Genomic DNA, 72,089 nt, shown 5'->3' on the forward strand with positions numbered 1-72,089 from the left:
TTCTCATTTAAAAACAGTGATCTGTAACAATAAAACAGCCCTTGGCATGTGGTGCTCAGAAAATATAATATAAAGAACATCTCACTGTGTTGATACTACAATGAAAACAAAGGTGTAAAAGAGTTTGGTTGCACAGTGCTCAATTGCAATTATTTTTAAAGACAATGCTATAAAAATAAACAGGGACACTTTTCAGAAGAAACATCTATTCAGTGAAGTAAGTGGTCAATCAGAATGAACTAGGGTAATATAGGAAAGCAAGAGAGAATAATTACAACTTCAACAGCATCAGACGATTCTTTTACTAGAACAATGAAGGACAACATGTTCTCTGCAGTAATGGAGGTTGTACACTCATAGGATTTTTGGAACAGGCTTATTCCAGGGAGTTGTAGACAGGCACGTTGCAGGTATTGACGCTGGGCCATCGGAAGGTTTTTCTAAGAACATATATTGGAGGGGAGATCCAGTAGACTTCAAGCAAATGGAACATCCCTGACCATGGTTGGGAGAGATGAGAAAACTGTCTCTGGGTCACAGTAAATATAACCAACATTGGGAAAATTGATATTTAGAGTCTTAGTTTATGGTGAGACCAATTAAGTCCTGGCCTTCAGCTGGATGTTGGGTTTAATGAGTCCTGGCTCTTCCCTCCTAGAACCTTCTAATTAAAGTTACTAGAAGCTGTGCCAAGCTTAGAGGATCAGAGGATTGGATTTTCACCTGTTGGCCATTGAGTGCAGTGTATTTAAGTCTACATGGTGTTAATAAAGAGGGGCTTTGGTATCAGTGTTAAAAGGTCTGCATGTTGGTCTGTCTCTGCGTCTGTATTCTCAACCTCCAGCCCCTTGCCCGAAGCTCGCGAACTGGGTTCTAGCGCACAGAGTGCAGACACTGGGGCTCAGTGCGTGGCAATTTTATAAATCTTCTGCTAGATTTAAATATGAAGTAGATCTTACCTCCCACACACTTATGTCATAGATTTTCTTATTTATATAATTGTTTTTGAATATATTCACATGAAAATGTGTGTGTATAGATGTATAGGAATATGTGCATTAGTGTATGAGTATGACTGTGAAGGCAGATGTCAAACTAGGGTTTTCTTTTTCAGGTGTCCTTCACCTCATTGTTTAAGATAGGATCTCTTACCTCTCTGGAACTAGACAAGTAGGTAAGACTGATCAGGCAGCAGTTCAGGAAATGACTGTGTTTTAGCCCCACCTAGTGCTGGGTTTACAAATGTGTTGACATATCTGATATTTTTCCTGGGATTCTGGGGTTTGAATTATATTCATCATGCTTTTAGGACAAAGCATTTACTGACTGAAACATCTCCCAAGTTCTGTTCATGTAATTACTGAGACTCACAGTCAGGCTCACATATTGTGTCTTTCTATGTTGACCTAAGTGCAAAGAGACTTTCTTTGTCTACTTTTGCTGTCCTTGCCTAGCATAAGATAGTTAATGAGTGTGACTACAATTATTTTTTTTTTGATTTCACAACAAATATGCAAAACAGTCTGGGAATTAACATTTTAACATATTCAAATATCATGAATTGAACTTTTTATTCCTGATGCATACAATGGGTTGGTAAAATATCAACTTTCTGTTACTGTTTAGCCAAAATGCTATGTGATTTCAATCATTAATGGAATACCTATTCTGTTTCCATCTTGCCTTTTACTGGTTCCAATAGCTGAAAACAATTTTTCTCAATCAAAATATTTTTCTGTTATTCTATAAATTACATGGTCCAATTTCTTTCTCATCATATCGTCATTCATCATAGTATAAAATTATATTTAGCACCCAAATAAATTCTGATTTTCCGAAAAGGAATCATATGATACATTATTTACCCAGAATTCTATAAAACAGGAACTCAGTGAGGTATGCTATGGAAACCAGTTTCTGTGAAATATATTGCCTACAGTTGTGACAGTGGTATCCATTGTTCTCCCCATGTGTTGAATGCAAACGCCCTTCCATGAAAATGTGTAGACAGTTTGTACCAATGAAGTACAGCTCAGTACATATTCTTTTGGTAAACAACAAAATAAAAGTGTGGCTATGACTGAAAATAGAAATTGTTAATAGCTATGCAGTTCATTGGCATCTTATGTGAAAAAAGACATACACTCTTATAGATTATTTCCTTATTCTTGAAAATGATAATACTACCTATCTTACACATTTTCAAGCTAAATTTTAAAAAGTAAATTATATCTTTTACAAAATATATAAACTATCATGCAAAACATTTTGTAAGAGTTACAATATGTTACTAGAAAATTGATTTTCTTAATAATGTGTTTACTCTGTCAAAAAATATAAAAATTGTGAAGCTTGGGATTAACTATCATCTAGATAATGGTGAAGTCTTTGAATACACATAATAAATTTTGCTGCCTTTTAAATAAATCTTGAGGATAGGATTAGAATAAGACAACCCACCAGAGACATAACGAGCATTTTTATTGCTGGTTTATTTTACAAAATCGTACTGGAATTACAAGGCTCATATCTCTTAGCTCTTCAGTGAAAGCTGTCAGAATTAATCAAACTTCAACGACAGTGAAACCTAGTAACTTTTTTTGCTATACCCAAGCTAAGTGGGTTGGTTAGACTCAAAGTGAGTCACCAAAAATGTTAATCAATTAAAAAAGATGACACAGAAATAGCAATTAGAATAGTGACTGATCAAGGTGGGCACTGCTAAATAATAAAGACATTTTGGTCCAAATATTCATGATTGCATTTTAAAAAGAAAAATCAAACCAAGAACCCAGTTTAATTAGGTTGTAAGTTTAATTAAAAGTACCGTGCTGGACAACTGAGAGATTGGACTATTTTCATTTTAGTTTGCACAATGACTGTCTTGAGCAAATGACATTTGGGCTTTTCCTCCTCCTGTGGTGACTTTTCCCACATCTGATGTTCATTAAACCACCCCACCCATGGAATTTTCACTCTCTCACTCACCAAATATCACTGCATGCGCTTCCACCTCGCCTGCCTTTTCTCGATCTGAAAAGACTCTCCATGACTGAAGAGATGACTCGGAGTTTAGGCACACTGATCCTGCCGAGGATTGGAGTTCAGTTCCCAGTACTCAAATGTTGTGACTCACAACAACCAGTAACTCCAGTTTTAGGGGATCTAACACGTCTCCTGGCCTCTGCATTCATACACACCTACTTACATACAAACACATTCAATGTGTAAGAATACGTTAGGAAAGTGTCTCCAATTCCTCTCTCATTGTGCTTATTTAGTAAGGACCACTTTCCTTATATAAGTGTGAGTAATACATGAATCACCTAGTTAACATATCAACAGAAAAGGAGGGCTTATTTGCTCACATTCTAAGCCAGCAAGCAATTATTTTCTTTTACGAATGCTAAGCAACCAAAGTGACAGTTGGCTTCAGAGCTATGCTGTACAACCACAGCTATTAGACAACTCTGGCACATTTTTGTGACAGCTTGCTCTCCGCTGCCTGTGAGATTTACATGTCCCTTTCCTATCCAGAAGGTCAGAAGATGATGGATTAAAAAAGAGTCAGTTTAAAGCATAGACAGCATGGAGGCCCAAATGACAATATTTGTGAAATCCGTTACTTTGAAACTTCTCACTTAAGGTCAGTGAGGTAGAAATCAAGTCAAAGTCTTTTCACCAAATGCATGTAGACGTTGATATAAAAAAGATGTTAACTGTTCTAGATCTTCTTTTGGACTAGATTTAGACAGCATACCAGGGGTCTTTCAGCTTTGGGCAATTTCTTGCTCTACTTTTCAATATTGAATTTGATTAAGAAAACAGAAGAACAAGTTCTTGGTCATTCTGATGTTGAAAGCCCACACCAAGGCTGTGTAATAATAAAACAAAACAAATACAGTTATCATGGAAAGATACTAATAATCTATTTAAAAATAAGTCCTTAGATTTTAATACACATAGAAGAAAAATACCCAGAAGTGACTCTGTAAAGATGACACTGTGGGTAAATTATTTTTCATACAAATATGAGAACTTGATTTCAAATAACTGATTCAAAATAAAGTCAGTACTCCTTTCACAAAGTGAGAAGTAAAAATGAAAGAATCCTCATTACTTGCAGGCCTGTAACCCAGTAAATATGGCAGGAGACAGTCACAGGTTCAAGCACACATATCACATACATTTCCATATACATCACATTTGCACGTGGGCACACACAAACACACACATACACAAAAGCAACAGCAACAACAACAAAAACAACTCCGAAGTACGATTAAATGAAGCATGATTAATGAAAATTAGGGTTAGCAATTGGGCTTCAACCTGAAGATGGAAAAGGAAAATAGTCAGCCACTGGCTCTTACCCCGACCTCAGTCTGAAATGGTGTTCCTCCCTTCCAGAATCTCAGAATGAGACTGTTTCTAAGAGCTGTCTTGCTCCATCTTATATATTCCATTCTAGGACTGGTGTTAAAGGTAATTTCTATGGCAACTAGTATGACTTTTTGGATTAAAGGTGAGTGTCATTAGGGTACTGGGATTAAAGATGTGTGTTACCGTAGCTAAGTCTATAAGGCTGACCAGTGGCACGGTTTTACTCTCAGATCTTCAGGCAGTCTTTATTTACTAAAATCCAGTTGAAATGTCACTACACAACACTAAAGAGATAAACAGTTCATAGAGTTCTTCTACAGAAGGGAGATACTGGCAGTCAAATTAACTCCCTGCCTCTATAATTCTCCCTTGTGAATGAACCTCCCTTGGTTTTTTGTTGCTACTGTTCTGTTTTTGTTGTGGTTGTTTTATTTGTTTGTTTGTATCATTTTTTTCCTTTGGTTGGTATTTTTTTCCATTGGTATTTGTTGTTGTTTCACAACAGAGATTCCAAAGTCCCAAGCTAAGAAATTATATATGGAACTGTAGGAATTGAAACCTGCTTGAAGTTGCACTACTCTGAAGACAGTTTTTCCTACTCTATTCTCCAACTTGAAACTGTCCTCAATGTCTCAGAATATGCAACACTGCCTTTAGAACTAGGTATAGAATATTTGACACCTTAAACATAATTTTAGGTGCTTTGACAAGTCAAAATTCAAATATTATATGAACAATCTCATGCATATAGTTAAAGAAATTATAATTTTTAATTAAAATAAAATAATAAAACTGCAATTTGCATTTCATAGCTGCTGTTAGAGGAAGACTCTGTTTTGTTTAATAACATGACCCCTGATAAACGGAGAGGACACCAAAAGAAGCTTTAATCGAAAAACTTGATGGGCAACCCAAGTGGAAGTCTATGGAGAAAGAGAAGTAGAAGTAATCTCAAAGTTAACTTAAAAAGTGGGAGGATTCAGTGTGCACTAAGGGAATGGATAAAACTGTGGAACCATCATCAAAATACATCACGCAAAATTCTCAAAGAGTTAAAAACTATTTAATATTATTAGGAATATTATTAACTAATAATAATAATAATTCCAAACTCATGTAGTATGAATTTTAATAGGTCTTAATAATAAAATTTTAGAGATAGATATTAGGGAGTGAAAGCTGAGAGATCAGAGAAGCAGTGCAGCCAGCCTTTAGAGATACCTTTTACCTCTATTGATGCTCAAACCAAAGTGGCAATCCTGGCCTCAGACTGACTGCTTCAGACTGCTACCTCAGACTGCTTTTGTCTCTACCAAACCTCAGACTGCACTGAACTCCTGTCTCCTTTGACCTTATATTCCTCACAAGCCTTTAATCCCCACACTAGGGAGGTAGGGACAGGAGTGATATAGATGGACAGAGAGAGGAATATAAGGTCATAGCCGAGGGTAGCCTTGAGATAACAGAGATTCAACTGCCTCTGTTTCCAGAGTACTGGGATTAAAAGTGTGCGCCATGACTGCCTGTCCTCTAGGGGCTTACCTCTGCATCCTGATCTTCAGGCAAATTTTATGTGTTAAACCCTAAACAAAATATCTCCATAGGGTTAAGTTCAGGTAAAATGCATTTAAATGAATGTGGACATATTTACATAGTGAGAGTAATAAATTTCAATGACTTCATATAAATACTGAAACAAAGTATTGAGATTGTGCCATTCATAGTATCATATCAAATAGATATTGCTATAATATTGAGTTTCTATGAAATATCATTTTAGTTGAATATTATCCTGTCAAATATGATGTTATCACTTAAAGTAAATATAAACTATAACAAACTGTAGGAAGTAACATCAAAGTGGCCCATGGGATAGATTTATTTTAGTGGAAATGTAAGATGTCTGATAGACAGACATATCATTCAAAATTCTCAGATTAACAATTCATTATCATCATTCATGAGAAATTTTTCAATTTTTTCAGTAGAGTGTCTTCAGAGAAACTTATATTTACACTTGAGCTGTTTTCATTAATGAAAATTACATTTCTTAGTTATTCAATGCATATATATCACTAAATAGACAATCACTTTTGATGTATACATATTACACTACTACATAATGTGTACTACTTTGTAACACTATGAGTACAGAGAATTCTCATTTACCTAAGCCATGCATTTATTTAAATTTTGACCTGTTAGAATTTACCTTCATCTTTTTGTTGTTGTTGCTCTGACTTCTGTTTCTACAACTCTCTCTAATGTAGCATTTATGCTGTAACAGAGATCTTTCTTAGAAAATATTCTGTACAAGGAAGTTGTAACACTAAGTCCATATGGCAGTTAATCTCACAGCCCTGTGATTGCAAAGCCCTGTATGACTATGGCTCTGAGAAGACATAGGGGGAAAAAAGTTTGCTATAAAAGTGTCAAGGTTAGGTTATATATCACCTTTTGGAGTACCGATTAATTAGAAATCATGAATGATTGTTAGGATCTAGAACATCAGAGAGACAATGGAACCCTGAGGCCAATCCATCACACTGAAGAACAGTCAAGAAGGAAATCGACTAACTCTTAAGGATCAAAATGACTTCTTTCACTTTTTGGCTAAGTGTCAAGTTCTGAAAGAAAGTTTAATCTCTAGGGAATAGCATGCCTATATGGTATACCTCTTAAGGACAGACGTTTAGAACTAGAATGTAGAAAATCAAATATCTTACTTTTCCCATCTACAGTATAAAATCTTACAGCAAATTTTAAGACAGTATGTTTCAAAATGAGAAAATTTGTTTGGCATTGAGGGAAGAATAGCAACGACTATTATCCCTTTTTATAATCATGTAACTACTTGAAACAAATGAAGAAGGCCCTCTCCCTTGTTGATTGCAAACACATGTGCAAGAGTGAAGTCACATACCCAGACAGATCTGAATGTCCATGAAGGCCTAGCAAAATCATGGACTATAGCATCATGTGACTTGGCACTTATTTTAGTCAAATAGTGGGAAGTGCTTTGAGAACATTGTAAAATACCTTAACAAGAGGAGCGACAAGAAGATAATACTAAATTCTCATGATCCACTTGGTACTTTCTTCAGCTGAATTCTGTTAAAAGTAGCAACAACTCATGCACCCAAGGGAGGCCTTACCCCCTCCGAGGAGTGGATGTGGGTGGGAATGGGGTGTCGGGGGAGACTGGAGACGGAATGGGGAGGGGAACTGGGCTTGTTATGTAAAATGAAAAAAAAAATAAATGAAAGAGTAGAGGGGCAACAGCACTGACAGGAATGTTGCTGACTCTCACTGTGTACATAGAACAGTTAGGAAAAGGTTATTTTATCATGTGATATGATGTTGCTAACAAAAGGCTGCAAGGAATCTCAACCCAAAAGTGTAGCCACGTTGCTTACACTTTTCCTTTTTTATATTAGATTATCAGTAAATGAACCCAACCCAGTGTGGTGAAGTTTGCTGCAGTAATATATTCAGGCTCTGACCAAAGAGTCAAACTTCCCATTGGATAAAGAACTGGCGTTAACCCAGGCCAAATATTGTAAAGAAGACAAATGTCATTAAGAGCTCAACCTTTTGGAAGCAGTCATCCTAAAGGCAAAAGATCAAGATTAGTGACTGTTTCATTTGCCATCTGGGTTTTCTAGCATTATTGGAAGCAAGAAAGGTGACTTCAATTTAGTTATTCAACATTTGTCTTGATGTTAACCCTATAATAAATGAAAGACAAAATAAATGATAACAGTCAAGCTAAAAAATATGTCAAGGACACAACAAAACATAAAATAATAAAATTTTACAAAGAAAATCACTTAAAAATTTAAGAAAATATTTTAGAATTATTATGACCATAGAGCAACAAGAAACATAATATGATTAATAAAACCCAGAGAAAGATATTGGGGTTAAACCTGAAGGTCAGAAAAGTAAAGCAGCTAGTCCCTGGCTCTTACCTCTAACTCAGTCTGAAATGGCAGTTCTGCCTCCAAGAATCTCAGAATTAGACTCTCTGGTGCTGGAATTAAAGGCGATGCACCACTACCACCCGTTTCTATGGCAAACTAGTATGGTTGATCAGGGAGTCTGTTTATTATCTGAATTTCACACAAGCTTTATTTACTAAAATACAAATAAAATGTCACTACATTAAGGAGTTTATAGGCAATCATCCAGAGAAAAGTAAAATGTCCTGACTCAATTAAAACTACATGATTCATCTGAAGACTTTTAATAGACACTGATAAGTAAATCAGACATTGCAAGACAAAATTATTATTCTACCAAAACATTTTTAAACTATAAGGAAGATGACAGGAGAAAAAATGTTCTGATACTCAGGGTTTCTAAAATAAAAGGTTCTTTTCTACATGGCTTAAAAGGCTCCTGTGCAGAGCTGTTGACAGGTTTTAAATTCCCTTGCCAATATAATACAAGATACTGTTGTCAAAAACAAGATCCTAGAATAATCTATTATCTTTAAAATGTTTTTGATCAAATTGGTTGATAAAAATATACCAAAAAATAAAACGTAATTTAATTTCTCTGAGGTTGACACATTTATAGTTAATATAGTTTAAATTATTTAAATGTTATTGAATTTCAAGACAACCACTTTTTTATAAACAAGTAAGTTGTTGATATATGTATATAAAACATTTACATTTCTGATGGATGAGGCAGTTTAATATGATAAATGTGGCCTGACATTAACATATTTTTAGGAAAATTCTATGCATGATCTTGCTTCAAGTCAGCGACCTTTCACTATCTTCTTAGCTCACATGTAACAGTCTCTAACAAGTTCTAAAATTAGTTATCAAGACTCCTCCTTGCTGTGAGTAAAAGTCAAATTCAGTAATAGCTTCTTAATGAGAATGCATGGGTAATATGTTGTCATCTTCCAAATTTTACGTTTAGAATAGAATCAACAATGACACAAGGAACGGGTTATATATTGATTTACAGTCTCCTCCCAAGTTAGATCATGGAACAAAGAAAGTACCCATGTTCACTGAGTCAACAGTATTGGAATGAGCAAAACAACTCCAATCTATTTAAAATATGAAGTTTCTAAAAGAATAAACTTAAAATATTAAAACTGCATAAAATCATTTTTCATTGGCTACTAAATATTTCCATCACCCCAAAAACTTTCCTGAAGCTTTTTCTTTAAATCTTATGCTTACAAAATTATTAATTTTTTATTTCATTGTTATGGAAATCTTTATCTATTCTGTAATGTCATGTAAATTAACATATAGGCTGTTGGGGGAGGCTGCTTTTTAATTTCCCAGTCACCCTGATTCCTGAAATAATCACACAGAAATATGTATTATTTTAATACTGTTTGGTCAATAGCTTAAGCATATTTTTGGCTAACTCTTATATCTCAAATTAACCCATCTCTATTAATCTGTGTATCACCGCATGGCTGTGGCTTACTGGCAAGTTTCTGGTATATCTATCTCCTGTGGGGCAGCTACTTGGCTTCTCTCTGATGCTGCTTCCTTTTTCTCTATATATCCCTTTCAATCTGGCTTTACACTGTTAAGTCACTGGCCAAAAGCAGCTTCTTTAATAACCAATGGCAATAAAACATATTCATAGCATACATCACCTCCCACAACAATAGGCTAGCTAAACATTTGTTCTTGGTGTCTTTGTTCAATATAATGTTTAGAGAAACCAGAAGTTCTTCACGTATTTTGCCAGTTAGTTTGTTGTTATTGTGCTAATTATTATTTGTTTTATTTTCTATAAATGTGTACAATTCATAAATCATTTACCTTGTTGTTGCATGTTTGTGTTATTTCAATTTTGAAAGAATTTAGATACAAACTTGAGATGAGGACTTCACCAGATTCATAGCTCCTGTCTGTGAGCTGTTCACATTCTAGCCTGGATCTTTGGGATTTTCATGATATTTATAATTTGAACAGCTGCCTGACTGGATTCTAATTCTCTTAACTAAGTGGGATTTAGAGTAGTAAGTTCAACCACAGGATATACATCAAGAAGGTCCCCAATGCCAAAAATGAAAGTTGAATTATCAAACCAAGGTTCACAAGTTATAAGACAGAAATCCAAGAAAGCTAAAACATTATGACAACGTAATCACCATCCAACCACAAAGAAGATAACTTATTATGTGCTGAACTCAAAGATACTAATATGAATAAAATGTGGGGTGAAGTGTTCAAGTTTGAGGGTAAAATGATTAGAAGATAAAAACAGCATAAAAAAACAATTCAGGGAAAGGAGAAAAAATTGAGTCACACCAATCACCAATAAAAAATAGTAATTGTTGTAATAGGAGCAGTGGAGCTGCGTCCCCAGCACCCCGGCCACCTGGCTAGCTTATGCCCTGAAATAACAGCACACAAATTGTATTTATTTAAACATTGCTTGGCCCATTATATCTATCCTCTTCTCGGCTAACTCTTGCACCTGGACTAGCCCATTTCTAATAATCTGTGTAGCATCAGTCTTATGGGAAAGATTCTAGCCTACGTCCATCCTGGGTCGGAGCTTCATCGTGTGTGCCTCAGAGAGCAGAGCTCTCACATCCGCCCTGGAGAGGGGAGCATGGCATCTCTCTGAGCTCACTTCCTCTTCCTCCCAGCATTCTGTTCTGTTTACTCCAACCACCTATGTTCTAACCTGTCAGGGCAAGAGGTTTCTTTATTTAATTAACCAATGACCTTCCTCCATCATTTCCCCTTTTTCTGTTTAAACAAAAAAGGAAGGCTTTAACTTTAACATAGCAAAATTACATATAAGAAAACAGTTATCAAGTAAAAATTACAATATTTACATCTATTATATCTTTATCATAACAAAGGAAAACAACTTAACTATCTATCTATTCTTCAACTGCATCAAAGACTCCAGAAGGATATATTACCTAAGTAAACAAGAAATAAGCAACTTTCAAAACTCTAGAAATGACAGAGACATTTTGCTGCCTGAACAGTCACCCAAAGTTCCTCTGTACCGTCAGGGCATCCATCTTCGGCCTACAGGCCCATAGTATTCAGAGACTTTTCCATGAAGCAGGAAATTTCAAAGGCAATTCAGGCACTATCTGCTGTGTCCTGCAGAATGTCTCGAAGACTCCTTCATGAATCAGGAACCCCAAAAGATCATCTGACCATTAGGCAAGTTCAGTAGTCCCCTCTCTGCGGGTTCTCTGTGTCCAGTTTATGCAATAGTCCAGACAAGTGTGGATAAAAGTTAAGCAAAATGAAAATTTAACTAGTAAACTAATATTTTAAGAGTAATTAAAATAATAAAAATCAGAAAATCTCTAGTGGAAAAGAACATCAACAGACTCATCTCAACAAAAAGATTGTCATGAACAGGGAAAATATCAATGAATTGTTGTATTCAAACATCACAATAGAAAACAAGACAAAAATAAGAAAAAAGTACAAGTACAAAACCTCTCAGCCATAATAAGACCAAACAGACAAATATTAAGTATCCATGGGTGAGAAGTAGGGGCTGAGATGTAAGCCTCATGGTTGCAGATGATCTATCAACTTATTTATTCAGTTAAAATGATTTGGAAATACAATCTAGAGAAAGAAATTGACAAGTAGATATAAGAAGCATTCAGAATGATAAATAAACATGATCAGAAAAGAACATGTCTATAAGATTAAAGGCAATGTAACAAAAAGAATAGAGGAAAATAATTCTAAAAATGTAAGGGAGAACGGTAAATTCACTACAAAATCAGATACATTTGAAACAGTAAATATCATTAGATCAGTTATCTTCATCCTTCTAGGTCAGAGGCCAAGAACATGTTTCAAGTCCAGAAAGTAAATAATTGTCAACGAAGATACCTATGTTTAACAAAAGTGTTTGCTGGAAAAATGGAGAAAAAATTAAGAATATTTTTAGTGATAATCTTGTACTAAGGCATTTAGGGACCACAAGGAACAAAGAATGAAAGAATTTATAGGAAAAATATAAATTAAGGAGGAAAAGAAAACATGTTCTCAATCACACAAGCAAAAAAAAAAAAATCTTGTGAAGAAATGTTTAACTGGCCAGAGATGTGAAAAAAACTCTGCATATCTCACAGAGAAGATCAGTACACTCCTAAGACTAGAACAGGTAAAGTGAAGGTCAAATAATCCAATGGAACAGAAAACACATAAATAAAAAGTTCATTGGGTTAGTAAATAAACTTACACCAAAATCGTTACAGTAATATTGGTTCCAACTAACCGATTAAAAGATATAACCTGTCTCATTTTGTTAACATTTCATTATATATTTCATAACAGTATAACTCTTTACTGCTTGCAAGAGGTACACTTCCCTTACCAAGGTACCCACAGACTGAACATGAATGATGGAAAACAACTTATGAAGCAAGCACAGTTATTCTTATATCTAATAAAGCAGATTTCAAACCAAAATTATTTAGAAAAGATAAGACAGCGTACATACTAAAAACTGCAAATTCATCATAAAGAAATATTTTATTAAAACAGAAAGATATGAAATACAATGCTCATGTAGCAGCATAAAATAATATTATATTAAATTAAAAGAAGATCTAATACTAGTACTTGTGTATACACATTTACCAAATATTAGCCAATTCCAATTTCATGAAAGAAGCATAATGGCAATATTTTCATTTCTGTGTTTACTGCTGTACTACTTAATGTGACCATCAAATAGAGCCAGTTAACATGCCTGTTAACAGATGAGTGGATAAAAATAAGTTTTATAAAATTATAAAAGGGACTTACGATCCCAAAAAAAGTAAGACATATGTTGGAAATGAGAGAAATAGAAATCATGATTTTAAATAGAAGAATACAAACTCAAAAAGAAAAAAAATATCAATTCCTTTATATAGAATCAGGTTTTAAAGTTAAATAGATGGATTTTACACAAATGTGAACTGAAGGTATATTCTCATCATCCAGAAAGCAAGAATTTAAGACAGTAGTTTTATAACAGACAGACCAGACCCCAAAAACAAATGAAAAATAAAAAAAGAAAGGGAGTGTAGGAGGAAGGAATGAAGAACAGAAAAGAAGAAAGGGAGGAAAGAAGGAAGGAAGGAAGGATGACAGGACAGGAAAAAGATAGAAAGGAAGGAAGCTGCATTGGAAAGAATATGAGTTGAAAGATAGGAGAAATTGCTGTGTTGACATGTAGTGGAGCATCACAAACCTGAGCCTGCCAAAAATTAATAATCCTTTTACTAGGAATGGACACAAATGGCCCCTTTCCTCCTATAGAACCGAGACATTTAGACGGAATCTAGGAAATGGGAGTTCACGATCTTTATTTGGCAACACACTAACTAGCCTCTCCGAGTTCAATGGAAAGTTCCAAACATGGGTACACCAGTAATCTTTGTTTACTCACTGGATCACAGAAAACAAAAAGATATTAATAAGGCAAAAGGGTGTTTAGGGAGAAATGACTTTGGGAGAGTGAGGGTTTAGGTAAGGAAATGAAACCTGAATGGGAGATAGTGCAATCAAACTATGTGTATATATAAAACTATAAAAGAACAGGGCATTTTTAAAGCCCCTCCGTTTTGGTTGAAAATGACAACTCCTGAAACTATTTGTTTAATAGTAATTAACTAACTTGTTTTTGTACCTCTTCCCTCTAATGTAAAAATTCTGTACTATTATCAAGTTTCTCATTTCCTTATTAAACCAACTTCTGCATTGTTAGAGTTTTATAACATAGTCTCTTCATTCTAAATGGGAGCCTTGCTCTTTATATTCCATTAACTTAGTTTCTGATCATTGTGCCAGTACAAACCTGTTACCCACTTAGATTTATAAATCATGTTAGTCTCTATGCCGCTTAAGATTTCATGAAATTTTTATTTCTATGTAAATATCCATCTCTGTTTTAATGTCAAAAGCTGTATTTCTGTTTTGTATTAAAATATACTGATTTCTGCTGAGGCTAAATTGAAATTATAGGTTATTTTAAGGAGAATGAAAATTTTTATAGTACTGGAATATGGACATGTATAGCACTACTTTTTCTTAAATCTTCCTGAGGATGTTTTGTAATTCACAGGTATAATGTTAGTCTTTATTCTAAAACACTGCATATTTGTGACCGTTTAAATATTAAGAAAATATTATGTTTAATGGCTCACTGTTAAGAGGCAGAAAAAGTAGTGATTTTTGTATTATAGTCTGACGTGTCATGAATTCATATATACATGTTTGTGTGTTAGTTCTATTTGGTTTTAAAATAGACATGTTTTTATAAGCAGCCATGTCATTTTCAAGCGCAGAAGATTTTCTTTGATTATTTAGTCATTATGTGCTTTTCCTTATTTTCTTGCTTTTTGCAATGCTTTTTGACAACAGCAAACTGGTGAAAGTAAGTTTTAAGATAGACATTCTCTCTTTGTTCCTAATTTTATGGAGATTTTCTTATATTATCCTGTTTAGTAATATCATTTTTTTTTTAGTTTTGAGTGAAGACACTAGAAATAAGCACTGTGCTGGTATGAATAAGAAATACCACTATAGTCTTGGGTGCATTTGAACACTTGATCCTAAATTGTTGGCTTTCTTTGTGGAGATTTAGAAAGTGTGTCTTTGTAGAAGACAAATATTACTGAGGACAGAGTCTGTAAACTTAAGGATTTATCCTATTTTTAGGTTGTCTTCTATGCTTTAGGTTTATGCTAAAGCACTGAGCTCTTTGAATACCCACTAAGCCACAATGCCTGTTATTTGGTGCTGTGATTGGTACACTAACATGAACATTCATCTTTCTGGAACCTACACCAAAAATTATCTCTCATTCTTAAGTTGCCTTTGGTCATGGAAAGCCAGTCATGTGGTGTCACCTTAATGCTAAAAGCCTGTGTCTTTATCATCTATCTAACAAATATGAAATGCAACCCATAAGATACAACAGCTTGCTTAATTTCTTTTAGATCATCAATTCCTACAGGTATCCATCTACCTTCTTTGGATCGTTTTGGGTCTTTAGAACTTGATGCTTTGTCAGAGTAGATTGCAAGGTAGGAAGCTAGAACCCTGTCATCTCTGACAGCTACTGGTGATGTTGAATCCTGTCCTTGTGCCTTCTTTCCCTGTTCATAAGCTCCAATAATTTCATCGATCGTTTCAATTCTTTTTACTATTGTCTTTTATAAAGCCTGAACCTCCTGGCCTCAATATATTTCTAGTGATTTCATTGAGGCACCTAGTCTCTGGTCCTCATTCTGCACCTGGGATTCCAAGGTCTGAAGATTCTCCTTTAAAGATAACACCTCATCTTTGAACATTACTTGGATAGCTTGCAGATAGCCATTCTGGTATCTGCTCAACTAAAATAACTTTTTAACAAATTTTATATGAATTCTTTCAGATAATTTTTCAGTACCCTTAGACATGGATTCAATTTTGTCTGACAAATTAATGTTACCGTTTTCAAAAGTATTTTTTTTTCAGGTAACTTTTGATTTTTGATGCTATTAATTCTGTGGACTAGCTGTTCATTATTAATCTGTAAAGACCGTTTTATTTCTAAAAGTGTCACATCCTTTCTTAAGGATTTAACATGAAGATAAAAACCTTAGTCCCAATCTCCAATAAATTGAATATCACCATAACTGTATAAGCCCTGAAGGATTCCATTCCCAGCACCTTAAAGGTATAAATAATAATAAATCATAAACTAATTCTACATGATTTCTGGTGGCACATTTTCATTTAACATAATTTCAGCACTCACAATGATGAGGCAGGAGCTAGAAAAGTTCATAATCTCCTTGCCCCGTGAGATCCTGTCTCCACAAACTGAAGGCACACACCAACTCCTCAGTCCATTTCTGTTAACCACTTACAGGAAATTGGTTTTCTAACCATCCCCCAAAGCTCCCAAATTTAAAACAAGGATTATCTGGTATCCAATCAATAGGCTTTTAATGATTTTTTGTGGGGGGACAGGGAAGAAATTCACTATCAATGTCAGTTATTTTGGTTAAGGTCAGTGTGCATGCTGCTGCAGGTGGACATGATATCAGCTGTACCTCCATATGGTTTCTGCTTCCCAATACCAGACTGGCTCAGCAGTTCTTGTCGAGGGGGGGTCTAGTGATAGATGGCATGTCTAGTCACCAGTTAGATTTGGAACACAAGCAAATATAATACTAGTAGAGAGTTCAATAATATTAAAGTTCAAATTTAAAAGCCGAAAAATAGAAATTATGGTTGGATAAAAACAAGGGTCAATATAAATCAAGAGGGTTAATTTTACACATTTATATGAAGGGAAAGCTCATTACTGCCATTGGTCAACTTGGATGGCTTCAGCATTGAAAAGATTAAATATAGTGAGATGATCTGCATGTTTCATTACAGCAAATTAGGTGTGTTAGTCCTTTATAAGTCATAATATTGAAGAACATTATCAACGCACAAGAATATTCCAAAGAAAAGCATTAAAATACATAAAATAGTGAATTCTATTATTTTTAAAAGACATAATTAAAATTAGAAATCATTTAAATGGAACTTTAAATGTCCAAACATACTAATAAAAGAACATATGAGAAAAATATCCAATTTTCTTATTAAACAAATTAAATTTCTATAAAACAAGGTAATAATATACTTGTCCTGAGCTAACATTGGCCATGTTTATGGAATGAATGACTGTATTGAGTATTTTCTGTCTTCTTTATTCTTGGGGCTTTAATGTTAACTCTGTATGCACTTGTTAAACAAATGTGTTTGGGGTGAAATACCTGAGCCAGCTTGTTTCAGGCTCCTGCATTTTTGCTATTCTTCTGTCTTTTGCATAATAGTATAAATCATTAACCTACCTCCAGCCACATCCCTTAGAGGTCTCTCACTTTCTAGTTCACTGTATCATGTAGAGTTATACAGCAAACAAATACAGGGAGTCCCATGTCCAGAGTCAGCTGAGATTAAGAATACCCATATGAAAGTTGACAGATTCTCTTTCTTCTGTTCTTTCTTTTTTTTTTTTTTTTTTTGGTTTTTCGAGACAGGGTTTCTCTGTGGTTTTGGAGCCTGTCCTGGAACTAGCTCTTGTCTGTTCTTTCTTATTTCCTCCCCGTTTTTCTGCCTCACCCATGCTGCTCTGTTATGAACTTCTGTGCTTATTTGCTATGGTTTTTGCCGACCAGTTTCCATCTGCTATGGGAATGCTAACTATGAATTATATTTTGATCAGCAGTTATTATATTCTACTCTCTTGCAGTTCCTGTGCATCAGATTTGCTAATTATACTCTACATCTTGAAACTAAATATATAAATATATATATATATATATATATATATATATATATATATGATAGAGTAAAATTTGGAAAAATATCCTAAAACATGGAGAAGCCAAATACACAGGCGTAAATAAAAAGGCATGTTGTACTCCAAATATTGCAAATGTTGACACTGTGAATATTTAGAGGCAACACAGCAGGCACAGTGATTTGGAATGGTAGGAACCCTTACTTAATTGCATGGCCAAGGTCACCTAATACGAATTTCTTTGAGGAATGAAGTCAGGCCGGGTTGGAAGGGCCGCAACACCACTGAGGCTTTGACAATTTTATTGAGAGCTATTAGACTTTTTATACCTTTCTCAGAAACAGAATATAATTTCAGTTGTTAGAATAAATATAGTTGCAGTTGCCAGGATACAATGAAATTGGTGAGATATATAGGCTATGAAAGATTAATGTCTAACACAATTTTTTTTCTGTCAAGTTTCCATGATTCCTTGCCTATTAAAGGAACATACAGAGAAATACAAATTCATCTAAACTCTTTGCTCCACTGCCTGAGAAATTGCTTCAGTCTTTTAGGAACTAGAAAGTACTTGAATCCCAGGACACATGAACTCTAACCTGACAACCCTATGACACATGCCTTCAAGACAGTTAGACCAAGCAAACTGCACGGTTCACTGAGGGAGATATCTAATTTAGTGTCAGGAAACTGAAGTAAAACTGAGAAAAAATGATATTTAATCTTGATATATCAACAGTGATGCCAATCTTTGCCACTGTTTTCTCACATCTGAGACAAGAGGCAACAACTGTGTCATCACTACTTTGAACTGCTTGTGAAGTATTAGCTTTGCCAATACTTGTTTCCAGTAATTTTTCTTGTATGGTATTCTAAGAGTAACCTTTATACTTTTGTTAAAATCTAGTTTGACTATTTTGGGAGATATATCAATGGTAGTAATTAGCAAATATATTCAAGGCTGAGGACTTCATTTTTTTTTCTGCAAGAGAAATAATAATTACATTCTTGTATGCAATGATTGACCTTGAAAACACAGAAGGGTACACAGAGGACAAATAATATTCAAAATGATCTAATTGTTTAACTGTTGTTTAATTCATTTAATCATTTTCCCTTTGAGAGAAAGAAACATATTGAATAATTAAGGAAAAAGATTCATCATCAGCAACATTATTTACTCAGTGATTTTGTATTTGTTGGAGCTCGTTCTGCTCTTTAAAAAACACTTTTAGACAGGATAACTACTAAATAAAAGTTTATGTTATTGCAAAATAATGTTATAAATATATGTGTTCTAATAAAATCAAGGTTTAAAATTTAGAGGCATTTTGCCTCTCATGATATTAAATATGAGGAAAATAAAAGAAAAAAATTTTTTTTTTTTTGGATTTTTCGAGACAGGGTTTCTCTATAGCTTTTGGTTCCTGTCCTGGAACTAGCTCTTGTAGACCAGGCTGGCCTTGAACTCACAGATTAAAGGCGTGCGCCACCACCGCCCGGCTAAAAGAAAAACTTTATCATTTAAACAAGTTTTATATTTTATAACTATTTTATTTGTTTTTAATAATTTCATCTTTTCTGTCTTTGTTTTTAAAAAGACCATGTAAAAACTAAATGCATATTTCTTCATGCTATTTCAAAACAATTTTCCAGGCTTGTATGTAAGGATGTTTTCATTTCTGTGTGCATGGAATTATCTCCTCAGTCCCCCTTTTCCCTTACGCTTTCCTTCATTTTCCTGTCACACTTTCATTTCTCCCATCCATCTCTACAGTGCCACTAGAAGTCACTACCACAAGCTTTTTATTTATCTAAGAATTTTCAATCGCTCAGACTTATCTGGGTTATACAAGATACAGTTTTATATCTAATTTATCATGAAATATGTGTTAAACATTTTCTACAAGAGCTAAGTGGTTTGTTTTCTGGACATATGTCAAGGCATCTGTTTCATAATTGTTTCATAAATTGAAGCTTTACATTGCTTCTGTTGATAGAAATTCATTCATATAAAATTTTATTATGATGATAACTTACATAAACATATTTAAAATAACAATGTTTTCACTGCTGTTAGAAACTTAAGAACCAAACTTAATCTCCACCCAGGCTTATTTTTTGATATTTCATATCACAAATGTAAGATAATTTGTTGTTCCGATTAATTTTTACTATCAACTTGACCCACTCGCAAGTACCCTGTGAAGACACATCTTCAACTGAAAAACTGTCTTGAATAAATTGGTCCATCCTCATGCCTGGTAAACAATGTCTTGAATAATGACCATTGTAGAAGGACCCTGCTCACTTGTGAAGCACTGACCCAAGACAAGACTGTTTAGGAAATGTATCTGAGTCTCAGCTACCAAGCATAGTGTTAGGCATCATTTGTCCACGGTTTCTGCTTGAATTCCTGCCCTCACTCTTTTCTATGATGGATTGTGGTTCTCAAATTAATATCTTTCTTTCCTAAATTGTTTCAATGATTGTGTTTATCACAGAATCAAAAAGGAAACTGGAAGAGTAGTATAATGGAATTAAGGAAAAAATCAGAATTAAATAAGTGTTGATATTTTTAAGGTAAAAAACATAAAGGGATATTCAAGAGTATCAAGGACTTATAATGTAGAAATGAATAACATCACTGTGAAATAGCTAAAACTTTATTTTTCTTCTTCTTCCTTCTAATAATTTCTTTCTTAGATAAAGAATTCCTTCCCATTATTGTTAGAAAAACACAATCATGTATAAAACTTTCCAAAACGCTAGTGTTTCCTGACTTCAAAAGCGTTTTGATCTTTTGTATAAGCAGAGAGATCGTTTGTTTTCTTTTGTTATTTCTATCTCTGCAAAATTGTGTTCTTACCCACAGACAGTTTTTCCAAGTCCCTTGTGATGCAAGTGTTGCCCTATTCCACGTATATATAAATATCAGAATTTCAGGTTGAATTTCAACTCATTCAAACTTATCATGCAGTCATTCCAATTACTCATATTAAATATTCACCAAGGCCAAATGTACCAATATAGTTGTACAATCTCTAAATGCCAAAGCATCACTGGGGGTAAAAGATTATTTGAAACCTGGGTAGCCCACATCTTCTAGACTTTCTCAGTCCTATACAGTAAATTGTTTACTTACCATTGAAAATCTTGTATTAACTACACAGTGTTAACATAATTCTCTAGATTTCTTGAAATTATTTATTTTATATTTTTGTTTTCTATTCAAATAAATAAGAAAGTGTTTGCAAGTATGAAAATATGGCTCAATGGATACAAGAAACATTTTGTTTTAATGCAAGCAAGAGTATCTGCACAAAGATAGTAGGATTCTGGGAGGTTACTGAGCCTCATCATAGAAAACAGTAGCAATTTTTAGGTTTAATGAGAGATGACTTAAAGAATTAGAAGGAGGACATATTAGAGGAGGACACCCACATACCCTTTAAGCACTCTAGGTCCTGGATGCAGCAAATAATAAATGTATGAAATTAGAGTTAAACACCAACGAAATTTACATTCACTTTGGGTTAAAAATTATGTAGTAAAAAATACAAAAAGTACAAAAATGATAAACAGTAAACACAAGAATTTACACAAATGCAAGCCAATAGTCTTGGTTTTAAGGTAATGATTTTTTTTTTGTCCCAGAGTATCCAATTAAGGAACACAGGTAATTATCAGTAGACATGTTTTTCATTATTAAGCAACAGAAGGACTCTGGTGAAAAAGGGGGTTGGACCATGGTGGAAGTCACATTAACCTGCTCAGTGCCAAATGTAGGGATATTACCTGTCTTTTAATCAGGATGAACAGAAAATATAGTTAATGGAAATTAAGCAATCAAATAGTCATATAGGAAGTACTCCCAGTTAATAGGACCAACTACAATAAAACTATTAAAATTAAATCATAGAGCTTTTCTTGTTTGCCTTCACTCTAATAGCCAAACAACTTTTGTAAACGCATTTAGATCAAAGTATTAATTCTATTTTCTCTAATTTAAGATGTAGGTAAATAGAATATTTAAGTATTTCTATCTTGTTTAAACTAGATTTACCACATTGCCACATAGATGGCTTGACATGCTGGCTTTCTTAACGTCAAATTATGAATATTTATAGGTACCAGGTGATTCGAATATTAAATGGTGGTGTATAAGTAATAAACCAATTGTGATTTTATTAAGGTTTATTCCCCATTGGCTCATGTGGTTAAACACTGGGTCCAAAGCTGGTTGTAGTGTTTTGGGACATGGTGGTTATCTTTAGGAAGGGAGGGCTAGCCAGAGGAAGGGAATCATCAGGGATGCACTCTGAGGTTTCATAGACAAGATTCACTTCCTGCCTGCTTTCTTTGATACGACAGCAATAAAGACAGCTGCTTCATGCTCCTCCCACCATCTTTCCCTATTTAGATAGACTCTCTATGCAAACCATCAGCTATAATTAATTTTTATTTTCTTAAGTTGAATATTCTAAGGTATTAAAACATAGCAACAAAAAAGAAGCCCGAACAAAGCACATAAAACAGAGGGTGGTGCTTCAGGAAATGTTTGATAGCTAGGGATAACTACTACACTTACTTTGCAAATTATTTAGTGATGGTATCCAAAATTTTTAAAATTCCATCTAGTCCTCAGAAACTTTTTAAGTACTATGACAAATGGTCCTGCTGATGGAGTGACATGAAGTTTCAAGCTTTTCCTGCCTACTTAACCTAATTTTTAAAAACATTTGTGCAGGTCTAAAGGGATAATTTAGGGGTTAGGGTTTAAGACTACTTATTGATCTCAATGAGGAATTATATTCATTTCCCAGCACACACATAGTGGCTCACAACCATCCATAATACATCAGCTTTAGTAGTTTGACTTCCTTTTTCAAATTCGATGGTTACCAAGGATGCAGGTTCTCTAAATACATACTTTTAGGTAAAACACATATATTTATGTGTGTGTGTACATATGTATATGAAATAAATAAAAACATTAGTTTCAAATACATAAAAAAATGTTGCTCATGTTACAATATTAGGTTATAAAAATAAAATTCCAAAAACAAGATTTAATGAATTTAAATGTCATCATTAGTCTTACAAACAATCAATCATTACCTTAAAACCAAGATTATTGGCTTGCATTTGTATAAATTCTTGTGTTTACTGTTTATCATTTTTGTACTTTTTGTATTTTTTACTACATAATTTTTAACCCAAGGAGAATGTAAATTTCGTTGGTGTTTAACTCTAATTTCATACATTTATTATTTGCTGCTTAAATTTGTATGTTAATGTGTGTTTTTCCCAATACTGATTTCCCTTCCTTGTTATTATCTCTGTATTCTGTTATGTATTGACAGCAAATACTATTCTCCCATTCTTTACTGGTGTATATATCCACTGTGCCACAACACTCTTGTACCCCTGCTGTGTTCTCAGGAGGTGACCTGCACATCATATTTTTAGGGCTCTTTGTCTAAGCAAGTAGAAGTTGTATGACATTAAGATTCCTCTTTTACTTTAACTTATTTACCTACTAAAGAAATTGCTTAATTTTCTACAAGGTCAGAAAATAGATATAGGAAACTTTCTGGTAAATCATCTTTGGTATTATGTATTTTTTATATATCTTTTCTAATTATTAGTGAAAACAAATCAGTTTTTAAAACATCTTCATAATTTTTCTTTATAGTCTACAAATCTTTTGAAGCATAATTTATTATTAGCTGTTTTTTCCCATTAACAATTTATTTTATCTTAACAGTATTTTGGTGTGTGAATCTTTGGTTTTCAACACTCATCTCACTTTTCAGTATATATTTATAATATTTCTGTACTACATGCAATCAATCTTATTCATGGTTTCTTTTAAAATTTGCTCAGTTGAATTTTATTAATATCATTTGATAACTCCAAAGTTGTAAATATTCTATTATAAATTTCTCAAAATATTTTAAGAATTTGCTACCTATTTTCCTGCAAAATTTAAACTGTCGTTATTTTTTTTCTGCTGTGTAGTACTCCATTGTGTAAATGTATCAAATTTTTCTAATCCATTCTTTGATTGAGGGACATTTAGGTTCTTTCCAGGTTCTGGCTAAATGGATGAAACTAGAAAACATTATTTTGAGTGAGATTACCCAGACACAGAAAGACAATTATCACATGTACTTACTCGTAGGTAGTTTTTAGACATAAAGCAAAGATAGCAGCCTACAAACTACAATCCCAGAGAACTTAGACAACAATGAGGACACTAAGAGAGACTTACATAGATAAGTATAAAAAGACAAGATCTCCTGAGTAAATTGTGAGCATGGGGACTTTGGGGGAAGATTGAAGTAGGGAGGGGAGAAGCAGGGAAGGGAGCAGAGAAAAATGTAGAGCTCAATAAATATCAATAAAAAATAAAAAAAGAATTTGCTACCTATATATTCACATAGCAAATGATTTCTCATATATGAAATTTGATGATACATTTAGACTGGATTAATATAAAAATCTAGATTCAAATAGCATACTTGATTCTTGAATGATCCATTCCAAATATAAAAATATTGTAAATGGTGAGGGATAAGATACTAGTTTCAATTTTATAAAAGGAGGATTCAGTCTTCCCAGAATCCTTATTCCCTAAGGGATTAATATTGTCTTGCAATAGAGATACTATATAGCCTTACATGTTGTAGAACTGCTTTCAACAAACAGTTTGGAGATAGACTTGAAACATTAAAATATTAATGGGATAATCATAAAATACTACATATATTAAAACTCATGTACCTAGAAAGAGAAAAGAGTTTTAAATGTTGACTGGAATAACAAAGACTCAAAACACTATCATGACAAACAATAGTTTTGTTTTTAGGAATTAAGATGACTGATTATCACCTCCATGATAGAATTATTTTAATGATGTTTGGTGGATACATAAATTCTAGAAAATTCTTCATACAGTAATATACTAAAGACATTTTAACTCCTTTGCTTTGCTTACACATAAAGTAAAACTATATCATTCTACATATTTGCTAATGAGTTATTTTTAATGTTCCACACTGAGTACAGATCTGCATAAAAACATATGATTCCCAGTGATTCAAAGTGTATCCCAAAGGAAGCAAAGAAAAAAAGTGTCACCACTATGAAATAAGTTACTTTACCTCCTAAGCAGGCTGAATTAGAAGGTTTGGCCTTGGAATTTTGTTTGAGATATGTTAAAATGTTGATTTTGCTAATGAAAACTCTCCTTACATATTTCCTTTTAGACTCTTAAACCTTTAGTTTCCCAAGTTTTCATTACATTAATTTTTTTGATTTTAGCAAAATCTTAGACTTCTTATGAATTTTTAGGTCCCAAAGGTAAGTGCAGGATAAGTTTACACCACATTAAAATCCATTATCAATGTCAAAATGGTAGAAAAGAGCATTCGTTAAATATAAAATTATTATGTTAAATTCATCCTCCAGCCAATTGCACAGGTCAGGACATCAAGAAACCTGTTAGAAACCCATCCTAATTAAGATAAGCATTATAAATGCTTTAAACTGATCAAAATTGTAAATGCATTTTATTAATTAGGACAAATGTATAAGCAAACTTGCAATGACATTGATGTTTATACTCAATAAATGAAATGAATTTTGAATTCCTTGGAAAAAAAAGCATTGATGTATTTTTCTTTAGATAACATTCCTATTAGGAAGATTACTCAAGTCCAAATGGACTATAACTTCCAATTTAATTTTGTATCTGACTATATATAATGTAAAATACTTAGTGTATATATAGTATTTCATTATTAACTTAACCAGAAAGAAAAAAAAAACAATACATATTCAATGTATCAGGAACGACAGGCTGCTTGTTGTCCCAGCCGCCCCGCTAGCTTACACCCTAAATAATCTATAGAAAATGTATTAATTTAAAACACTTCCAGGGCCATTAGCTCTAACTTCTTATTGACTAATTCTTACATCTTAATTTAATCCATTTCCATTAATCTGTGTATTGCCACGTGACTATGGCTTACCAGCAAGATTCTAACGGACATCCGTCCCAGGCAGGAGATTCATGGAGTCTGCCAGTCTGTCCTTCTTCCCAGCATTCAGTTCTGTTTACTCTGACTACCTAAGTGCTGCCCTATCAAAAGGCCAAGGCAGTTTCTTTATTCAACAAATGGGAGCAACACATAGACAGAAAAACCTCCTACTCCAATTCATAAGTACTTTTAAGCTTCCTGTAGAAGGATCACGAAATCAAAAATCAATGGGAATTTACAGAGTGTAAATAATATTCTTGATGGGTTTGAAGCCAGTCTCAATGGGATGAGCACCACTGTTGACCCAGCTCTATGAGAAACCCAGGAACATGGAATGCAGTGGCATTGTAAATTCAGCAGACAATATTACAATGAAGATTGTGTGGCATCTCAAAAAGTTTGACGTGCAAGGAGGGGACTGGAGGAAAGAATAGGTCTGTCTTTCTAGAACTGCTGTGTGAATTTTTTTTTGTATTTATTTATTTATTTATTTATTTATTTATTTATTTATTTATGATTTCTGTCTCTTCCCTACCACCGCCTCCCCTTTCCCTCTCCCTCCCCCAATCAAGTCCCCCTCCCTCGTCAGCCCAAAGAGCAATCAGGGTTCCCTGCCCTGTGGGAAGTCCAAAGACCGCCCACCTCCATCCAGGTCTAGTAAGGTGAGCTGTGTGAGTTTTCACTGAACCTCACTTACAGTTAGGCTCAGCTACTCTGCCTGAACTCTGGCTTGCAAGCTCAACTGGGAAACTATTTTGAAATGTATTTGATAAATTATCTTTCTGGAGAAAACAGTTTACAAACAGAAATGCATGGATGTATGTCAGATCCATGCAGCACCAAGGACTTAGGAATTTCTATCTGTTTCATATTCACTTTTTAAAATTAGGCCACTGATGCATATTAGAATTTAATTACCCCAATTAGTACTGCCAGATCAGACATATGATGTGCCTTCAATTAAGAAGTACCTAATGGGTATTAGTACAATTTAGCTTCATAATTAAAGTTCTAAGAACAGCAACAAATTAAACATTATGATTACCAAACCTTAAAAAAAAACTACTAGTGAAATTAAAGCTGAGTATTTTATCTTTTTAATTTAATGTAAATTTCATAATGAAAATCAAGATTACATAAGTAATAATGGTGGTGTTATTGAAGCATTATTAAATAAAAAGTAAAATCCATATAAGCAAATGTTTATTTGCATGCATGTGATGATTGGGTATCTACGAATGTGTTGGACATTACATTTACGTGATTTAAAGTGGGTATTAGAAGTATGCTTAAGTGGGCATTAAAGGCTATAGTTTAAGGAGTTCTTTTTTTTTCTATTGATTTTCATTTAAATAATTGATATCTGTGCCTACCAACCAGAACTTCTACCAGGAATCACTTCCCTAGTTGGGTAACTCTTCACACTCTAATCTTAATTTTTAGACTTCTTCAGAAAAATTGTTGAGAGCATAAAGATTACCAGATGAAGATCAATTTTAGGACTTTGGAGACTTCTGCTAGAATACTTTAATGGAGAAGTCCTATTAGCCCAATCAAATTAATTAACAATGTTCTTGAAACCATGCCCCTTCAATTCTCTTTCCCTGCCCTTCTTTTTCTGTGTGATAATGTAAGACCTAAATCATCTGTGATCCATAATTATGTTATGTGTATTTAATTCTTAACAAATATTTCCCATATTCTACTATTTATAATTAAAAACTTCTTGGCATCAAATTTTCGAAACCTGATAAAGTGTCTGAGATGAAATACATATATATATATATATATCAATAGATAAATTGATAGATAAATATGTGTATATTTATTTATTTTCTATGCATACACATGAAATAGAGCAAGACGCCAATCTAAATCTCAAATAAGAGATTAATCTATGAAATTATATAGTTCAAAATTGTAATATTAACTTGTCATTTATGATTTTGTGTAAAATTTAAAACATCATATATAAGTTTTAGTGGTTTTTTTTTTTTTTTTGAGACAGTATGTTTTCCTGTTAATTTTGGAGAATGTCCTGGCACTAGCTCTAGCTCTGGAGATCAGCCTGGCCTTGAACTCACAGAACTCTGCCTGCCTCTGTGTCCCAAGTACTGGGATGAAGGGTGTGTGCCACCACTGTCTGACTCTTAATTTTTTTAGAGTTAAATTATAATTATATCTCTTTATCTTACTTTTCTTTCTTACACTCCTTCTACATCTCACATACTTCTTCCAAAAGTTATGTCCTCTTTATTCTTTAATTAATTTTTATTCCTGTATGTATATGAGAATAATTATATAAACGTACTGGAAGAGCCCATTTCATATTTCTGTAAATACATGTTTTAGGACTGACCACAAGATATTGGATAACAATTTTTAGTTTGTTTCCAGGGATTAATTCTCCATTTCTTAGTACTCTTTAATTGTCTGCAGCCTCTCATCTTGTGTGAGGCCCTGCAATATTTTCCACATTCAACCTAGCATATGAAGCTAATGTCATTGTCCAAGTGTCACTAAAATGATATATTTTTAAGATATAAAGTGTGTACCTTCTTTTAAGAGGACGTGCCTTGAAAGGGATACCATGGTCATCTGCTCTTATGGCCTCCCTCTACCCTCACCTTTCTCTTCAACTACTTTCCTTGAGTAGTAGGTGTGCAGTTTAGGTTGTATATGTATCACCTGGGACTGGTACCTATTGTCAGCTGTTCTCTGTAGTGATGTTTCATTTGTTTTTGTTTTTTTTTTTTCATAAGTAAAGCTTTCCTGAAGGTCAGAGTGTTAAACACTTGCCCTAGATATCATTAAAAAAACAGACAGTGGTGGTACATAGCTTTATTTCCAATAGCCACACTACTTTGCCAAAGAAACCAGGCAGTAGTGGTGCACACCTTAAATCCCAGCACCAGAGAGAAATTTAAGACAGGAGGAGATAGCTCTTAGGCTCATTCCTGGAGGATTCCTGGAGGCAGGATCACCATTTCAAACTGAGGAAGAGGTAAAAGCCACTGACTAGCTGTTTTGTTTTTCTGACTTTCAGGTTGAAACTCAACATCTGTCTCTGGAGTTTGTATTAATCATGCTACAGTTCTCTGCATTTTGACTACTTATGGTTTCTGTTTTGCTGTAAAAAGTGAAGCATCTTTGATGAAGAGTGATAACTACACATATCTGTGAGTATGAGCATAAATATTTAGAACACAATTAGAAACCATACATATGAAAGTAGCAGTTTATGTTCACCTCACTAGCCATGGGTGGATCGTTCGGTATTTGTTGTTACCACTACATGTATATAAATACCTTGAATATTATGCTAGAATTTATATAAATAAATTTGACTTCTTTAATTTGAATTTGTCGTGACTAGAGTGATGTAGGATTCCCCTCTGTATGTTGTGAATACCATTGGTTAATACAGAAACTGGTTTGGCCTGAAGGGTAGAACAGCTAGGTGGGGAAAACTAAACTGAATGCTGGAAGGAGGAAGGCGGAGTCAGGAAGAAGCCATGGAGCTGCCACCATAATCACACAGGTTGAAACCTTGCTTGTAGGCCACGAACCTTTTGGTAAAATATGAAATAATGGAGATGGGTTAATTCTAGATGTAAAAGCTATCTAGCAATATGGTTAAGTATGTGGCTAAGCAGTTATTTAATTAATAGAGTTTCTGTGTTGTTATTTTGGGAGTTTGAGAGGCTGGTAAATGAACAAGGAGCCTCCTTACAACACTAGAGGGGCTGGAAAAACAAAAAATATACTTTCAATTGATAAGACAACTAATTTTTTTTGGAAAAAAATTAGTCTCCCAGAAAACCATATGCACTGATAGTTTCTATCTTAATTATATCAAATACAAGTTAAAATTGGGTGCCATATTTGCATAAACCTAATATATTTTAAGGATAACAAAGGGAAGATGTCATATAACTAAATCATAAATTAACTAATAAAATAATTGCTCATTAGATATGCTTAATATGGGTCACTGTTGCCATGGATAAGGATGATCTATCACAATATTCTAGGTCGATGTTTCCTTTATTAAATGTTGAAATTTTTCTTACTAAATGTTGCAAACTTTACTTCCATTTATGTGGGGGTGGGTAGGTAGCTCATGGCATAATGCATATGTGGAGATCAGAAGGAGAAGTATGGGAGTCAGATCTCTCCTTTTATAATGTGGGTCAAATTTCAGGCTCTTGGCAATTAAGTCCCTTCCGTACTCGCATCAGGCCAGTACTACGTTAATAGCTTTAATTCCTTCAAAATAGGCTAATTTGTGGTGACATCACTAAAAGCACATTGTGTACTCTTAGAATAATTTAGACCATGAATGAACCCACTCTGCTATCTGAACTTCTCTAATATGTCTACCACTTGTCATTCAAAAAAGGGGCCATGGTATTTATTAATTGAGCAACACTAAAACATTGTGTAGGAAATAAATGAGGTACTTTTTGTACATAAAATTTTAACAATATGGTTAAAATTTGTGGTGATTATACTGACCAAGAAGTGCAAACAAAATAGTAAACTGATGTCCCAAGCATATATCCTTGTGATGCTTTTATCATCTATGGTGACTGTTTATACTTTCTTCAAGGTTGTTTTCAACAAACGTAGTTAAATTTATTATCACCTGCCACCCCTCTCCTTCTCTCTCTCCCTCTCCCTCTCTCTCTCACACACACAATATTTTAAGTGTAGGTATGCATAAATATCACAGCATGACATGGCTCAACCTAAGAATTGTAAGGTGTTAAGGCTTGGTACATTGTATTTTTTTAAATATCTTTTAAATTAATTAATTTAATTTTTAAAATGATCCTTTTCCATTTACATCCACTCTCCCAGTCCTCCTGTTTCCCTTTCAGCCCACTCCCCATCCTCTCCTCAGAGAGGATAAGGCTTCCTATGGGGTGTCAACAAAAATTGACACATCACTTTGAGGGAGTAGCAAGTCCCGCCACCCACTATATTTAGGATGAGCAAGGTATCCCTCCAAAAAGAATGAGCTCCAAAATTCAGTGCATCATTTTAAATGGTATATATTGTTAACTTGTTTGCAAAATCAGAAATACTCAATTTCTGAAGGCAAGAGATATTTCCAGAAAAAGTCATTATAGGACTCGTAAGTTTGAAATAACATATCTTAAATTATTTGCTTCCTTTCTGTCATCAAATCCAATAGGAAAGATAAATCACACACAATGATCACTTATAAAAATAACATTGGGCCATTTCATAAAGAAAGGAAGAAGCATGAAAATTTTGAAATAACAACAACCATGATCAATTAACAGAACAAATACTATTAATTTATAATTCTTAATATTTTCCAATTCCAAAGTTTCATTACTAAAGCATTGAAGAAAATATATTGTTTTCTAAATCACTCAATCTGAACTGAATGTAGATTAAATGTCGCATAAACATATAAATATGCAAATTACTTTTAATTTGGTGACTCAAAACTCTTAATGAAATTATGGGAAAATGATGTTTGTTTTACCAGTTTTAAGAGATCATGTATAAACCAAAATAAATAAATATGTTGCAGGATTCAGGGTTTGGAGTAGCAAATGGGAGATGAACACCTGGGTTTTTGGCTGTGATAACTGAAGCTTTCAGTAATCTAATCATGGGAACATATGATGAATGCATACTCTTAAAGAATTATTAGATAACCTTTAAAAGTGTATAGACAGAGAAGTTGAACCTGCTGATAGGTGCAAAATAAAAAAAAAATTCTTTAGCATTTGTGTAAGTGAATAATGAATGAAAGCTTTTTAGTGAGAACACAGGGTGATTCTAAATAGATAGCAATGAAAGTGTTCTGTTAAAGAAATCTAAAACGATACCAAGCCTAAGTACAAATCTTGAGTAAGAAAAAAAGATAGTAGTGTATGTACTTAGGTTCCTCTTTGTGCATGGGGCCTGAACCAAATATATAGACCTATGGAGTTTTCCTTGGGAAATTCCCCTTGCTGTTCATGAAAATTAAGTTATTTGATCTTCGTCCCCATCCTCACTGACACTGTTACAGAAAGCGTTAAGGAGAATTATAATATCCAAAGGAAGTGGTGCTATGCCCACATCCAAGAATGGCAGGCTGAACAAATTTACACATAGAACATGAAAGAAATCTTGTTGTGTGATGATTTCCTCTTTTGTCTTTTTGGGGAGTCCCTCACCCAGCTTTTAAATAAATCACTCACCCAGAGGATTACTATGACTTAAAAATGCCCAGCCTTAGCTTGGTTTGCTCCTTGCCTGCTTTTCTTATCATTCATATATACACAATGCATATGCATAATATACATATGTTTATGCACATATAATACATACATTATACATACTTATATACATCGTATATACACATATCACGGTAAAAAGATCATGAATTTTAAAGAGAACAAGAAAAGGTATTAACCTCAAAACAAAAAATAAAAATAAAAAGAATGCATGAGAAGGTATGCCCAATGCTCCAGAGTCACAGGGAAAGAATGGAAAAAAAAAGAATAAGCAGGAGTGTACTAAAAATGTGTCAGTTAACAATAGAGCTCAGGAATAAAAGAAAAGAAAATGAATGGATATGGGAATGGTGAAAGAGAAAGGTTCTTTTGGGGGAGTTTTATTTACTTAGAAATCAGACATCTCTTTGCAGTGTGTGACAACGAAAATGTGGCAACTGGAGTGCCTGTGTTTTCTAAGTAATAGAAATAAGTATGGGATTTTATTAATAAGTAGGAGCATTAAAATATTTAGAAACAAGGAAGAATCATGCCGTGAGTGGGGGAAGTCCTCATTGGGGGATGTCTGCGTTGAGCCTGTGAAGCCAGGGACAGTTGATCAACAAAGATCAGGAAGATCTCTCTTTTATAAGTAGCTTCCTGTCGGTGGCTATTTGAGTTCCTAGAAGTACAGATGACAAGGTTGAAAGATGCAGTTCTCTGTAACAATCATTGAACGGCAGTTAACTGGCAGAATAGGGCAATACCAAGAAGCTGCAGAAACATCCGCAGGTACAGGACAAGCTGTGCAAGACTCACTCCAGTCATGCTCCAAATGCTTCGTATGTGAAGAAGGAAAAGTCTGCCTAGGAGTGTGAAGGGATGAGGGACAATTTTACATTAGGGTGTGAAATATATGTGGCATTTTCATCCTGTATATTTTATTTTTTAGTTTGTAATCACTTTATTTGTTTCATTGTATAGGAAATGATTTTATTATTAAATAATGAGTTTGAGCTAAAGACATATGACTTAAAATGCATAAATTAATCTTAGGTGAGAGAAGCACTGAGAACTTATACAAGAATAACAGAAAGGCAGGGCGGTGATGGCGCATGCCTTTAATCCCGGTACTCGGGAGGCAGAGGCAGGCGGATCTCTGTGAGTTCGAGGCCAGCCTGGTCTACAAGAGCTAGTTCCAGGACAGGCTCCAAAAAAAGCTACAGAGAAACCCTGTCTTGAAAAATTCAAAAAAAAGAAGAAGAAGAAGAAGAAGAAGAAGAAGAAGAAGAAGAAGAAGAAGAGACAGCCTTGACAATATTTAAGATATGAGTGATTTTAAAGGTGATGACCTCAAAAATAGAGCTATTAATAGTAATGCTTTGCTTTTGGTAAATCACGTTCATAAACATGAATGCTCAGAATTAAAAAAAGATGTACAAAATCAACACTGTAGTTTTACCAAGTCAGATCAATAGTAGAGAGTAACCTTTCCTTTTTTCTATGAAAATACCATAAACATATAATGAGATTTTTTTTTTTTTACAATAAGTGTTTCTAGTGTTGGATTAAAACGTAGAAACTCCAATGTGCCTTGCTGAGAGAGTTTTGCCATTGACCTTAGGAAGCAGAGCAGACTTGTGGACTCTGTCAGTCACAGCTCAGAACAAGGAGGCAGATGCAGGGATGCTGGTAGAGAACTTATGTTATTGAATATTGCTATCACGGTGATAAAAGCCAAGCTTATAAGAGTCGAGCAGATAAGAGTATGGTAGCAGGTTTAGACTGAATTTTCCTCCACTAGAAAGCCATCTTCTCCTTTCTAGCATTGGGAGAAACAAGAAGTATCCTTGGGAGAGCCTCGGGTCATTGATTATGCATAGAACTCTTCATGTAACTGGCAATCAGCATGAGGTAATGGCTGAATAATGCGGGCATTTTATTAAAGAGTTGGCCATCCACCAACAGATGACGCATCGTGCATACTGGCAAAATTTCTTCATTTTAATTATGGGGCATATATTCCAATTGTATCATTGCATATTATTTTGTTGAAATGAATTTATCTGCTGAATTATTACTAAGTATCTTCAATTATTTTAAAGACGACACGGCTGGATGTTATGATGCAATGCCGGCTGCCCTTGGTAGAGCAGGATCTCACAGATATATTCTAGAGAAGGCAACTTCCTTCACCTTTGTCCAGATCACCATGAGGACCTTCCCTGCCAAATGACTAACCTGAATGCTAGGATAAATGAGAGAAGAAAGAATTTACATTATCTGGTAGAGCACTGTGGTGTAGGACAATTAATGCAGATTATAATGGAAACCCTGACCAGAAGACAAGCAAAGAGCTTTCAATTTATCCTGGGAAGATATTTGTATTATACTGAGAGTAGCAAGGACCTTATTAGCATACATGGAATTAGATGAAATAAAAATGTTTCATGTTGTGAGCACAGCGAGCAGAAATTAAAAATCACACGTGGAAGCTGAGTGTTAGTTCATCTCGATGAATTTGGTTTAGAACAAAAATATTATGACACATGGGTCACAATAGGATTTTCAATAAGGACAAAAGATGATGCACCCTTGAAGGCTGGATGTGAGTTTTATATCCAAGAACTATATATTTGTGCAGTAATGAAAATGAAGTTCTCCTATGACTGAAGATATTTTTGAAAATGGAGCTGAATTTACCCTATTTAGCTACAATCATCTACTGTGAAAGAAATGGAATGAGAGCTCAAAAGATCTGTTTATACGGACTAAGGTACTAAGTATTCAAGGCCATTTGCAATAGTTTGTGTGAAATTTCCCAGAATTATAAGCAAAGGGTCATTATTACTAAGAATTAAAGCCAGATCTGTTTTAGCCATAATGGAGGAAGCCAGATATCGAATATTAGAAGTTTCCTAATGCAGTACACACACACATTCACATTGACCAATTACATAAAAAATTGTAGAAATCTCTGAGACTGTGAACAAAACTCACTCACTATGCCTACTCAAGAGGAAACAAAATACATGGGAACTATTGGGTAGAGAGTATCCCAGACAATAACTGATGAGATTAAGATGCAGGCCAGTGATGTTATGATAATACTAATATCCAAAATTAAGTATCGAGTTTTCCAACACATGACCCTAACTCCGTGTCTAACTTTTGCAGATGCTATTATGTAACACGTTTAATAGACAGTTAACATGCACTGGATGAAGGATCCAATACCCATAGGTGAACCAGTAATATAATTATGTGAATTTATGTGAAATGGAAAAGCAAGACTCCTTACTCAAAACCATTAATAAATGGCATTATTAGTTTTTGTGTTCACAACAAAACAAGAAATTTGACAAATATCTAGGAAGCTTTTAGGAACACCAGGAGGTAAAGAACAATCGGTTATAACTTTATATAACTTTTTGGTCTCTAAAACTATTTTACAGTGAACAGTGTTCCCAAACCCAGGTACACATTTATGAGCACCAGAGGAAAGTCTTATTGGTACTCTAACTGTGATATCCATGCCATTTAATTTGACTGTGCCTATTCTGAAAGGTAATTTGTGTTGGATCAAAACTGCCTAGGTGACCAAATTAGGACTAAAGGTGAAGGAAGCTTCATTTCAAAGCTAAGCAAACAATTCTGAAGTTCTCTGTGGAATCTCCTAACATTTGTTTGGGCGTGCTAACAAGACTCCTGTTATTGGCTGTGAAAGTAAACATTCCGTGTGATGAGTTCCAAGGGCTGATATTGAGAGGAAGTGTTTGGAACTAGGATGAAATCATAGCAGATGGGAAAGATGTTTGTAAGAATATTACATTGCCATGGAGGGAAGCCATAACAATATTTTCCAGGACACAGTTCTGATCAGGACATAATGCTTAACTACCATTTGCCATTGTAGTCCAAAAAAAAAAAAAAATGGCTCTGACTGGTAGAATTCTCTTGGTTTATTTTGTACAGAAGAGGAAAATTTGACTCCAATGAATTTGGTTGGTATACCTGTGTAATGTGGGCAGAACAAATGACGAGTTCCCTGATGAGTCAGCTTGTGGGATGCTCATCACAGTTTACAGCTAATGTTCTTGGAATTTCTTTCCTCCCAGGGAAGCTAACAGCTTGGTGACCTCTGTGGATGCTGCAGCACAGACTTCTTATCCTGCTTATCTCAGTAAATCAAGATAATGCATTTTTCTGCAGTTCCATGCATGTTATGGAGACCAGACACTGTCTCTCTGCTTAGTACATTATGTTAAAGCTTAATCAGATATGTTTATGAAGATATCAATTGAAAATTAAAATGAAATTATCATAAATCATATGGAAATAGAACCTGGAAGACTTTTAATATATGTATTTATTCTTGAGTGTTCATATAAAATTACAAGTGGCCCACATGAGATATTTATGATAGCCATGGGAGACTTTGTTAGTAGACAACATCTCAGAGTCTCATGAAATAAAAGTTTTGCATGTGGCAAACAATGTTCTTCAGATGTTTTCTTTAGCTAAAAGGTAATACAAATAACATAGGTGACAAATTAATCAGCCCTGATACACTATGTCAAACAAGTGGGAAACTAGTAGGGGTTGGACTTAGATATTGTATCTCATCACAAACATATTCTCACTACTAACATATGACTTGTTGCTTCTAAAAGGAACCTGTAGACTTCACCTGCTATAGCTTAATCTGGAAATAAAATTGGCAAACTTCATAGTGTAACTAGCCATCTCGCAAGGAGGTTTGTGGTATCACCTAGGAGGAATGATATGCTGTCCTATTCACTATGTAATGTGTTTGTAATTTTAGAGGTATACATACCCAAATTGGGAGAATGCAGAAGGAGCTTACTGATGCCACAATGAAGGTTAACTGTGCAGTGTGAACTTTATAGTTTTAGCTATCATGTTTAACAGGCAACTGCTTTCTGCTTGTGGGATTAGTGGAAACTTAATGGATAAAAATATCTTATGACTTAATATATCTTAAGATATTATATATATATATATATATAATATATCTTAAGATATATTAAGATATTACAAAATAACCCATGAAGCTGTCCCTAATAAACCTCCTACTCTTTAACATTAAAATTATCAAAATTAATTTTCATAAAACTTTATCTGAAGACCTTACTTATGTAATTAAGCTCTACTACCAACAGGTAGATTATGATGAAAATAAGTGAAGATAATTGAAGGATTAATAACTGAATGAGGAACTCAATATTAATAGCTTATTGAACATTCCAAAAGACTAAACTCTTCATAGGCAGAATTTTTAATTTTTGTAGAATGTTTCCAATCACTGAGAATTGGTTGGCTTAAATAAAGTAGTACAGAAATTTAAACTGATATATAATATAACTATCCACAACTGAGGTATTAACCAAGGCAACACTGTAAATTGGAAAGGAAAGAGTCTGTGATTATTCCCAGTTGCTCAGAATCCTACCAACTCCAGATTCATAGAAGACAAGGGAACCACTATGAATATACAAACATACCAAAGAGAGGTACAGCTTGCAACAGTCACAGCTACTTCCCCTCAGAATTGTATTTTTTTTTCTTTCTAGCAAGAGAGTTATTATCTATGCAAATTAAGTAGAATGTGCAGGTGTGGTTAGGATTTTCTGTGGGTAGACAATAGTAATCTATGCATTTACTTAATATCAATCATGAAAAACTACTTCCCTTTCCACATCCAGATCTGGATTGTTAAAGATTATTAGTATTTCATGACTGAGAAGGCTCTCTTCATGGAGTTTGTCTGTTCTCACAGGTTTCTGCAAGTATCATTTTACTGGGTAAAGGAGTACAATATGAAAGCCTATGTAAACCTGGTCTGGCTTGGTCTCTATCTCTTTCCATTGGTAACTCTAGATATTCAGATCAGTGTGATCTAGATTTGATGGAGCAAGCCTACTATGCCAAGAATTAGAAAAAATATAAGAGGATGAAGGTCCAAGGCCAACCTGAGTTATGGTTAAATTTTTCCTCAAAAACAAGCAAGCAAATGATGTTCATTCAAGATTAAGGCAAGCCGGGTGGCGGTGGGAAACATCTTTAAACCCAGATCTTGGGAGGCAGAGGCAGGTGGATCTCTGTGAATTCAAGGCCAACCTCATCTACAAGAGCTAGTTCCAGGACAGCTAGGACTGTTACTGTTACACAGCTAAACCTTTTGTAAAAATAAATAAATAAATAAATAAACAAACAAACAAACCACTGAGGCTCTGGATCACAAACCAAGTATTTTCTCTTATCACTGAGAACTACTAAGAATTTTCTTTCTATTTTTTCTTAAGTTTATTTATTATGTATCCAACATTCTGCCTCCATGTATGCCTGCACACCAGAGGAGGGTGCCAGATCTCATTACAGATGTTTGTGAACCAGGATGTGGTTGCTGGGAATTGAACTCAGGGCCTCTGGATGAGCAGTCAGTGCTCTTAACCACTGAGCCATCTCTCCATCCCGAAGAGTTTTCTTTCTTGGCAGGTTAGGCAGGTAAAGAAGGATATAAACCTATATGGGTGGTAAATATTAAAAACTAGCAATCAAAATAATTGCAGAATTGAAGACAGACGGCATATCATTAAACTGACTGTCATTAAAAGAGTAACAATGTAAAGGGGTCAATAATTATGACTGAAAAGACAGACAAGAGGTGTCAAGAGGTTAAAGGGAAAAATGCCAAAATTTCAAATCGTTACTTAAGATACTTTAGAGATGGTTAGATATATGAGGGAGAGGAGAATGACAAAGAATATTATATGCAGAGACACATAACCACAGGTGACATTGAGAGCTGTTCTCTTGCCAGGTGTGTGGCCATCCTTGCCTTAACAAATCTACTAGGGTTCATGGGGGGGGGGATTTTGATTTTTGATTAAAATTTACCAATGGGATTAGGGAAAGACCATAAAAATTAAAATACAACAGAGGTAAAGGTACACGATAGAAGAAAATCATGAATGCAGTGTATTTAATGAGGAGGGAGATAAAGTATATTGGCAATCCTGTAAGGTGGAAGGGAAAAATCAAAGAAAAGACAAAGAAAAAATAAAAATAATAAGAGAATAAAATAACATTGTACAATACATGAGTTCAATATATCAAAGATGAGATAGAATACTTGAAAACTTGATAAATATTTGGAAGGAAAAAAAGGGTTCATTAATACACATTCTTACATTTACAAAAACATCTAACCAAGGAACAAAACTGGTCCTTAGAATGGAAGATTAGCATTTTGATATTATTTTCATGCTAAGAGCTCATTCTAATGAGACAAAAGTGTCACCTTGTCTTACACCATGGTATACTTCCTACAAAGGAAAGGAGTGAAACTGTCAAGGCATGAGAGTTTTGTTACTTAAGGCCAGATTCATTTTAATAACATTTACTCACAATAGAGGTAAATAACCGGACTATCAATATCTTTGGGTTTGGTGTGGAAATTCTCACAGAGAAAGTCCAGGGCTGCGTGAAAGGGCAACTGAACACATGGGATTTTTAGGCTCTTCTATCTTTAACAATACCCCAAATGTAAATACTTTAATAAGTTTAAAATTCTGATATATTATGTTTTTCCTAGTATCCAAGCCACAATGACATGTAAAGTAAATATTTCTTTAGGTTTTTCTAACAGAATCAGCAGATGTAGAATATTTAGCATCAAATTAATTGGAAGAACCTCATAGTGTCTTATAATTAAGCTGCCTTTAAATAAGCTTGAACCTTCAGGCAAACATCTGTGGCTGTTTGTCTCCACATGTGCTAGCACGATGAGGTGATTTGAATTCAGCAAAAATTTTAATAGCTTAAGTCGAAACAAGAATTATCCTAAGGGAATCTGGTAGAAACACATAAGAGGAGATGAACTATATCTATTTCTTTTATGCTTTGGTGTTGTAAGTAATTGCTCATAACCAAACTCCTTATGAAGATAAATGGTTCAAATAATGGATAGCCTTAAGGTGCCCAGGAGCACATGGAAAAAAAAAAAAAAACTGCCTGTGTTGTGAAGAACAAAGTCTTCTGGAAGATCTAACTTGAATGTAAAATTTACATACAAAACTTGTGGCTGCAAAAATTCTACAAGTCACAAGGAACTCCTGTGTATAGCATCCATTCAAAACATCTGAAGCAATTTATCTTTCTGAATTACACCCCACGGAAAGCTCTTTCAAACAGAACTAAGCAGAAGTGAGCATCACTCACGCTTCGAACACACATACATTTCTGTCAAAGGAACAGCTGTTACTTGATGAGAAGTCTGTGAAATTTGGCCGGCTATTTTTTTAAGTTATCATCCAAACAAGAGTAGTTTGCAACCAGATGTTATAATTGAAAGTGCTCTGTTTATTTCAGTTGATTGTGTTGTAAAAATGTTAATAAGCTGTTTTTATGTCTAGTACAATGATATTTGACTCTTCAGTGAGCTTTTTGTTATGATCAAGCATTGTTTCTATAGGCAGTGATTATTTGCACTGAAGATTAAACACAGCGAGTGACATTCCACTCTGAGAATTAGATCCTGATATACAAAAAAAAAAAAAGGGAAGGGGTCGATCTGTAGATAATTCATAATTATAACTTATTTAACAGTATACTCTGTTAGAAGAAATTATTTCTTAATATTTTAGGTTATTTTCACCTTCACCAGAAGAACTGAACAAGCCAATGTCTACTATTTTAGACACTAGGAGAGCCTGCATTTCCATTATCTAAACACATTCTCATCTATACCCAATATATCTTCATTAATTTTAATAGTTTTCTCTCAGCCGCTCAGCATATCAGATGAATGGTTTAATTAGGTAAGAAATTTCTTCTTCGGGCTGCAGAGATGGCTCAGAGGTAAAGACCACTGTTGTTCCTCCAGAGGACCAGTTCTTGGTTCCCAGCACTCACTTCAGCCCCTCTCAGCCCTCTGTAACTCAAGTTCTAGAGAAACAGAGGTTCTCTTCTCATGTCCACCAGCAAAAGTTACACATGTGTTATGAATACCTATGTGCAGACATGACACACATACAAAAAATATAAAATAAATCTAATGCAATTTTGATGGACATATCTTTTTTATAAAAAAGAACCATGACAGTAATAAATCCTAGGTTGTTTATGGCTCAATTTTAGCAACTTCAGAGATAAGCCTTATTTCCTGTTTCTTGTCTGTTTCTTACAACTGTGGTCAACACCTTTATAATGAACATGCATAAATTTACCTACTTTAAGTATAATAAACCAACTGTTTTTTGTGTCTGAAGACCTGGGAAGGGTCAATTTGAAATTAGTTGTTTTTAGTAAATAAAGTACAGTATCTTAGATGTTCTGCCATGTGAATAAAATCAAAAGGATGAACAAAAGTAATATTAACCCATAAAATACATAACCTATTTTATGACTCCTATGTAATGGTTACTAGGAGTAGTGTTTAGTCTGTTTTTTTCTTTTAATGAGGACAATGTATGGAATCCCTTTTATCTGGATTTTGCTAGATAAAATACAGATGCAAGTTCCTTGCACAAAGTGAAAATGTGAAGACTATGACCCATCGTAGGATATTTGTGGCATCAGCAATGGTATTAACATCCCCGGTGCTTCTATGGCTACAGTGCAGAATAGATAATACATAGTTTTCTCATTGAATATTTGTATACTCATGTGTCCTTAGAATAGTGTTCTGCATAAGACTATACAACTGTTGCTATCATCAGACAATTATATAAGATATATTTCTAAAATGGGAAACCAGAAGCTTATGTTTATTGCATAAATAAAGGTAGAATAAGAAACAAATTTATTCAAAGGTACTCGGGCCGTACATTTATTGCAGCATGACTTGTACCTATTTCTCAATAATGGAATATAAAAAAAATTCTGCATTTTTATTTTAGTCATGTGGTACAACTTCCAAGTAATAGTTTTAAATTATAACCTGATTACTGGGGCTACCAATACTACCTCACCTATGAATGCATTTGTGTTTTTAGTAAGAAGCATCATTTATAGCCTATTTTCTGTGTATTTCTTTTAAGGAAACATCTCTGATCTCTGCACAATAACCACATTCTCTTCCCTACTTCAGACACACTACAGTTATTTATAGTGTTCAATGACATCAATTTCTGCTCTCTAGACTTATTATTTTCTTATCATTTAATTGCTCCTATAATCTCTACTGTGGAGTGGTTTTCTTCGGTTAGCCTTATGACCTATGTAACTCACATTCAGTTAAACAATATTCTTTAGTGAAGATTGATAATTTAAGTTAATGAAATTGATATAATGAAAATTTTATTAATTAACTTTAATTAAAATGTGATACAGTTTACAATTGAGATACATTTTTATGTAGAGTTTAATTATTTTATTTCCAGTCATGAAAAATTGGTAAAAAATTAACCTCTGCTTTTATATTTATAATTAAAAATATTTGCTCAAATCAATGATTACTTGTCCACACAGCACAAAATAATATCCATCATATTCCTCAAAATGCCCTTTATTTTTCATTCAGAAGTCTAAAACATATCAATTTTATTAAATTTTAATGAATAGCAGTCAAAAATGAGAAGCAAGCATATAAGAACAAAATTATTAAATTATTAAAAAAATAATATACAACACTCAACTATTCTTTTGGAGTTTATGCTACACAAATTTTTACAATACATAACTTAAGACAGTCATGGAAAAACTTTAATCAAAAAACAAAACAGTAGTGGACAGAATTCAAAACAAGATTGAGACAAGTTTAAAAATTTTGGCCAAGATCGCTAAGGAGGTTGAGCATGACCTTAAGTGTCTTCTGTTGAAAATTCTTTGTTCAGTTCGGTGCCCCATTTTTTAATTGGGTTAATTAGCATTTTAAAGTCTAGTTTCTTGAGTTCTTTATATATTTTGGAGATCAGAGCTTTGTTTGTTGTGGGGTTGGTGAAGATCTTCTCCCAATCAATAGGTTGCACCTTTGTCTTAGTGATAGTGTCCTTTGCTTTACAGAAGCTTCTCAGTTTCAGTAGGTCCCATTTATTCAATGTTGCCCTTAATGTCTGTGCTGCTGGGGTTATACATAGAAAGTGAACTCCTGTGTCCATATGTTGTAGGGTACTTCCCACTTTCTCTTCTATCAGGTTCAGTGTGTTCAGATTGATATTGAGGTCTTTGATCCATTTGGACTTGAGTTTGGTGCATGGTGATAGATATGGGTCTATTTTGATTCTTCTACAGGTTGACATCCATTTGTGCCAGCGCCATTTGAAAGCCAAACAGTTTGGTGAGGCTGCTTGTGCTCCCTAACTCTTGTCTGAACCACACTGGCATTTTGCCAGCAAGACGGCTATCACCAGATGTAGCCTCTTGACCTTACACTAGTACTGTTAGCCAAAATAAACTTCTTTTCTGTATAATTTAAAAAAAAATTGGCCAAATAATAAACCTTCCAAACTAGAGTAAAATCTAGTTTTCTTGTTTTCAGACATTTCCACAGTGGAAAAGGAAAAAAAAACAAACCAGTACTGAAAATTCCCAAGTGTGAGTGTAGGAGGAGGAACGCTTCTTTGTCTCGGCTACCCACAACGGAAATGATCACACAGAAACCATATTATTTAAATCGCTGCTTAGCCCATTAACTCTAGTTTCTTATTGGATAACTCTTATATTAATTTAATCCATTTCTATTAATCTGTATATCACCATGCGACAGTGGCTTACTGGCATAGATTTGGCATGTCTGACTCTGATGGCTCCAAGGCTTCTCTCTGACTCTGCCTCCTTTCTCCCAGCATTCTGTTTAGTTTTCTCTGCCTAACTCTGTTCCCCTACAGGTCCACTATAGGCCCAAAGCAGTTCCTTTATTAACTAATGAAAGCCACACATACACAGAAGGACCTCCCACACCATGTACGTTTTAATCAAATAAGTACCTGGTGGTTTAAATTGGTAAGTAATCTATTCCAAGAAAGTGGCAAATATTTCTTAAGAAGCTAGGAACTAACTAGAAAGCTCCAGAATTAATGCTTAAATTATCTGGTTTTAGAATTAAATGGGAGATATTCTATTGATATACTCAGAGAATTAGTCTAATGAATAGTTCACTGTGGGTGGCCATTTGCACCTGGACAAATGCATGAGAGAAGTCCAAATCAGTGATCACAATATCATTTTTGTCTTTCTGCCGTTTTAATGCATGTGAAAGGATGTTTACAAATCAGACTATGATATCTGATTAAAACAGCAAGACATATCTAAGATGACGAACGTTCAACAGAAAGAGGAAAGAAGTTGTGCTTAAGCAAGTAGCTATGGTTCATTGCAGTTATGATTGCACTTCCAGAATGCATGAAATCGTCCATATGGATTCACAAATAATTATTATGCAAACATTTTTTGCAAGAAATACAGCCAGATATGCAGGTGTTTCTCTGGGGGTCTCAAACCAACTATTCTGGCTATATTTTTATCTCGCAGCGTCAGGGCCAGTGCTCTGGGAAAACATTTCATCATCTCCACTGCTGGCTTTTGGGAGGTTTATCCCCATCCAAACATGTCTGGGCATCTCTGGGGTTCAATGGTCTCACATTTTATGTAAAGGATAAAAATGAGAGTTTTGAATCTGTTAGCTCTGAACTAAAATCAATTGTGGTTATGGGTAACTGTGAAGAATGTACTTTGAAATTCTGTCTTACTGCCATTTACTTACTTCCTCATTTCTAAAGAATATTATTAACAATAAAAATTGAAAGGAACCTAAAATACCACTATTTAAATAGTAATATGTAGTTATTGCTACATAAGAAAAGCTACAATCCATCACAGTTACCATACCTACAATTGTTATCACCTAGTTTACATTTGCAGTGATCAAATTTGAAAGCAAATACATAATGTGTTGTACATTTCAGTTGGAAGAACTTCGTTGTTTTCATACATACTCATTTAATTTGTGTGTGTGCATGTGTGTGCATATATATATGTGTGTGTGTGTGTGTGTGTGTGTGTGTGTGAAGAGAGAAGGAGAAAAAGAGAGAGTGTGTATGTGCGTAAAGAGAGAGACAGGCACAGAGACAGAGAGAAAGAAAGGAGAGAAGGAAGGAATGAAGGAACTGTATATATGTGTACATTTATACATGTTACATATAAAAACATACATATATTTATGTGTTTCCACTTAAAATGTGAATATCAGTAATTAGGCACTTTGCATGTCAAATTTTAGATACTGTGTTTAGTAATGGCATGCTTAGCCATGCCAGTTTTGATCATGTTTAACCTGATCATATAGGTAAAGTGTTCACAGACCGCTGAATGGATATATAATGGCTTGTATTATATTATCCCGGAAGTACTGTTTGGTGTATGCTCTGTACTGAATTTCCTTTGACAGTTTTTTTTTTTTTTGCTAGTATAGGAAGTTAGTTTTATCACCCCAAAATCCTGTACCTTTGAAGTCCTAAACCATTATTAAAACTTGCAATTGGATAAAGAGCTAACTGATACTTACAATAGACAGATACCCTACAAAAGTGTGTTATAAATTCCTCAAAATATTAAAGCTGGCTGAAACGGGATGAGAGAATGAGGCAGTAGCTAGTGCCTACGTGTCAGTTTTTTGTTTGCTTGTTTGCTTCTTAGTTTTTAGTCATGGGGAAGTCATACATGAAAAAGTATTAAAGAGCCAAAAGTGGGGTGTTTTTTTGTAATTTCTCATTGAAAATGTGTTCTAAATTGAAGTAGAATTTCATCACTTCTCCCCTTCTGTTTCCTTCCTCAAGCCACACACAGGTACCCTCTTCCAAGCCCTCCCAATTCCCCACTGTAATTCTCTAGTGTTGCCCACCCATAGAAAAAGAAGTACTTGTAAATAATAATTTCAATTGCAGTAAGAAAGAGAATGATCCTCTGCCAGGGATGAGTTCCATAATGCTTCCCAGTTCATAGTGGTCAAAATTTTAATTATTTTTCACAAATTATAACAATGACAGCAATAAAAACAGACTCAGTAGGAGGTATTTATGTATTCTTGCATAACAATAATATTCAAAGTATATGACACTTTTTGTAGAAATGATACAACATAAAAACAGTGACTTAAATTCCATTTCTTTCTCTTATTCTTTCCATATGGGTGTGCTACATGGAAGAATCACAAAGAACTTCACTAAGTGTAGTCGTTTTTCCAAAAGGTATCCACATTCTCCACCACTTCTATATTAGAAGGTTGTTATGCTAGGTTTCAAGGGTTACAAGTTATTAAAATTAACAAAAAGGGAAATAACTTAGCAACAAGTTACAAGCTCTGCATTAGTCATTACTCAGCCTTTCCCGCTCCCTAGTTTTTCATTTCCAAGATAAATTAACAATGATTGCTGCAAGGGTCAGTCACCCATGAGAATGCTTAAGTGGATCTTCAGAGGAGTTTTCAGAAATCTTACAGAAGAACACAGGTGGCTTGTGTGATGTTGTTCTGTGTCCTGTGATGACTCCTTCTCCCTGCTGTTCCTCTTCTTTAACATGGAATTTATGCCTTCAGGAGCTACAGGCACCTATAGATCTCCTGGCTCTTCATTCTCAGGAGATGAGAAAAATGTCCCTATATGTGACTAGCTTACGTCATCAGTGTTGTCTTGGAGCGTCTCACACTACCTTCCTACCTCTGCTTTTTTTAGTAGAATTAAAAAAACACTTTGTGTATCAGAAAAGTACTTATTTGCAGATTGTACTGTTTATAATTCATGTCTTCCCCAACAAAAACCTCTATTCACATCATACAGTAAAATTGTGGATATTATGTTAAAAGTATATGACATTTATTTACTTACTTATATTACATTGAATTATTAATTCTAAAAAATATCATAGGTTTTACAAAAAGAGAAAATAACAGGTAACATTTCTCATTAGGCTAAACATTTTCTTTTCCTAATCGCATTTATTTCCATGCATTAGTTCTTATTTTATATTGAGAGTTCAGTGTGAATATGCATCTTGTTGTGTGCCTTTCAATTAACAATTGGAATCCTATGTAAAATGTCCATATGATAACTATTTACATGTGTATATTGTATCTGCAACCACAGCATTAGTGCTACTACATCTTTGGGAATTATCAGACAGGACCATAAACAACATTTACTGCCATATTCCTTCTAATTAAGATAATCAGTGGATGAAGATAATGATGCAATATTTGAATTACTATATTGAAAATTCAAGGAAGAAAAATGTAATTTTTTTTTTTAAATCCCCAAACAGTTGTGATCAAATACCTTTGGAGGCATCTGTTTCTGAAATAGACAGACACAGTAACTTCAAGATTGTTTCCTAAGGCAGATCTGTAAGAATTTGAGTGTTTAAAGGTGCAATGTCCAAAATAGACAGAAAAATTAAGCAACTCGAAAATTATTGGTCTACGTAAAATTGTAATGTGTGAAGAAAATTCACACATTCTAACTATCAGCTGTATTTCTGCCTTGGTGATGAAGCTGTTATAAGAAATTGGATGCAAAATCCTTGCATTAAGAAAATTGGTAAGAACTACAGTTGTTAGATAGCACATACAAAATCTTGTTTTAAACTAGAGATCTGCAAACAATCATAAAGGATATGAGTGTGGATTCAGAAAACTCCTGAATGTTCTGAGCAAATAACTCAGTGGGGAAGCATGTGGTTGGCATGAGTGAACATCCCGACCCGACCTTCTTCAATTACCAATACTTCAAAGAGAGAGGAAGACAGAAAAGAAATGTAATACATAAAATTCTTGAGGGCTTACAGCCCTCATAGAGAAATAAAAAGCTACAACAAACTGTTTGAGAGTCCAAGGACGAGTTCAGTTTTTAAGAAAAAGGAGTAATAAATTAACTTTGTTGGGTAGTGGCCCCCGATGTGATGGACTAAACCCACTTAAAAAACCTGAGAAGGCTTAAAAATAAGGGAGAGAGAGTTTAACACAAATTTTTGCTGTTTGTTGGTGGCGTGCTGTAGAGAGATTTCCTGATTCGGCAACAGTAGCAGAAAAAACGCTGTGTCATTTTAAAGCGCAGCTTCTTGGGGCTGTGCTGCCAGCCTGAACTCTGGCTTTAAAGTATTTGTGGCACTCTGCTTGCTAGAGGCAAGCAAGCACTCTCATCTAAGAGAAGCTTCTTGAATCAGCTTTAGCTGCAAAACCCTGCAGCTCATTAAGAGGTCCTGCCATGAAACACTTAAATGGTGTTGATGAAAAGCTGAATGCATGCTTTTCGGTTTTCAGCCGTAGCAGGAAAAAAGCTGTGCCCTTTAAAAATGCCGGCTTTCTGGGATGTCCTGCCAGGGCAAACTCTGACTCTTTTATGCAGGCGGTTCATGTGGTTTGCAAGCACAGGCTGCTAAAGCTCACTTGCTGGCAGGGACCTTGAAATGCCATATAGTTGTGGCAGTAAACATGGCTACAGCCAGTACCTCAGCCATGAGGCTGGAAAGCTAAGGAATGGGCTGGATCCAACCTTCAAAGCCACAGCTTTAGTCCTACTGAGATTGCTTGGTAAATTAAAGACTCATGTGGTCAGAAAAACAGAGAGAGATACAGTAAAGAGAGCGTCAAAGACAAAGAAATTTTTTAAATGATTTACAGCATGTTAAAAATATATGCAGACTAAAAGTTAAAATTCTTAAAGTAAAAAAAAAAAAGGAAGAGAGTTGTTGCTTGTGGTATTACACACCTTTAATCCCAACACTTGAAAGGCAGAGGGAGATTGACCTCTGTGACTTCAAGGTGTGGTAGCACACACCTTTAATCCCCAGTGCCTAGAAGGCACAGACAAACAGTTCTCTGTGAGTTCAAGGTGTCTCACAGTTAGGGTTAAATTGTAATGTACACCTTTAATCCCAATGCCTGGGAGGCAGAGACAGGCGGATCTCTGAGAGTTCAAGGACAGCCTGGTCTACAGAGTTACTTCAGGTCAAAGATACAGAGAACCTGTCTCAAAAAGCAAAGAGTTAAAAGTAAAAATAAACAAAATAGAGGTTAAAACAAAGCTGCACAAAGATGGAAAATAGACAGAGAATTTTGATACTGTATGCTATTATGCTCTCTTTAAATTATTTAAATGCTGAGGAAGGAGCAACAGATGCTAAAAGATATTTATTTATAAATGCTGCTGAACTAATCCAACATAGATATTTTAATGCCTTGACTTTGAAGTTTGGATCTAAGGACATGATGCTTTGGAAAGGAATTTCTTATTTTGTTTTCACAGAGGATGAGACGCTGTTCATTTCTTCTATTCCGATTTGGTATGATGGACCACGCCCTCCTGAAGGGTTGGTGTGAACACCTTCAGAAAATTGTTTCGCTCAACTGCCAACTGAGATGAAGCTAGCACACAGGTTATACCATGAAAGACCTAATTAACGACACCCCCATTCAGCAGGAAGCAGTTTGGAGAGAATTAACTGCGCCCATATTCCCAAAAAATGTTTATAAATGTTCTTTTACATTTAAAGAGGGATATGATATAGGTATGAATAATTTGCATTATTATAGATTTTGCTTTATTGATAGAGATTTACGGTCAATTTTGTTATATGTATATGTATTTCTGATCTTTATTAAAGTATTGTGATTGGATAGTTCATTATTAAAATGTAAAGTATAATTAGGAAATATAGGTTGTTGATGGATAATCATAAATAATAGTCAAGTTTGTAGTCATGTTAGTTAATATTTTCTAGATGTGCGTAGACATATTTTAGATAGGCATTCTTCATATTTTTCAAAGATTATAGAATATGGCATTTTAAATGTTTTAATAACTTATGACTTTTCATGACTATGAGACACTCTGCTCCTGGCAGCACCAATCTACTTTAAGAGGAAGATGGGCATTGAAGAGGCTCGTTATGGAGTTTGATAGCCATTTGGCAAGAAACTGCTCTTGCCTGGACTACTGCATAAACTGGATACAGAGAACCCACAGAGAGAGGACTACTGAACTTGCCTAAGGTGAGATGATCTTTCGGGGTTCCTGATTCATGAAAGAGTCTGCGAGACATTCTGCAGGACACAACAGATAGTGACTGAACTGACTTTGAATTTTCCTGCTTTATGGAAATGTCTGTTGGATACCATGGGTCTGAAGGCTGAAGATGGATGCCACAACGGTACAGAGGAACTTTGGGTGACTGTCCAGGCAGCGAGAAGTCTCTGTCATTTCTCGAGTTTTAAAAGTTGCTTTTTTCTTGTTTGCTTAGGTAGTATTGTATCTTTCTGGAGTCTTTGATGGAGTTAAGAATAGTTAGTTATAGTTATAGTTTTCCTTAGTTATGATAAAGATTATTGTAACTTTTACTTGATAACTGTTTCGTTATATGTAATTTTGCTATGTTAAAGTTAAAGCCTTTTTTTTTTATTTTATTTTTTTTTATTTTTGTTTAAACCAAAAAAGGGGAAATGATGGAGGAAGGTCATTGGTTAAATAAAAAGAAATTGCTTGGCCCTCATTGGTTAGAAGATAGGTGGGAGGAGTAAACAGAACAGAACGCTGGGAGGAAGGGGAAGTGAGCTCAGACTCCACAGCTCTCCTCTTGGGAGCAGACGCCTCAGAGAGAAGCCATGCTCCCAGCTTCCAGGCAGACGCACGCGATGAAGCTCCAACCCAGGATGGACATAGGCTAGAATCTTCCCGGTAAGCACACCTAGGGGCACTACACAGATGATTAGAAATGGGCTAAATTAATATGTGAGAATTAGCCTAGAAGAGGCTAGATAGAAATGGGCCAAGCAGTGATTAAATGAATACAGTTTGTGTGTTGTTATTTCGGGGCATAAGCTAGAGCTAGCCATGTGGGCGGCCAGGTGCCGGGGCCAGAGCCCCGCCGCGCATATTACTACATTGAAATGAGAGCAAAGGATTTAAGTTCATTTTTGGCCTCTGAGTGGCCTGGTAGGAGCTTATACCTAAAGAATTTTACAGCTTTCAGATATGTTATCAGGAATTGAATTTTGTTCTTCCAAGAGACATTGTTATATTTATTGGCTATGATTATGATATCATTTATAACACTTGATGTTAAATTAGAGTAGCACACACATTTATCATGTATTATATTCATTGGTACTTGCTCATTATACCTGTATTGAACTCTTTCTTTATAAGCTACATTTTTATTACTTAAAATATTTCAATTATTTTACATACCAGGCAGCTTTCCCTCCCTCCTTTCTTTCTGTTCCCTCCCCATATAATCCCATGCCCCTTTCTGAATGGAGACAATGATATGAAAATCTTTTTTTTTAAAAAGAAAGCAGACTGTCTCTTTTTCATCATATATACATACCAATACACATTCCCACTCCTTTCTTATAACCCTGACCTCACCTCACAGGCAGAGACTTGATTATTGTTTTAACTATTTAGAACTTCTTGTAGTCTCATAAAATCACTAAATAAGCTTTCCAGAAAATATTCACCTCAGATACTATAGGGAAATGAGAACTGTTATAAATGGAAAGACATCTAGTCAAATAAACAATATTCTGGGCAAGGAGACACATAAGGCTTAATCACGAGTACATAAAATGAAAATGACTCATGGTACAAGCAGCATGAATTAGTGCATGCAGTATTCTCTCATGCCATTACAAGGTATTGTTAAAGAGGAATTCCATAAAACTCAGTTACACAGGGACTTCATTTTTTGGACTTCTTTTTTTTTTTTTCTTCAGGTTTTGTGAGGTCTTGGTTCTTACATAATAGAGTTATCCTTGACTTGAGGGGGGGAAATGCTATGTCCATATTTTAAAAACAAAACAAAAGTTCATGATGAAATATACCCACATGCCTGAAATCTGGGGGAATTTGTCTTAACTGCTTAGCTGTCAATCAGTCACTCACTGGAAGATGTCACACACTGTCCTGTTACATCCCCACATATTCTTGTCTTTCCAAGAGAATACTTATATCATCTGAATCTGGAAATCTAATTTTAAGTTTTCACTAATGAATAAAGACACTTATGAGATACTTTTGAACATGAACACATTCTAGTTCATAGATTGATTGAACTTCTTTGGAATAAAACTGTTTAAAAGCAGTCACTACTGTTTACAATTTTATTAGTAAGCGATAAATTTTCCCAAATCCAAATAATATATTTTTAATTTTGAATAGTATATCTATGAGAAAGAAAGCAAACAATGAAAGCACAAATAGTTTAGAGATAGAAAATCCACTGAATACAAATATTTAGTAAAATTTTCACTCGTCAATGTCAAATGTTAAATATTGTCTGAGAGACTGAATTATACTTTCTGAAATGCTAAATTCATCATTTAAAATTTTAGTTACAAATATCATAAGACATTCAAGTCAATTTCTAAACGGGTTACTTTTAAACATGTTGATGCTTGTAAAAATAGCTTTTAGAAAATCACAAAGCAATTGTCTTTCCTGAAGTGAAGACCCTTAAAGGCCTTTCCTCATGCCCTGTCAAAACACATATCTAAACCATAAGTGGATTTATGAGTAAGAATCCATTTACTTCTTTGTGGTTTGTCGTGTTTTATTTTGTAGAACAGGAGTTGGCATCAGTGATGTTGCGTTGATTCATGTTATTTATCAATAAGAAAATATATATGTATTAAGTTTTTGTGAAATGTAAAGACATGATTACATGATTGTTGGATAAAGTATTCATATAATTACAGATAATGAAATGAAAATACAACATATAAAAATATAATTACATCTCCATATTAAAAATCCAACCATAGGAATCAAAATATAACACTAAAATATATATTACAATTCAATGTATGTAGCAGGAAAGAAAATGCCAATTGAGCTATATTTTTTTACAAAATTATAATTTTATACAGCCCCTGAAATATCCCAGATTGATGCTTTTTGTATTTAGCAAGACATCCATCAATAACAAAACTTAAAACTATTGAAGCTTTTTTTCAGTTTAATTCTTCATTTCTCCTGTTGATATGCACTGCAAATAGCACCTTGGAATAGCAAAAACTCTGTGGGCTTTTCTGTGTACAGAAATCCAAACCAAATCAAACAACAAACAAAAACTGACCTCTTGAGATTTTTCTCTCATCAGAAGATTAAAGGTGCAGACTTCTCTTTACCTTCTGCTCTGACCTGCAAAGATTAAATGTTTTCTTAAATATTCAGGAAGGCAGACTTTAGTACTCCTGAGACTGGGGAGTCTCCAGTTAGCACATCATTAGGTTGAGCCCTGTGGTAGCACAGAATCTGCAGATGTATCTCTTTTAGTGTTCACACGTCAAGATATAAGCAGTTCTAAATTTTGTAAACATTTAGAAATCATAAAAGCTTAAGTGTGTGTGGTCACAGCCTCCTGGGGGGCTATTTTCTCACAGTCTGAAGTATCTAAGAATTCCCTAGAGAGGGGAAAACAGAGCCATATTCTCCCTGGTGTGATAGCAAAAGGGAGAAAACAGTTACTTATCTGTCCACAGTTTGCCAATGCAGCTGGTACAGTTGACCTGGATTCTTAAATTCAGTGAAAATACTTTGAAAAGGAACATGAAAATATTTTTTGAGAAATCTACTACTGACTACAGTCAGCTATCATGAAGCAGTCTAAAAATCATAAATATGAGTGGTGGAAATGCATCAAGTGGGTTCTCAATTTCGTTAAAACAATGAGTAGAGAATTGCATTCCAAAGATAGGAGCAGGGGCTGAGAAAATATCAACTCTCATTGAAGTTAACCAGGGAAAGTTGCAAATCATTAAATATGTAGAGTACTGTGTTGATGAGAACAAACAAAAGACAGTAAGAATTCTATATCCCAAAGCCTTGAGTATATTTCTCTTTTAGTAATGTGCAGAGTATTTTCCTCTAAAATGACACCAGAGCATATTGGTGAAGGCTCAATGTGCACACCATATTGGCATATTAGTAGCCAATAAGTTATGTAGGCACTATCTTCAGCTGTGGGGCAGGCTATAGTCTTGCCAACAGCCTGGATTGTCTAGGAATTAACATAGAACCCTTTGATCAACAACTCCATTAATCTTTGTACTCCTGGCTTCGTTTAGTAACAATAGATGACCAGTTGAGACTCTGTCACCAGAATTATAGGGTGACTTCATTTATATCTAAGAGCCAGAAGGATTGGAGACCTCAAGAAAAAAAAAAAAAAAGTAAGACCTTGTAAATCAACATGATCCAAGTTCATATGAGTTCACAGAGACCAAAAGAGCATGTACCTGTCCTTCAGTGGTTAGGATCAGGTCCTCTGCTTATATATGATAATTTTGAATTTAGTGTTTTTATGAGATTCCAAATTGTGCAAATGAGTGGGTCTAAGATTTTTGTGCCTTGTCCTGGGCTCTTTTAATTTTGTTTGTCTTCTCCTACTGTGATGTGATATTTTTTTGTTGTATCTTATTTTATTTTAATTTTTTAATAGTTTATATTGTAGAAGCGTCCTTAATCGGGATATATTATGTGAAATATATGTAATATAAATTATATATATATATGTATATACACACACACATATATATATAATTTAAGAAAAAATCCATTAAGTTGAAAACATTATTAAAGAAAGGTAAATTGCTGTTCATGTAGGAGTGTTTAAGGGAAAAGAGACCCATGATGAAGAAAGTCTGTCTTAAAGCAAACATGAATGTGAAACAAAACAATTGAGATGGAAAAATTTATGAATTATAAATTGTGAGAAGTGTTTATGTGGCTTAAGCTAAACCTGTATGCTGTATCTGAAAATTTGTGTTTCCGGTGAACAATCTCTGCTCTATCGTTCTCTGGTTTTTCGTCATTGGTAAGAACATTAATCATTCCGTACTGGAATAAACTTCTTTTTTTTTATTATTTATTTTTTTTATTGAGAAAAGGAGAAGAAAAAGAAAAAAAAAACAAATTTCTACCTCCTCCCAGCCTCCCATTTCCCTCCCCCTCCTCCCACCCTTCTCCTCCTCCTCCCACTCTTCTTCCCCTCCCCCCACTCCTGTCCCCCTCCCTCTCCAGTCCAAAGAGCAGTCAGGGTTCCCTGCCCTGTAGTAAGTCCTAGAGGGGTGCACCCACCCACTGAGACAGTGGAGCTGATCTACTGGGAGCTCACCAAGGCCAGCTGGACTGTGACTGAAAAAGCTAGGGATAAAACTGGACTCTCTGAACATGGCGAACAATGGAATAAACTTCTTTAACAATATCATCCTTTTGCTAACTTTCTGAGTTAAAGCAAAACATACAGCAAGAGGAAGAAGAGTAGTTAAGCTGAAACTCTACCTTCCTCAAACAGGAAACAAAAAAATGTGTCCATTCCAAAGATCTGGGGCTTGTCTACATCAAGCCTTACACCTACATGGACAGTTGTATAGTGTACTAGATTACATCCGTTTGTGGAAACAATTGTAAAAATTTTATTGAAAATAGTGGCTATATAGTTATTAGATTTATTTTTTTTCTTTTCAGTTGTTTTGGGTAATAGAATATCATGTGTAAATCACTGAAGTAAATACTTATTCTTAAAGCAAATGGCATAACTCTTAATTTTGGAAGGTCACCATAACCCTCTATTTGTATTTTTACATAGAAAATTATTGGTTCTCTAGAGCATAGTCACTGTGCCATAGTGAATAAATACCTTTTCTTTTCTAATATCCTCCTTTTTTCTTATATTTAATTGCATTATTTTAATTTTATTGTTTTTGTATTGAAAGAAAAGCTTTCATTTTACATACCAGCCCCAGTTTCCCCTCCCTCCCTTTCTTCTACCAGTCCCCCAATTTCCCCCATCCCTCCCAATCCACTCATCAGATGGGGTAAAGCCTTCCCTGAATAGTCAACATAGTCTGGCATACTAAGCTGAGATATGATCAAGCACTTTCCCCCTGTATCAAGGCTGAAATGTAATGTGGTTATATTAAAATTAATTCCTTATTGCTTGTTTTATTTGGAGTTGAATCCAGGAATTTGTGCAAATGAATCTCACACCACAACACTAAATTCTGCCTTTAGATAAAATAACATTTATTTATTTGTTTGCTGAAAGACTTTTTTTTTTTTTTTTTTTAAATAATTTTTTTATTAAGAAAAGAAGAAAAAAAACATAAACAAAAAACAAGTTTCCACCTCCTCCCAGCCTCCCATTTCCCTCCCCCTCCTCCCACCCTTCTCCCCCTCCTCCCACCCTTCTACCCCTCCCCCCACTCCTCTCCCCCTCCCTCTCCAGTCCACAGAGCAGTCCAGGTTCCCTGCCCTGTGGTAAGTCCTAGGTCCTCCCCCCTCCGTCCATATCTAGGAAGGTGAACATCCAAACTGGCTAGGCTTCCACAAAGCCAGCACATTAAGTAGGATCAAAACCCCGTGCCATTGTCCTTGGCGTCTCATCAGCCCTCATTGTTCGCCATGTTCAGAGAGTCCGGTTTTATCCCATGCTTTTTCGGTCACAGTCCAGCTGGCATTGGTGAGCTCCCAGTAGATCAGCTCCACTGTCTCAGTGGGTGGGTGCACGCCTCGTGGTCCCGACTTCTTTGCTCATGTTCTCCCTCCTTCTGCTCCTCATTGGGACCTTGGGAGCTCAGTCCAGTGCTCCAGTGTGGGTCTGTCTCTGTCTCCATCCATCACCAGATGAAGGTTCTATGATGATATGCAAGATATTCGTCAGTATTGCTCTCGGATAGGGTCATTTCAGGTTCCCAATCCTCAGCTACCCAAGGAACTAACTGGGAACCTCATGTTGGGCACTTGGGAGCCCCTCTAGGGTCAAATCTCTTGCTCACCCTAAAGTGGTTCCCTTAACTAAGAATTGTGGTTCCGTGCTCCCCTATCCACCTTTCCTTTATCCCAATTCTCCTGATTCCCCAAATCCCCCCTCCTTCCCTTCTACCTTTTCTCTCCCCATCTCCCCTTATCCCCATCCCACCCCACCCCCAAGATCCTAATTTTCTCCCCGGCAATTGGGTCTACTTCCCTTAGCCAAGAGGATAACTATATGTTTTTCCTTGGGTTCACCTTCTTACTTAGCTTCTTTAGGTTCACCTATTGTAGACTCCGTGGCGCTAATTTATGGCTAGAAACCAATTATGAGCGAGTACATCCCATGTTCATCTTTTTGGGTCTGGGACACCTCACTCATGATAGTGTTTTCTATTTCCATCCATTTGCCTGCAAAATTCGAGAAGTCATTGTTTTTTACCGCAGCGTAGTACTCTAGCGTGTATATATTCCATACTTTCTTCATCCATTCTTCCATTGAAGGGCATCTAGGTTGTTTCCAGGTTCTGGCTATTACAAATAATACAGCTATGAACATAGTTGAACAAATGCTTTTGTCATATGATAGAGCATCTCTTGGGTATATTCCCAGGAGTGGTATTGCTGGGTCCAGGGGTAAGTTGATCCCGAATTTCTTTTAGATGGTTTTGTTGTTGTTATTTTGTTTTCTTAACCCCTTTACCATTTCTATAATACTTTAAAATTGCTTCAATGTCTTTCCAAAAATAAATCTATTTGGTAATTTCTTCCCATTTTTTCTCTTTTAATAATTCTAACTTAGTGACTTCAAGTGATTTTTATAACAAGAGCTCTTCTATTGTTTGATCTAAAAATATATGCTTTTAACAAGATTTTGTTAAGTCAACAAAACAGAGGACAGAGGAGAAGAATACATAGGCACAGCTAACCAGATAAGTTTGGTCAGTTATATCAATATCATTTGATTTACTAATACAAGTAAATCTTAATTTGAGTTAAGTTCTAAAAATTGAAATATATAAACCGGGTGGTGATGGCATGTGCCTTTAGTCCTAAGAATCAGGATAAAGAGGTAGGCAAATCTCTGTGAGTTTGAGGTTAGCCTGGTCTACAAGAACTAGTTCCAGAACAGGCTCCAAAGCTACACAGAGAGACCCTCTCTTAGGAAAATGTAGCCGATTAAAAAATTAATAAAACATGAATTAAACGAGTACAAAACATCTAGCAAATATATTTAGACAACTAGAAATTTCTTAATGGAAGAATCCCAAATTGAACCATCTCGTCTTTACTTCTGTGTTCACCCTATCAATCTGTGTTGAATCCATGCAGCTATAGACAGCATTCATCAATGCTTGTTAAAGTAGATATTGAATTTTGTTGCACTTTAATATGTTTTTTAAATATACATTAATACATGCTTTAAGCTCTAAACACTTAGTGGCCTAATGTTCAACGATGCAGGAGAGGGTACAACTTGAACCACTGTCTGGAGCTTACAGGACCAAGTATTATGGCAATTAAATTCCTACATATCTGTGTGTTAATTTTGTAGGAAGATACTTTCTCGACAACTTGTAAAAGCCTCTGTCATGTTTGGTCTATTGAAGCTTTTAATTTAAATATAAGGAAGACTGGACACTAGAAAAGCTGAACCTATCTATTCTCACAGTAGGGCACTATTTTTTAATGCAGATGATGAGGTAAATCAGAAAGATTTTGAAAGAATATAGGCGTTTTAAACTGAACAGTTTTAAACTAATAATTCAATATTATTAGAACTGAGAAATTATCTTTGCTTATTTAGTTTACAAGGAACATAATGTTGTGGGTAAATGAACCAGGCAAAGTCTAGCTCAATTATATAATTATTTGGAATACTGGAGAAGATATTGATCTCTTTCTCTTATTAGTAATTCATGTGACACAATATTAAACAATAGATAAAATATCAACTAAATATAATTCAGGGCATAATTGTCAGCATAATTAAAATCTAAGTACTTCTGCATTTCAGCAGCTTCAACTCCTATTCAGCATAACTGTCCATGACAAAGTTATTTGTGAATCACTTGCAAAACTAAAACTCAAAAGGACTCTTACATTATGTTTACAAAAGTTATTTTTTCGAATGGTCAATCTCAGATTTCATTAATTTAGGGCCACATAAAGCTACCTTTGTATATTCAAAGTATTTCTAAAACCAATAGCCAGAGAGTCTCTCTGGTCATACATTATTAGGCACATAAAATCAGCATCACTGTCATGAAGTCAACTACTTCACTCATGTTGGCGTTTTACCCTAGTACAGATTTTCTGTTCATGTTACCCTTATTGGCCTCTGCATATGCTAGTTATGATTTCATATATACAATTAGGATGTGTGATGGTTCAATTTAATCTTAAGTAGACTGGGAATAAAGAAGGTGGGGTAGTGTGAGGGCATCTGATATAAATGAGAGTAGTTGAATAGATTATTCAGTTTACAATGAGATAGCCACTGTTAGAATTACAAATTAAGATTCAAGCAGGTGAGTGTGCTTGTCCTGCTTCAAAAGAATAACATTAGTGATACCACACATGAAGCTAATGTCATCATATAAATTGATTGTGACTATAGGAAGAAGTTGTTACTTGATGTGTGTACTAAAGAACTTTTGTAAATTAGGTTAATGAAAGATAAGATGGTGGTGAAAGAGCAGGAAGAAGATGATCAGGAAGAGGAGGAAAGTGATGAGAAAGAGAAGGATGGTTACTGGTGGTAGCAGAGAAAGGCAGAAACAGAAGGATGACCAGGAAAGAAGAACAGGGAAGGGGCAGAGAGACACCATCAAAGTTTAATTACACAGGATTCTCTGGGGAACTGTAATTGATAAGCAGTAAAAATGGCAGAAATAATTATGTAAAGATAGGTTTAAGTAGGGAGTTGACCCTGGTGTTGCAGGTTGGAAATAATTTTTTTCTGAAAAAGAGCACACACTCATTCAACAGTTGTAACTGGTCCTTTCCACACTAAAATTATGAAAGAAAAAGGAACTACAACAAATGAGACAAATCATGAAGATGCAGAAAATGCAAATGTTGATATTGTTTCTCTCTGGAAAATCTAGCCTCATAAGTATAGTTTTAAACACAATACAAAATACCATATAAATGGGAATATTACGATAAAAAGAAAACGTTATTTGCAATTAAAAAAGCTGTAGAATCCCAAGGGAGAAATTGCTTTTGTTGTATTAATGAAGAACGATGGAATCATTTTACAAAAGCAGTTGAAATACTGACTTTATACAAATCCACAAAAGTATGAAGCTTACAAGGGCAGCAATGTGTACTGTTACCAGATATTGGAAATGATGAAAGGGCACACACAGCATTGGTAGTAATCCCTGAGGCAGGTTATGGAAGGATCCACAGCTGTGTTCAAATGGAAGCACTGGGCTCTTCCCTACTTTCAGATTCTTAGTGCATTTCCTGAGGACTCTCCTGCTCCAGCTCTGACTGGGTCATTGCTTCAACCAAAAAACAGCTTGGGACCTACATTATGAGTCCTAATACTGCAAAGAAAATTGAAACTATTAGCTATTTTGTGTTTCCATGAAATTCGATTCTATATGAAGAAAAACTACTTACTGTAGATGAAACTTTAAATAGTAGTAACTGATACTTAGAATGTTTGAAAATAAAAATTTTGGGATTCTGATGTTCTTTACAAAATTCTGCACACTATTTCTGACTCTTATATTACAGACATATCATGTTCTAAGCTACAGATATATGTTCTTCATATACTTATGATATATAACATTGAAATAGCAAATTTTAAAGCAATTTCAAATTAGGATATGATATAGATAATAATTTAAAAGATTGTATTTCCATGGGAATTTAAATTTTAAAAGGATGCAATTATATTTTTTGCATCTGTGTTTGTATAAAACTGTATCTACATGTGTTTATAGATATGCACACACATTCATTCTCAGATATGAAAAAGGTGTTAGAAGCCCTGCCCTCCTTCATCATTATCTGCCTACTCTTTTCATGCAAGGTCTCTTCTTGAACTTGAATCTTCTGGTTTTTCCACTAACCAGGAAGCAAAGGCTCCACGGAGATAGTAATGCCAAAGCATGCCCAGACACCCAGATGTTCTTTTGACTTCTTATGAATTAAGTCCCTTCTTCATGGTTTGACAGTCAGCATTTTCAATCACTGATACCTATTGCCCACAAATACATCCAAATTTTTATAATAAGGATTTCCTTAAAGTAACAAACAAAGAAAATTGTTGCGGGAGGTCCTCCCGCTCCTCCAGCCTATAGATGCTGAGATACCAGCCCATTGGGGCGTGGTCTCTCTCCCTTTAGAAAAGCGGCCACTTCCCTCTCCTCTCTCTCTTCACTTCCTGCTCCATCAGCTACTACACTCCCTTCCTGGTTGCGCAGAGGGCTGACGGTGATCTGTAAGTTTTTTTTCCTTTTAAATAAATACCACCCTATTAATCATAATTCCAAACTGGTGTGTCATTGTTTGTGACTTACGCCTTCAGAAAATATTTAGGAAACAAAACCGATAGAGAAATTTCACATACACGAGGACAATGGAAGTCAGTAGATGTGGGTGTACCTGTGAAAATAATTGCAGAGTTTAAAAATCAAGGATATCAAGAGACCATTTATGAGTTTGCCATCATTTAATTGGAAATCATAGAAAATGCTTCTTAGTGGCATGAATAAAATAATTATGGACATCTTCATTTCTATGGATAAAACAATTAAAATAGTTTGAGGAAACTTATTCCTTTTTGGTGTAAAACCTTTTGAGCATTCCAGTGATGTTAGTAGAATTTGATGATGTGGATTTGTTTTATGGCTTTTGTTTAATTAATTCATTCACTTTTTAAAGACAATCTTTTCTGGTTTTACATGATAATTCCAGTTTCTTCTCTCTCTCCTCCTCCTGCTTCCTTCAGCTTCCCTCACAACACTCCTATCAACTTCTCAGAGATGATAAGGTTTCACATCGAAAATCAATGAAGTCTAGCACATTTCTTTGAGGCAAACCAAGCCAGTCTTCACTATATCTGGGCTGCACAAAGGTATCAGAAAGTGGGCATCAAAAAGTCAATTCAAACAGTAGTGGTACATTCTGGTCCCTTGGTCAGCGGTTCCACAGATTGCCCCACCCATACAACTGTCACCCACATTCAGAAGTCCTACTTTTTACCTATGCTGTTCCCTCCATTGTCGGTCTGGAGTGAGTGAGCTCACATTAGCTCCAGTAAGCTGTTTCAGTGGGTATCCCCGTTATAATATTGACCCTTTGCTCATATTTTTGTTCCTCTCTCTCTTTGACTGGACTCTTGAAGCTCAGCCCAGTGCTTAGCTGCGGATCACTGCATCTGCTTCTATTAGTTGCTGAATGAACTTTCTGTGATAACAATTAATATAGTTATCAATCTGATTACAGGGGAAGGCCAATTTATGCACCCTCTCCACTATTGTTTAGGGTCTTAGCTGGGATTATCATTGAGAATTCCTGGGGATTTACCTAAGGCCAGGTTTGATGCTAACTATATAATTGCTCCCTTAATCAAGATATCTCTTTCCTTTCTCTCCCTCTCTGTCCTTCCTCCGTATCAATCATTCAGTTCCCTCAAGTTCCCCTACTCCCTCCCCTTTTTCCCTCCTCATCCCCTTCCACCATCCCAACTCTCGCCCCATCCCCAGGCTCTCATTTTCTCAGTAGAACTTGTCTATTTTCCCTTCTTAGAAAATCCACGTAAGGTTTCTCTTAATGTTTTCCTTGTTACTTTGCTTCTCTGGACTCGTGGACTATAGGTTGGTTATTGTCTGCTTTTTATGTAATATCCACTTATGAGTGAGTACACCCTCTTAATCTTTCTGTGTCTGGTTACCTCACTCATAATCATTTTTTTTCTAGTCCCACCCAATATTTTTCTTTCCTGTGTTAGAAAAATTCAAAACAATGAATTTTTAATAATGTAAGATGAAAGGATACAACATTTTGAGGACATTAATGGGACAATATATATATATATATATATGTAAGAATATTTGAGAGATTACATTTATACTAGGCTTCTTTGCCCTATCAAGGAATAAATGAGAGCTGAATGTCTTCAGTGCTCTAATAGTTGATATGAACGAGGACAAAGGTACTGGTAATGTCTGCCACGTTAGCTTCCAAGTACTAATGCAGCATTGCCAAACAAAGAATGTGTTAACTCCTGTCTGATCGCTTCTTTCAGCATCTCTTTCACAGTCAACAACAGGGAATTGGCAGTGCTGTGTGCGAAATTATATTCCATAGATTCACTTTCTGGAATAAAGCAGACATATGTATATTTATGTTGCAATTATTCTTTCTCGTGTTTCCTTATTGTTTTTCCCCAGTGGCTTACTTGTAAAACATATTATGCATGATTCAATCAAATCACAGGAATTCATACTGTTAATATTTAGAAATGGATAAGTATATATTTACTTTGTATATTACAATTACAATGGAAGTTATTCTTTTTTTAAAAAACTAGTGTTGTCCCAAATACTATTCTAACTAAGTCATTAAGAAATTATTTCACCCCTCTCCAAAGTTGACATCTCTTTCAGACCACAGGAAGGATGGAATATGCACCGGAATAAATTTGATTATAAACTACAAAGGAATAGAAGAGTGAATTTGTTCTGAAATGGAACATTTCCAATAGTGAGATAATTCAAACCTTTTGTAAGATGACCCAATCAAGACTGACGTGATAGCAAACACCTGCGGTCCTAACAGAAGCTGACATAAGTGGATCACCGTAGGGTCAGACTCTTCCGGAAAACGTTATATTTTAGGTCAGTTTGGGCTACAGAATGATATCCTGTCTCAAAATAATTTAAATAATAAAAATAATTCGATTGCAAGACTCCTTAAACAATTTTCTCAAGTTATATTATATCTGGCTGCATTTTATCTGCCATATCCTTAAAGATAATGGCATTTTAAAACTCGAAGAACATAAGCATAATTTTAATTGAATCAGTGTGGTTAGATTTGTTTTAGTAAATCATGAAGTCTAATAAAATATGCAATACTTTATTGTTTATTAAGATTAACTATGGTATCATTTTTAATATAGTAGAATATGATATATTTTTCTGCTAAGAAAGAAAGCTGTTTATAACCCTAAATTATGTTAGGCTATAGAGGCAATAAAAGTTGTGGGATTTGTTAAATGGCTTTAGCAAACTCTTTAGTCCTGAAATATTTATCAGCCTCAGTTATGCTTTGTGTTGAATAATAACTATTAATAGTTCCTAACGCAAAAGAGTTGTCAGCTCCTTAGGACTTGCAATTTTCAGTTTTGAATTTATACAAAAATCAATATTTCCATCACAATATACCACATTTTTCAATTTTTACTCAATCACATATTTCATTGATTTTTGCTGTATGCATAAATCATGTATGATGTTATGCAAAGTCCTGTGAAGCATTAAAGTATTAGGCTGGAGAGCCATCAAACAAAACTGTATGACTTGTGAAGCCAGTTCAGTCTAAAAGGGATAGAGAAGGTGTTCTATAGGTAAGTTTTAATTTTATAAACAAATATAACAAAAAAGGAAAATTCATATGGAATAATCTATAATATTTTAAATAAATCTATAACAGATGACTTAATGCAAATGAAATATTTTAAGAAGGAGACTAATTAGAGGATACCTTTTATATATTTTAATGTCAATTTAGGAAATACATGAATCTCAAGATGCATGGAGAAATGTAAACTCTCCTATACTGACCAGTAGTTCATTAAGTTCATGGCACGTAAAACACAATTTGGACCCACACGGAGTTCAAACATGAACAAGAAGTGAAGAATAATAATATTCCATACAAAAATAAACATTATGGTTATGGTGTGAAAATAAATGTCCAGCTTAAAGTTACTCCTTTAAAATTTTCTGAACCATATTTTCTGGTTTAGCATTTGTGATAGGAATAGTGGTAACCCCTAAAATTTCTAAGTCTTAAAATAATAAACATCATGGCTGGCTTATATGATAACATGATTTTCTGTAGTTCTGACAGAATGACCTAAAGAAAGAGTTTTCTACCTTGAGTGATTTGACAATACACAGCACATATTTCTAGAAGTTATTCTAGTAATTATTTTTAATTGCTAGAAATAGAGTAGGTAAATATACAAATATACCGAATTATGAATTGAGGTGCTGAAAAGTTGGCTCAGAGGGTAAAATAATGTCCTGCTCTTATGCATCAGTGGAGTTTGAATCAAAACACCCAGGTCAGACAGCTAAAAGATGTCTATAACCTCAACACCAGGACATCCAACGCCATTTTCAGCCTCTGCAGGCAATCTGCATACTTGTCAGCACTCACACAGAAATACACATCTGAAATACTTAAATATTCAGTTAACTGCTTTTCGAAAAAAAAATCAAATATAGGTAGGTATAGGAGTCAGTTCAGTAGAATGGCAAGCAAAGAGAAATTATGAGAGGTCCCAAGAAAAATAGAAGAATGCATGCCTCCTTGCTCTTGTTGGATATTTTAGTACTTGGATATAATGTGCATATTTAGGTTCCATATTTAGAGTGAGGACAAAACAGAAAGCAGTTTGGATGTAGAGCTAAACAAAATTTAAAACATAAAGTAGAAGCAGAATTACTCAGACTACTTAATTTCTTTTCTTTCTTTTTTTTTTTTGGTTATTTTTTTTTTTTTTCGAGACAGGGTTTCTCTGTAGCTTTGGTGCCTGTCCTGGAACTAGCTCTTGTAGCCCAGGCTGACCTCGAACTCCCAGAGATCTGCCTGCCCCTACCTCCCGAGAGCTGGGATTAAAGGCGTGCGCCACCACCACCCGGCTACTTAGTTTCTTGAAGGAAACATGTATTAGTACAGAATTATACACTAAGAAATATGGAAAGAACATTTCTAAAACATCAACTTGTCTAGAGGCACAAAAATAAAGTGATTATTCACTTCACACAGAATTAAAAATTGTTTCAGAAAACCATAAATAATAGCAGGTTTATTGCATTTACTAATTGTGAGACCTTGATTAGAAGGAAACACAAGAAGATTTGCATTAGTATGAATTATATTCTGGTAATGATGGGAAAATCAATCTTAAATATGAAATATATTTGAGTGAATAATATGTAGAAAATAAACTGGGGATATACATTAAACTATTGAAAACATTTATAAACAGATATTAAGTGTCACTGTACTTACCTGTGATCTGATATTTTTATCTTTGGATGTTGAAAAACATAATGTCTGAGAAGTTTAAGAAGGCATAGAAGAAAATATTCTATTCATTTTCAAGCTTGCAATTTTTTTAATTTTTGCTACTAGCATGTAAGTATAGAATGGCCACATGTAAAATAAAGATGAATTACAATACTAATCCCTAAAATGTAAGATGTTTTTCTCATATATTTATTAAGTTAATGACAAGTTAACATTTATAATATTCTTTATTTTCACGTTTAAGGGAATCATAACTAATATGCATGGTCACCAAGAAGATGCAAATGACTCACTGAACCTACAGTCACTAGTTTGAGTTCATCCATTCATTCTTGTTGAAATAATAAATAGTGTGAGCTAAGAAAAGTAAATGTATTAGCAGAGTTATATATATTTTATAACAGGCATATTTCAAATGGAGTGACTTCATTTAAAAAAATCAAGGAAAATCAAAAATACAGTGATTTTTTTCTCTGAATTATCCAGAGCTAATTGAAACTGCTTAAGAAGGCAGTACCACAAAGCCACAAATTGAGCCCATTTTCAGTAACTTACTGTAGCGCAAAAGCTCAGCATGCAATTTGCTGATATGAATTTACCAGAGGTATATCACCTTTCCATGAATTCAGTGAATAGACAGTTTTGGAAGGAAAAGCCACGTGCACTAAGGTTTGCTGAAACATGTTCATTTTATTTTAAGAAAACCTCTTAGAATTATCTCCTTTAAAAGGTACATAGTCTGAAATCTGTAACAAAGACAAGTATATAATACTTGATATAGTTTAGGATTAGATAAAAAATTACCTGGTTTATTTGGCCAAGAGATAACCATCACTAACTATTTCTATTAAGGAAATTACAGATGGAAAATGAGAAATGGGAGAGAAAACTAACATAGCAGTGCAGAATACTGAATGTCATTTGTAGGATGAAGGACTAATTTTCTCTCATCATGAAGATATTAATTAAACAGTAAATGTTTAGGTAACTAAAGGTGACTGAGAAGTAATTTGAGTGCCCTAGGGCAGAAAACGTGTTGGCAGTCATGGCCCAGTAGGTAGTATTTCTTCTTTTATTATGGGTGTGAAACCATGCTACTTTAGAAGAAAATTATTAAAGCAATATTTTTGATTTCCATGGATCCTTCAAAAAGAGGAGAGCCTTTCATGTTCAGAGACTCCCCAAATCTGTTCACTCATCATTGGTGCTAGCAGGAGTAGTTTTCCAGCTTTCACATCCTTTTCAAGATTTTCAAAGCAAACCATATTCCATACAGTTTTTCTTACTTTCTGACTTCTTCATTATTTCCTTTATTATTAATGTCTATTTTAGAAATTTTCCTAAATTTACCTGGTATTGTTTTTATCAATACTTATCAGTAAATTATAAATTTGGTGTCATTTTCTCTTACTAAATTTAATCAGTTTTATGTGACAATTGTGTTATCGTTAATTATTTTAAATTTGCCTGTATGAAAAGTAACATTTCCAGGTTCCTGTACTGCAAATTTTCTTTTTCTTAATATATGACAGAGCTCAGCATTTAATGTTATATACACTTAGTGGACATCATTATGTGTATGCATTTTATATGATTATGTGTTATATAATTATGTATTGTGTGGAGAGATATTTGAGCCAGAAAACTTTCTATTTCTCATCAACCACATATTACTCAGAAGATAGTCATGAGTGGGCAGGTTCGGAAAAAAGAGGGCTATAGGAAAGACCAGGGCTTTCCCTGTTTGTGTTACATGATACACTTATTATGAAACCCTGACACCAAATGTCACAATAAAATATAAAAACTTAAGATCAGCAAGAAGCATCTGAGATGTCCATCGCAGATATTCATCAATCTCTAAAAGCACTAGCATATGATGTCACTAGAAAGACAGCAACTGTGTTTGAGAATTCTGCTTCTTGAGAGAATGACTCCTTCTCATTAAGCATCTTTGAGATTACAGGCAGATTTTATTTTCCCACACAGATAAAATTATTAAGTCTGTATCTACCTATCCCTAATGGGTCACCACAGAGGTTCATGGGGGAGAATGCACTAAACAGGAGTTCTGGTTCACCATGTTTTTAGAAGACGAATGAATATAGCCTATGAATATTACGTCCAATTTGTAAATATGAATAATGCTTTTAAAACCCACAGTGAAGAACCCACTATGCTTTTAGTGAACTAAATTTGCTTTTCTTGGGTATTGGTGTGGGAGGTCCTTTTGTCTATGTGTACATGGTGTGAGAAGTGCTTCTATCTATGTGTTGCTTTTATTGGTTAATAATAAAGAAAATGTCTTGGGCCTGTGCAAAGCAGAATAGAGGTAGGTGGGGAAAACTAAACTAAATGCTGGGAGAAAGAAGGCAGAGTCAGTGAGATGCCATCTAGCCACCAGAGAAGAAAGACAAGAGCTTTCAGCTGGAACCTTTCTGGTAGGCCATGAGCCTCATCGTAAAAGTATAAAATAATGAACAAGAGTTAATTCTAGATGTAAGAGCTAGCTATCAATATGCTTTTTTTTTGAGACAAGCAAGGTTTCTCTGTAGCTTGATGCTTGTCCTGGAACTAGCTCTTGTAGAACAGCCTGGCCTCAAACTCACAGAGATCCAACTGCCTCTGCCTCCAGGGTGCTGGGATTAAAATGTGCACAATCAGTGTCCAGTCCCAGCAATATGCTTAAGCTATTGGGCAAGCAGTATTGCAATTAATATAGTTTCTGTGTGGTTATTTTGAGTCTGAGCAAGAGGGAAAAACAAATGGCCTGCTACAGCAGGGTGTGTTGAGTTTTATTTAACTTTTTGTATCTTGAATGAATTATTTTCCACAAAAAGACAAGATTCATGAAGAGAGTTATTTGATGTAGACATCCTATTTAAGGCTGGGTGTTCCAAGATTTCACACTCTCTGCATAATGTCTAGCTTTGTTTTTTTATTTGTTCCAAACTGTAAAGCAGGGAATATGATAAACAAGAATAAAAGTAAGAATGATGGTTTAAATGAAGTGAAGCTAATTATGCATTTACACACTAATAAACATTTTGCACTTGAAATATATTATGTAAAAACTGACAAAGCTGAAATGAGCAATATTCATGCACTTGAATATTAAAAACCATTTTCTTTTAAAAATAAGATTACATTACTCAAGTAATTGTTACAGAATACAGAAGGAAATAAAAAAAAACAGTCAAGCAATTTTAAATAGACAATAAACATAAACTCTTACTTCTCCATAGAAGGCTTTATAAAAATTTTAGATGCTTGAACTGGCACCTAGGAGCACATTCATTTTGAAGGGAACCCTTGCTCAGCATATATATGGGGGGAAGGGCCTTGGTCATTCCTCGAAGTAAAGTGTCAGCCTGTTGAATCCTTTTGGGAAGTCTCAGGAGTGGAAGAGGGAGGTGGGTGGAAAAAAAATGGAGAAAATGGGAGGAGGGGAGGAAGTGGGAATGGGGATAGCTATGTAAAATGAGAAAATATTTTATTAAAATATTCTTAATAAAAATGTTAAATGTCACTAAATATCAGCAAAAACAGATTAAAAGTACATTGACATATTATCTCATTCCATAAAAAATTGCTATTCAAGAGACAAGGTAAGTTCAGGGTAGGATATCAACCAAAAGGAATACAGTCTGCTAAAATGTAAGTTAGTGCGGCCATTACAAGAAGACATGGGAAGTAGGGCTGATATGCGAAGACATAGAGACTTTCTGTTCAAAGATACCTGAACTTCTGTATTCAATCCCACTTTGCAAGAAGCTAGGACATGGAAACAAAGGTTATAGCTATTGATGAATGAATATTTTATCATAAATATGTGATATTATATATATGGTATTACACATATATATATATATACATAATACTTAGATAAGTACACACACACACAAACACACACACACACACACATATATATATATATATAATTATATGGCATTACACACATATATCAAAGCAGTTTGAATCATATTCAAGATAGAAACTGATTTTTGCTGACTCATGCAGGCCTTAAGATTCTTCTACTTGGAATACATGGATATACAGAATCTTGCAAGGCATCTGTTGTCTTTCAAAGTGTTGGAATTGGCACTGTGTGGCCATGTTCTGCCTTTTCCATGAATATCTGGAGCTCAACCCCAATGCTGATGCTTGAATAATGCTATTATCTACTACTCCATCTCCTGGTTCCATATCTATAAACTTGGAAATCATGTACATTCTAAGAACAAAAATAGACCCGATAGGCTTGTTGCTTGTGTGTGTATGTGTATGTATCTACAGACATATATACATGCATGCATACATTCACATATCTATGTAGAAATGATCATAAAAGAAAAAGACATCTACTTAAGAAGGAGTATATGGGAGGGTTTCAAAGGAAAGTAGCTGAGCTGGACTGCAGGGAAGAGTTAATGAAAGTAATGTAATTCAAATTCAGTTAAAAACAATCTGAAAAATTTTTTGGAGGTTTGAATTTTTTTGCAATTTTCTTTTTCTTTTAAGAAATATAGTATCTTTGCTGACTCTTACAAAACACTTTTAATTGCCTCCATTTCAATCTATCTTGTAAAAGTATATCTACAGAACACATGAGTCATTTTTTAAATTGAACTTTTTAATTCTTTGGGGTTTCTGTTATTATTGTTCTGTGTTGTTTTTTATTTTATATTTAGATTTAGCTGTTAAGGAATCATGAACTTTGAAGAAGTTAGGCTGACTTGTTCTTTTATGTATCTTGAATTTCTCTATCAGTTTTTACATTGGGATAATAGACACCCACTTTGCTTTTATGTTGGACCTTTAACATGTGTAGTGATTTATCGATAGCTCAATCTACAACGCAGTTCATGGAGAAGAGGATAAAGTATGAAAATAACATTATTTCCAGGTTGAAAACACATTAATTTAACATAAAAATATGGCAAGTGCTAACCACACATTTGAAAGAAAGTAACAAATATAATATAGGTTAAATAAAATGTCACAAATTAATAGTGCTAGGCACAATGCTCAGTGATATAAGAGTTGTCCAGCAGTCTCTTCTCTCAAACTTCCAGCTCACGGATGTCAGTTTTTCATGATAAAAGTACACAGAGGAATGGAGAATGGACTCTTTTGCTTGGGCATCTATTCTAATTAGGAGACATCCACACTCATGACTAAAATCTTCTTCTCAATTGCACCATTTTAATGACATAATCTTGTTATTTTAGTAGAACGTCATTATTAAAGCATTCCTATAATTTTTGGAAGTTAGCATAAGCCCTGAGAAATGCAGCATGAGGGAAAGGAAATGAGCAAGAGCAAAGCTTGTGAGTATAACAAATGTCTAGATAGATGGGAGAAGACATGATTTTCTCCAATGTGGTCATATTTTTGTTTATTGTAGTTCATGTTAACTTTTATTTTAGTTCTTACATACTATACAGACCATTTCCCCTTATATACTTCTGCTTACAGTTTTGACTTATTACCTTGCTTTGCATTGTGTAGGGTGTTACCTTTGATCCCTAGACTATCACCTTGCTTCACTAGGGCATTACCTCGATTCACTAGGGTATCAGCTTACTTCACAAGGGTATAACCTTGCTTCACTGGGTGTTTCCTTGTTTCTCTGGGTGTTACCTTGCATCATTATTTTATCACCTTGCATCACTAGGGTACTACCTTGCATTACTGGGTGTTACCTTGAATCACTGGGGTATTACCTTGCATCATTGTGTGTTACCTTGCATAACTGGGTGTTACTTTGAATCACTGGGGTATTTATTTGCATCACTGGGTGTTACCTTGCATTGCTGCATGTTACCTTGCATAACTGCATGTTACCTTGCTTCACGGGGATGACATTTTTTTTTTATAGCTTGTCTTCATTTTCTCTATTCCCTTTCTTAAATAACCTGTGGTAACCTTAGTGCAAACTGTGTTTTCATTGTCTTTCTTTTTTTTAATTTCTTTTGTCTCAATTTCTATTCTTCATACTTTTGCCTGTTAAAATATTACACTCTCAATTCCTAATCTCATAG

The sequence above is a fragment of the Microtus oregoni genome, unplaced genomic scaffold (assembly GCF_018167655.1).
Source record: "Microtus oregoni isolate MIOR12 unplaced genomic scaffold, Mior012 000010F_ref0000083, whole genome shotgun sequence".
In the NCBI taxonomy this organism is placed as follows: domain Eukaryota; kingdom Metazoa; phylum Chordata; class Mammalia; order Rodentia; family Cricetidae; genus Microtus; species Microtus oregoni.